Below are 70,600 nucleotides of genomic sequence, written 5' to 3'. Positions count from 1 at the left end.
CGGGGAGGGGGCGCTAACCCACTCACGCAGCCCACTCCCATTGGTCCACATGCTCCGTCGGCACTGGGATGCGCTATGGATCCAAATGCCAACCATGTGGGAGGTTCACATATGGGTACGGCAGCTGCTGCCAGTACTGCCAGTGCCACTGTGCCTGGTGCGCCAGTATATTTAGCTACTCCCTCACGGGGCATGCAGGCGCCGGCGGTGGCGACGGAGGAGGCGCGGGACGAGCTGGCGCCAGGGGTGAGCTTCCCCTTGCTCTTGCAGCTATCGCTGAAGAAGTCCATGGCGCTAGGCTTTGCTTGTCGGCTGCAAAGGAGCACGCAAGGCTAGATGTGGACGGAAGTGGAAGTGGATGAGCACCCTCCCCCCCTCGCCCACGCGTGGATTAAAAAGGACGGCCTCCCATAGCTTCCACTCACTGATGTGTGGGCCCGCGCTAGGTTGCCGCCATAAATATGACCGCGGGCGGTGGTTGGCCAGCCAACATGTGCGGCCGCGGCAGACGCCAAGGGGACGTGTGGCGCGCCTATTTTGTGTCCACGCTGACGCAAACCAGGCCCAAATTTGGGCCTGAAATACGTCGTCACGGACATCTAGCGGACGCTTTTTAGATTTGGGTCGGTGCATTGGGCCATCGTTTTTGTCTGCTTCGACCTAAATGGACATACACGGACGAAGTGGGTCGGCCGGTTGGAGCTGCTCTAACTGTTGGAGGAGGTGGTGGAGGTGGAGGTGGTTCCTTTGTGGCAGAAATCACATATTTGACCTGAGGGCGAAATCAAATCACAAACTGACCTGCTCTCGAAAAAATTTCACAATGATGACCCTTTCGTGTGGCGCCCGACAGTTAGGCGCCGCACACTACTGTGCAGCGCCTCGGCCTTAGGCGTCGCACCTCCTGCCAGCGTGGCATCCCTGGTCCAGTTGCGGCCCCACAGACAGCACTGCAGCGCCTAAGGCCTAGGCGCCACACTTGTAATGTACATCGCCCGTCTCTTAGGCGTTGTAGGGCATGGAAGGACCAGAGACCCCGTGATACCGAATCTTCGGAGTTCAAGCTTCTGCAAAAAAAACAAGTAATAACAAATCTTAGGGCATGTAAATTTCATTTTAAGGCAAATTTGCAAAATATTTAGATTACTCGTTATTACCATATCCTTCTCGCGCATCATGTAGGCCCGGTGTTTCGTGTCGTAGACATCGTCGAGAAGCCAAACCATCCTTACAAATTTCAAACAATAAACATATATGAGTTCATCTCAAATATCGGTAAACACTCAACATTTCATATGTGTTCATCTAAACATCTCATATGTATTCATCTACAAGAATCTCAACATCTCCTTCTCACACAATGAATAAATGATTGTAAATTCTCATATATATCTAGTATGTCATATGTGTTCAAGTAAATCAACATCTCATATTTCAAATAAACTCAACATTTAATAAACTCAACATATAGCTACAAAACTCAACATCTCATAATTATCTACAAAACTAGGCATCTTATATATATCTAAAAAAATATACAATCTAGGTTTCACTAACAAGAATCATATAGTGTGTGGGGGGGGGGGGGGGTGTCAAAGGTTTCACCTAATCTTGGGCAAATCCCTAAAATTGCAACGAATTTACGGAGGAAAAGAAAGGGAACGAAGGAGTTTACCTAGTAGGAGGGATTGGAGATCAAATCCGGGCCTCAAAACTTCAGATCTGAGAGGTGTGTGGAGGGGGATCCGAAGGGGGCGCCGCCGCCGCTCTCTGTACAGAGAGCAACTTCCTCATAGAGGGAAGAACTGCCTGGGAGGGGCTGGCCCGATGCGGCTTAAGTCAATGTGCGGCGCCCAAGTGATAGGCGCTACACTTTACACAGTGTGGCGCCCAAGCCTTAGCAGCTGCAGTGCTGTCTGTGGGGCCGCAAATGGACCAGGGATGCCACGCTGGTAGGAGGTGTGACGCCTCAGTCCAAGGCGCTGCACAGTAGTGTGCGGCGCCTAGCTGTCGGGCGCCACGAGAAAGGGTCATCATTGTGAAAAAATTTCAAGAACAAGTCAGTTTGTGATTTGATTTCGCTCTAAGGTCAAATATGTGATTTCTGCCTTCTTCCTTTGTGGCTCTCCTGGCCCAAGTACCAATTAAAGCGCGGCACATCGCACTCCACCTCGCCCCGGCTACACAGGTACAGCACTAGTCATCTCAAAAAAGAAGTAGCAGCACCAGTACTCCTCCTACACTCCTACCACGATGCTACGCAGCCGGTAGCCTCCGCGTCTCCCGAAACGAAAGAGAACCCAGCACAGCGTGGCCGTGGCGTTGGCATTGGCACCCGCTGGAAAAGAGGGAGAAATGGCAGCTTGCTAGGTGCAGTGGGCGACCGAGGACTGAAAGGCAACGGCGAGCGTGACCAGACGCTGCGGCGGATCGCCCGGGGCGGGGCGCGAGCAAGTACGCCTGCGCCTGTACGTCCACATGGCACAGGCAGGGAGGGAGCCGACTCTTTTCTCGTGTCGTGGCATTTCTTTTCCTTATTTCCTCCCTGGGACGGCGCGCGAGGTGGATGCCCATCGGACGGGGCGTGGTCTGCGGCCTGCGGGGGACCCCGGCCTCGTTGGCCCGCCGTGCCGGGCTCATTGCCCCGGCAGGCATACTCCAGCGCAGAGAGACCAACCACAAGATACTGTACGTAAAAAACAATTTGCGCACGCGTCTGGTGTTGACCAACCGAGGCTGCAAAGTGCAAGCCAGGGCTGCCAGATGAGTCAAAGACGTCGTCGCCGTCGTCAGGGGCACGTCGATGCCGTGCGTGCATGGGCGTGGGCGCGGCAGAGCAGAGCAGCAGGGCTCTGCTTTTGGTAAAACGATTGGCGATCGGAAACGAGCTTGCATTGCATACTGGCAGTGGCAGGCATGACATGGCGTGCCGTGGGCATGCGACCCGGCGAGCGGCGGACGCGTCACGTCCGGCGAGATGGGACGGCCACGCCTCGAAGTCGCTCCCCCACGTCGCGTCGGAGCGCCACACCAGGCAGCGAGCGAATGATTGCGCCGTGGAAAGTGAGTGACAAGGCGTCGCGTGTGCGACCACATAAGCAGAGTTTCAGCAGAGGATGATGTGGACCGTGCGACCACACCGAGTGACAATTCAGCACCAAGGCCTGAAAACTTCTGCCTCACAACAGGCACACACACGCACCAGGTAACATAACAGGCTTCAGCATGGACGCACAAATGTTTCCAGAGTCACTTCTCCAAGATACTCGATCCATCCATGTCTCGAGGATCTAGGGGCCAAACGATAGCAGCAGCTGCTAATTAAGCGACGAAACCGTACGAGGCACTACAAGTAAACGGCACGCGACGCATCCACTCACGCAAAGACTACGATCCATGTCCCCATCGTCCACATATCAGGGAAGCAGTTGGGTTGGTGGCGTCTTCTTATGTGGACAGGAACGAGGCGTTGTTGCTGTTGCTGGTGTCGTCGCTGTAGATGCTCTCTGCCACCTCCCAGATCTGCAGCACGTTGTCCTCCGCCACGCTGGCCACCACCCACTTCTCGCTGGGGTTCCACGACAGCTCCGAGATCTTGGCCGTGTGCCCGCCGTGGACGAAAAGGAGCTCCGGTGGCCCGTCACCCGCGTCCTCGTCCGCCTGCTCCTCGCCGATCCTGAAGGCGATGGACAGCATATGACAAAATTCAGCCACAAATCGCATGGAAGATAGCATATCTGTCAAGTCACGAAGCTCTCAAAGGCAGTCCACACAACAACCAGGTGTTCATCTTTTGTACAGATAGTGACCGTGGATGCATATGCCTTAGCAATTTATTTACTGAGGTTACAAAATGCAATTCATCTTTTGGGTCAATCTCAGCTCACATCAGTATGTTTGTTTCCCTTTGGGAAGGATTCACGAGTAAATAACAGTGTGGCGGCACCAAAAATGAGATGCCAGCTGCAAATGTAAGATAGAATATGGGAGCAGATTTGACTAAACTTACCTGCTAACGTCCCATATCATCACCCTTTTGTCTGCAGCATGGGAAGCTAATACAGTCTCCAGATTTGGATTCCACTCAACCTGGAAAACCTCGCCCCTGCACGTGCAAATTGCGCAACACAATAACATCAGATGCGTAGCAGCAAAACTGAAGAATAGCAGGTAGACTGATCAATAAGAAACAGAGAGTTGTCTCGACAAAAAAAAAGAGAAGAACTGACTGCCGCAAATAGGTAAGACAAAAAATATATATACATACTCATGGTTGTCGAAAGCATGCAAGCTTCTAGATAGTTTTCGCAAGTCAAATAGCTTAATAGTTCCATCGCCAGATGCTGTAGCCAAGATCCATTCATTAAATGGATTGAAGGATAGAGAGTTAACCTGAAAAAAGTGATGATATACATCATGATGAGAACACATGAGAATACTGAAATAAGGGACATCTATTTACACAGAAACAAACTGTAGGTGCTAGCATAAACATTGATATTTTCTATTCACCATGCAGAGCCACATATCACCAAGGTTTTGTCATATTCTTACTCAAAGTCACAAACATAAAACAATCACACAAGCAAACTTCAGTACAGTAGCTACAGTCACACAAGCAAACTGATGATATACCAACTAAAAAAACCATCTGCTGGTGAAAATTTTGAAGCCAGACACAAGGAATAAGTATATCATTACAACTTTAGAAAACATGCTTCACATACCATTCCGGTACATAAAGCAAAGGTCTTGCTTACTAAAAAATGAGTAAAGTGCAGCTATGTTCCCCTCGACACAGAAAAACATTTAGCCCAGTAGCTCTTGATCAAAGCATGCTAACTTCCTTTTAATGAGCACCTACAGGTTGTTCCTGTTTGTTCATATGCAATTCCAGCGGCGAGGCCAGCCTAAAGTTTCTGTGGGGTCAATGGTATTTTTTGGATTTTTTTCTTCAGTATGAACAGTACTGAACAGTGTTTTAGGCTTATTTTCTAAAAAGCTGTGGGGTCAACTGATCCCACAGACTAACACATAGCTTTGCCGCTGTGCAAGTCCCACGTCATGAGCTTGCAGTCGTCACTAACAGACCCAAATAGGTTTGCATCTTTTTCAGTAAGGATGCTTCCACAAAGAAAAGGTCTTCCCACTATAGTAAAAGTTGAGCTTAGAATAAACTGTAGTACTGCAGCTATACTCCACTCAGACACAGAAAAACATTTAGCTCAGCAAAAAAGTGAGTATATAACAAACTGTAGTACTGCAGCTATGTCCCCATCAACATAGGAAAACATTTAGCTCAGCAACTATCAATTAAAGCATGCTTACTTCCTTTTGGTGCGCAACTATAGATTGTTCTGGTTTGTTCGTACGCAAGTCCCACATCATGAACTTGCAGTCATCACCAACAGATCCAAATAGGTTTTCATCCTTAAGGTGCCAAGCAACATCTTCAACGACATCCTCATGAGCCTGCAAAAACATAAAATTTAACTAGATGTTTAACATTGCCAGCCTTGCTTACATACTCATGATTGTGAAGATCGTCATATCATAAAATAAACACCCATACACTCTTATGTCGCATCTGTAAAACAGAACCATGCAATTACGATTTTGGATTTTGGACAAGTAAGACAAGCACGTATGTAATGAGGTAACTTAAGAAATCATGATTGTGACATCATATCAAAATAATGTGGATCCAGGCATAATAGTTACAAGTCCCGTTTCCACTTGTGGCCATGTTCACAGATGAATGTTTTTAGTGACAACAGAAGCGTTGTCAAAAATAATATGACTAATAAGGATGGGGAGTTATGATGCTCCGGCTGGAGAATGGCTGATGGAAGTCATACTTCTATGCTGGGGTTCAGTTACTTTGGTATGCTTCTCAGTGTTCAGCTGATGCTGGTCTTTGTAATGAGCAAGTACTTTGTAATAATGGTTTCTGAACCTGTCGTTTAAGTTTAAGCTGCTGTAGTTGTTTTTTAGTAAGCTCAGTCCTGAACTGTGAGGCTTGTGATTGGAGGCTGATATGGGGTGAAGAAACTCATTTTATTTGAAAAATAAGTAGCCAAATGATGCAATACTCACCACCTACTTGCTTCAAAAATGGAAAAGGTCTCCAGCCTCCACATTAATTTTTTAAAGGCATGTAGTCAACTGAGTAAGTCTTTTCAAATAATAGAAAATTGTGTTTTCACCATCCAGCTAAAACAGTATTTTTCCTAGTATGGAACCACTGCAAACAGCAAATAAATTTATTCAAGTCTAATCTTCATATTAAAGCACCATACATAAGTGATGAATTATAGTGGCAACCAAGCCAATGGCGGATCTAGGATTTTGAAACAGGATGGTCCACCTTACAAAAAAAGTTGGATAACAAATACGGCATGCCAATGGACTAATTGATTTACCAATAGCAATACAGAAATAGATCAATTTGGGCATACAAATATATTAAAATTCTCAATAAAGTCTGAATTTTGCATCCTAATTGGACAATGTCACAATGGAGACAGAAAGGCCAAATGAATCAATAATCATAATTAGACAATGTCAAAACGCACACAGCAAACCCTAATTATAATGAATAATCAATAAAGAACTAAGATGCAATCAATAAGAAATTTTTGAATGGGACGGTATTGAGGTCTGAGGACAACCAAGCTGCGTCAGGCTGCTGGATGGTGGACTGCTAGTTGCTGCACACTGCCGGACACTGGGCAGCGGGCGGCTCCTAGCCTCCTGGGGATAAAGCACACATCCACTAAAGCCGCGGCGTTCGGAGACGGCCAGGAGGCAGGCGTCGAGTAGAGACCCGGAGCGCAGACCATAGAGGGAATCAGAGTTGGGATTCGGGACGCGGTGCGGCTGTGCGTGCATGCGGGTCAGGACGAGTAGGCTGCCAATTGCTTGGTGGGCTTTTTAGACAGACTGACCCAAAATCCCAGGGTGGGCTCGCCCTGTCCACCCTGTAGATCCGCCCCTGAACCAAGCTGATGGTATTCTATTTTAATTGCTTAATAAGAACTGTGAGACTTTTGTTGAGATCATGCATTCTCATGTTATCGCGACGGTTGGTTAATCTGATGTCAGGAGAGACCACTTCTTTGATTACAAATGAAGTGTGACTTGATGAGTAATAACAGGAAGAGCACATATCTTGCCTGACACAAATTGCTATTTTATAAATAAAATCAGAGAAACATTATTTTCAATATGCCTGAAAAGTGAAGAAAAATGACATAATAAATGTTTCTGGTGCAAGATTAATGTGTCTAGCCTGGTTAGCCTCCATATATGGAATAATCGAGTATATCAGGGGATGTTTCAATATATTAGGTTTGCAGACAGTAGACAAAACGGTGAATGAAGTGGTGACTTCGACTAAATTTGCTCATCCATTCAGGGAGATTCTGTTGCATTTCATCATATTATCCTTTCACATATACTGGTCTGGGTATGGAAAACGAAGGACGGCATAATTCGTGGTTGATTTCTTGGCATTGTTATGACTTACGAGTTATGAGTGCTTCGGGTATCCACAGGTCTTATGAAGGCAGAAGTATTAACTTTGAGTAATTTGTAATAATGGTTTATGAAACTGTCATTTTAGTGATAGTTGCTCCCCCGCAAAAAAAAACTTAGTGTTAGCTGCTGTAGTAGTTTTTGAGTAAGCTAGGTCCTGAACTATAAGGCTTGTGGTTGGAGGGTGATCTGGGGCCAAGAAGCTCATTTCATTTGAAAGCATAAAAGAAGTACGACTGTAGCAATATTAGCGCAAATGACGCAATGCTCATCAGCTACTTGCTAAAAAGGAAAAAGGTCTCCACCCTCTGCATTATTATTTCTGAAAGCAGGTACTCAACTCAGCAAGTCTTTCCAAATCATAGAAAACTATGTTTTTCACCATCCAGCCGACACATTAATTTTCCTCGTATGAAACCACGGCAAACAGCGAACAAGTTTATTTCAAGTCCAGTCTTCAAAATAGAGCACCATACAGAAGTGATGAATTGTGGTGGCAACCAAGGTGACGATATTTTGTTCTAATTGCTTAAGAGGAACCATGAAGCTTTTATTGTTATTATGTGTTCTCATGTTATCGCAATGGTTGGTTAACCTGATGTCAGAAGACAGCACTTCTTTGAGTCCAAATGAATCATGAATTGATGAATAATAACAGAAGGAGCGCATCTCTTGCCCAACACAAATTGCTATTTAGAACATCAAATCAGACAAATCTTGTTGCCAATATGCCTGAAAAGTGAAGAAAAATGACATACAGAACGTTCATGTGCAAGATTGATGTATCTAGCCTGGTTAGCCACCAGATATGGAAGAATTGTGTGCATCAGGGGAAGTTCCAATATATCAGGTTTGTAGGCACTGAATGTGATCATCCTTACAGGACTTTCGGTTGGATTTCATTATATTATCTTTTCACATTCAGCGACTTCAACTGAATGTGCTCTGGGTAATGGAAAACGAAGGACATCATAATTCGTGGTAGGTTTCTTGGTGTTGTTATGACTGAGTCCAGTGCTTCGGGTATCCACACTTCTTATGAAGGCAGAAGTGTTAAATCACTTCTGCTTCCAGTCCTAGCTGCTACTACACTAGGATCACAGTATATACTATACTATTCAAAGATTCCTAAAATCACATATGAAAAACAAGATAAATGCGGGGAACAGGAACAGCACAGGAGCATACGTTGGGACATTACCTCAAACACCTGTTGCGCGTCCAGAACCGGGGCTCCATTCCCGGCCTTGAGATCCCACAGGCAAATCTTCTTATCATACGAGCCGCTCAGGAGGAACCCCTCCTTCATCGCGCTCCACGCCAGCCCATACCCCTCCGCGCCATGACCCCTGAGCACGACATCCGCGCCGCCCTTGTCGCCGTCCTCCCCGAGGTGGTACACGTGCACCTCGTCGACGCAGGTCTTGGTGGCCACGGTGTACGGCCGCTGCGGCATGCACCGGGCGCGGTTGACCTCGCCCTGATGCGGCGCCGAGCGGCCGATGGACACGGACGGGGCCGGGACGGCGCGGCCCTCGGCGGCGGCCGCCGCGACCAGGCGCGGCGGGAGCGGGAGCACGGCGTCGACGAGCATGAGGTGGTTGGGGGAGTCGTCGGAGGCGTGGGTGCCGAGGACGAGGCGGTGGGAGCGGGCGGAGGCCGGGGACCCCGAGGGGAGCCACTGGACGGTGAGCGAGGGCCACTCGAGCGGGTGGGACACGACGAGGTCGTAGAGCACCGGCGCGTTCTTCTTCCAGTTGAGGTACTCCTCCATCTCCATGGCGGCGGCGGCCGCGACGGCCTGGAAGGAGGCGCCGCCGTCCATTGCTGATTTGCTCTGCGCGGGAAAGTGGAGGCGGCGAACTGCTGCTCTCCCGCCAGAATGATCGGTGGTGAGGAAGCCGAGGGTTTCAAGGCGAGGTTTTATTGCGGATATATGGGCTTGTTGGGCTGACAAGCCTGACTTGTCATCAAGCCCAGATCTCTCCCAAAAGAAGTCATCAAGCCCATATTCACGTCAGGCCCAGGATCCCACTAAGAGGACCTCGCGTGCCTAATAGCCCGGCTAATCGACGAGCCTCTGCTCCTCGCGTTGGATTCCCCAGTCCGCCGCCCCCGCCGCAGCGATGATGCAGTCGCACATGCCGTCGCCGGCGAGGCTGGGGGTGACCGCCTCGTCGCCGTCGCTCCCGCCCAACCAGTCTCCCGCGAACCCCACCTCCTCGCCGCCGCAGGCCAACCCGCCGTCCGCGAGCGCGGCCCCGTCCGCGGCCGGAATCGCGGTCCCAACCCTAACCACCTCGCCGGCGCTGCTCCCGCTCCTGCCGCCGCTCCCGCGCGCGCAGTCGCTGCTCCACCTCATCTCCTCCCTCGCCTCCAACCTCTTCGAGCTCTCGCCCAACCGCGCCGCCTGGATCTCGTCGTACCGGGGCTCGCTCCCCAACTTCCTACCGTCGTCGTCGGCTTCCGCGGCGCCTACGCCGCTGCCGGCCCCGGTCTCCACCACCAAGGAGGCCATGTCGATGCTCACCTCCCTCCAGACGCAGCTCTTCGAGACCGTCGCCGAGCTGCAGGAGACCCTCGACCTGCAGGACGCGCGCGCCAAGCTCGCTCGCGAGGCGCGCGCCAAGGATGCTTCGCTGCTCGCCTTCGCGAAGAAGCTGCGCGAGGCCCACCACGTGCTCGACCGCCTCGTCGACGACTACGCGGACTACCGCCGCGATCCCAAGCGCCCGCGCGGCGCCGCCGCTGTTGACGAGCCCGAGCCGGTGTCGCAGGGCGACTTCGGCGCATCCCTGCACTCCAAGCTCAAGCTGGATGACATCTTGACCTATGCACATCGCATAAGCTACACGACCTTTGCACCGCCGGAGCATGGTGCTGGGCTGCCTCTGAGGGGTGCATTGCCGCCTGCGCCACAGGATAACGAGCTGCGGATGTCACAGCTGTATCAGTTTGCTGATTTGGATGTTGGGGTGCCCAAGAAACCCCTGGAAACGAAGGAGGGGGTCACAGCAGAGATGGAGTCCATGCCGCTATTCGAGCTACCGGAGGAAGAGCCTCCACGGCCATCTATGCTACCAATCACAGTGCCACCAGGTTGGCAGAAAGGTTTGCCTGCTCTGCTTCCTGATATTCCAATGCCGCCACCTGGATGGAAGCCTGGGGACCCGATCGAGCTGGGTGGCATCATTCCTGCTGTCAAGCCTGAGGAACAACAACCCAGTGTACCGATTCCTGTTGGGGTGCAGCCAATGGTGCCAAGGGCCCAAGAGCCAATACAGGTCGCAGCTGTGAACCTTGACATTATCAGTTCTAGCAGCGATGAGTACAGTAGCGACGTCGGGAGCTCAGATGAAGACGATGAGGACTAATGCTTTTGTAAGCTCGACCATTTCATCATTTGTGTGTTTCCATATCCAGTGTAGCTCATTTTAGTGTAAGCTTTGGCTAGTATTGTGTCATGTGCTTGTCTGTTTAAACTGCTGCAACACAAAATCTATCCAAATAATAGATTTGACTTAAATTTGTGCTAGTTTAGTACAGCAGTCACTAGATCACTTTCTGTGATAAATACAGCCAGTCTAAATGTTCAATTTTCTTGACCTCTGTTCAAAAACAAAAACTTCATTTGCTATTAGGTTTGACTTAAACTTGTTCCAATCTAGTCCACCAGTCACTGGACCACTTGCTGTGATAAATACAGGCAATCTTGACCGTGTTCAGTTTCCTTGACCTTTGTAGTTCAAGACGTTCAGTTTCCTTGACCTTTGTAGTTCAAGATGTTCAGTTTCCTTGACCTTTGCGACCACTATTAACCCAAAACCTGGCTTCTATTATGGATGATAAATGTCATGAATTTAATGTTTTAGTTCATCATTGTAGGTTTCAGTTGTAATTTACCTGCTAGTGTAGTCCAAGGCTAAGCTTTTTTTTTTTGAGTAAATCATTCCATGTTTATGGACATCTTCTCAAATCTTCCTGCCTACCTGTGCACTTTGGACTTTGGAGTGATTGCCTTCGTTAATGGCGTATCCCATATGCCTAATATCATCCTTTACATGATTCCTCTCTTCATCTCTGATTGCTGTAATATATAGCGACTTCCCATGGTTTATTATGCCGGTGTGCCCCATAGTAGGGTGGGCATTTGGTTAAACTGAAAGTTAGGTTCAGCTTATTTGGGATTTGGTTTTCTATAATCGGGGACTGAGATAACCACTGAAAATAGAAGGAAAAGTGGAAATATCGAAATACTAAGTGCAATCAAATGTAACCATGTAAAGCGCCACTGGATAATAAATTGGGGTGGTGGTAAAGTTTGCCTTCTGTTATAAACGTCAAACACTTCTAAAAATATATGCAAGATAATTTTCCTTTCAGCTGGCAAATGGGTTAAATTCATGTACCCATCAGCACTCAATATCTCTTGTGTTCTTGACATACAAAAACTATACGTGTGTGAAATCTTGAAGTAAAATGTACCAGTCATTTTTTTCTTTCCAGTAAAAAAAAATCTTGAAGTAAAATGGCTTATATTATGTTATGATTATTTGTATCTGGATACTAAAAATGTAGAGGCAGTTGGCCACCTGCACAAATGCTCACTATCTCTGTAGCAATATACAAAATTAAACCGAACAACTTCTAATTGAACAGACTTACATTGTACTGGATTACAAGTTTTGTGTGCACATCAGAAGTCTTGCTGTAACTATATACTCCCTCCGTCCCGAATTGCTTGTCTTAGATTTGTCTAGATACAGATGTATCTGGACACGTTTTTGTGTCTAGATACATCTGTATCTAGACAAATCTAAGACGAGTAATTTGGGACGGAGGTAATAGAATGGAAGATGGTAAGAATATTTGTATATTAACAAATATGATCATATGTAAACTTGATATGTTTTGTTTGTGCCAATGCGCTGCTACACGCCATAGATTTATATCATATCCATAAAGCCGACTGCTTGAGCTTGGAGGCCTATGGTGCCTCAACTGAATAGAACCCTAAGGACCTCAACTGAATAGCGCCTCAGCTGAACAGTACCTCCAATCCTTTAGTTACGTGACACTTGCATACTGGAAAGATGCATGAGAAACTTGTCTTTTATCTTCAGCAACTCTTTCAAAGCATCTCCAATTTGCATGCGGTCTATTGGAGTTTCTTTTGAACATGAAACTCCAATGTGCAGAATTGAAGTGATGCAAGCAATTGATATATCTCTTTTCCTGCCAGGGTTTGAGGTGTTTGCTTCTCCTCCATCTTTGTCCTCTGATAACAATTGGTGGTTCTGTCTGGAACTCGAAGTGCCATTTGGACATGCTTGTGAAGGCCTAGAGCTTCTCCAAACTCGCCGTCTGTTGGTCTTTTGCCAGTAAACATCTCCAGCAACAGTACCCCATAGCTATACACATCACCTAGGATTGAAACTTTGTTGCCCAAACCGTACTCTGCAAACATCATAATAAAAGAATTAGAAGCACTGAACATGCTTACGCATTTAAGCTGAAGACAGCTGTTAGAACGTATTTATGTATACCTAGAGCAGCATAGCCAATTGTTCCTCTCATTGTAGCCCAGCCACTTGATTTCTCTAAACAGCCGCTTGGGTGTTTAGGCAGGGCTCTTGCAAGCCCAAGATCACGAACATGAGTAACCATGTCACTATCAAGGAGAATGTTGCTTGGCTTGAGATCACAGTGAATAATTGGCAATGGCATGTGTTGGTGAAGATAATCAAGTGCAGATGCCACATCAATGGCGATGCTGAGCTTACGATGAGATCTAGCACCTTGTCTTGATCATTTTCCTCAGCAGGCTCATGTATCCATTGGTCCGAATTTCCATTCGGTAGAAATTCAACAAAAGAGCTTTGAAATCCATACTTGACCAGACTGTCAAGATCTTCACAAGGTCTCGATGCCGAACACGACTTAGGGTCTTGCATTCTGCAAGAAAACTTTGAGATGCACAACGCTGTTGCAGATTGAACACTTCGACAGCTACAATGACCTGCTGGTCGTGGATCACCAGTCTTCCCTTGTAGAATGATGAGTCTGTGTTAGCTTGGTGTGGCTTGCTCCTCCTGCTATACCAGCAAGCAAACATTGCTACAATGAGGACGATAAGCAATATGACTCCACTGCTTTTGAAGATTGTCATGATAAGCTTCAAAGGCCGTTTCTTGGAGGCATTGGTGGAACACGGAGGCAACTTCATTCCAGGGATGCCCCCGCACAGTCCTTCATTTCCCTGAATTGCGGTTGAGTTTGCATCAAGAAATATCCCCTCTTTTGGGGCTATAAAGTTATACTCCCAAGGCCTGTTATACTCCCAAGAAACTCAGGAATTTCTCCTGACAGGTTGTTATCTGAAAGATCCAAGTATTTCAAGGCGAGTTAAATGCACTGGAGGTCCTAAAAGTTTTGTTGTTTTGTCACTTTAGTCCTAATTCTTCCAAAATGCACCTTTAGGTCCTAATTCTTTAGTAAGTGGTTCATACGAGGTCTTTTTTCACAAACGCTCGCTGACCTGCCCATGTGGCGCGTTAACCGATGCCACGCCGACTGAGGTCCCAACCGCCAGGCGAGAAAAATACACTAGAGTTCCTAAAAGTTTCTTGGCAGTGTCATTTTAGTCCTACTTCTTTCAAAATGCACGTTTAGATCCTAATTCTATAGTAAGTGGTTCACCCGAGGTCCTGTTTTGCTCAATCGTTCGCTGACCTGCTTGCGTGGCGTATTGACCGTATTGACCCATGCCACGTCAATTTATAGGCCGCTGCAGTTGCTCTTTTTTTGACAAAAAGACCCTTGTAATCCTCCCCCTCTTGACATTTCCCGGTCCCTGCCGAATCTCTCTCTCTCTCTCGTGCCCACAACGTTGCCATGGCCAGGGCAACAAGGAAGCGGGTGATGAAGAGGAGCGTTGGAGCATCCTCAGCGGGCCAACGCGCAACCAAGCATGTCAGCGAATGATCGTGCAAAAAAGGATCTCTTGTGAACCAATTACTATAAAATTAGGACCTAAACGTGCATTTTGAAAGAAGTAGGACTAAAGTTACACTGCCCAGAAACTTTTAGGACCTCCAATGTATTTTTCTTGCCAAGCGGCTGGGCCCTCTGTCGACGTGGCATGGGTCAATGTGCCACGCAGGCAGGTCAGCAAGCGCTCGTGAAAAAAGGACCTCGGATGAACCACTTACTAAAGAATTAGGACCTAAAGGTGCATTTTCGAAGAATTAGGACTAAAGTGACACTCAGATGAAACTTTTAGAACCTCCGATGCATTTAACTCTTTCACGGCCTTTCAGCTGCCCCATGGATGCCTGTATTCCACCTTGAAGGAAGTTTCCCTGCATCTTTAAGAATTGCAGGCTTTGGGAATCACCAATAGATGCAGGAATCTCACCAGAAAATTGACTACCAGATAAATCAATGTCTGTGATGTGCTTGTTGGGGAACGTAGCATAAATTCAAATTTTCTACGCATCACCAAGATCAATCTATGGAGTAATCTAGCAACGAGGGTAAGGAGAGTGCATCTACATACCCTTGTAGATCGCTATGCGGAAGCGTTCAAGAGAATGGGGTTGATGGAGTCGTACTCGTCGTGATCCAAATCACCGATGATCCTAGTGCCGAACGGACGGCACCTCCGCGTTCAACACACGTACAGCCCGGTGACGTCTCCCATGCCTTGATCCAGCAAGGAGAGAGGGAGGGGTTGAGGAAGACTCCATCCAGCAGCAGCACAACGGCGTGGTGGTGATGGAGGAGCGCGGCAATCCTGCAGGGCTTCGCCAAGCACCGCGAGATATGAAGAGAAAGAGAGGGAGGGCTGCACCAACAGGCAGAGATCAGATCACCTGATATGGGCAGCCCCTAGGCCTCACTATATATAGGGGAGAGGGAGGAGGGTGCGCCCCCTCTAGGGTTCCCACCCCTAGGGGGACGGCAGCCCTAGATGGGAAAGGGGAGGCGGCCAAGGGGAGGAATCCCTCCTCCCCAAGGCACCTAGGAGGTGCCTTCCCCTCCTAGGACTCTTCCTTTTAGGGTTTCCCCCACCCTAGGCGCATGGGCCCTAGGGGAAAGTGGCGCCCCAGCCCACTTTGGGCTGGATCCCTTCCCACTTCAGCCCATGGGGCCCTCCGGGATAGGTGGCCCCACCCGGTGGACCCCCCGGGACCCTTCCGGTGGTCCCGGTACAATACCGATGACCCCGAAACTTGTCCCGATGGCGAAATAGGACTTCCTATATATAAATCTTTACCTCCGGACCATTCCGGAACTCCTCGTGACGTCCGGGATCTCATCCGGGACTCCGAACAACTTTCGGGTTACCGCATACAAACTTCCTTTATAACCCTAGCGTCATCGAACCTTAAGTGTGTAGACCCTACGGGTTCGGGAGACATGCAGACATGACCGAGATGACTCTCTGGTCAATAACCAGCAGCGGGATCTGGATACCCATGTTGGCTCCCACATGTTCCACGATGATCTCATCGGATGAACCACGATGTCAAGGACTTAATCAATTTCGTATACAATTCCCTTTGTCTAGCGGTATTGTACTTGCCCGAGATTCGATCGTCGGTATCCCTATACCTTGTTCAATCTCGCTACCGGCAAGTCTCTTTACTCGTTCCGTAACACATCATCCCGTGATCAACTCCTTGACCACATTGTGCACATTATGATGATGTCCTACCGAGTGGGCCCAGAGATACCTCTCCGCTTACATGGAGTGACAAATCCCAGTCTCGATTCGTGCCAACCCAACAGACACTTTCGGAGATACCTGTAGTGCACCTTTATAGTCACCCAGTTACGTTGTGACGTTTGGTACACCCAAAGCATTCCTACGGTATCCGGGAGTTGCACAATCTCATGGTCTAAGGAAATGATACTTGACATTAGAAAAGCTTTAGCATACGAACTACACGATCTTTGTGCTAGGCTTAGGATTGGGTCTTGTCCATCACATCATTCTTCTAATGATGTGATCCCGTTATCAATGACATCCAATGTCCATGGTCAGGAAACCGTAACCATCTATTGATCAACGAGCTAGTCAACTAGAGGCTTACTAGGGACATGGTGTTGTCTATGTATCCACACATGTATCTGAGTTTCCTATCAATACAATTATAGCATGGATAATAAACGATTATCATGAACAAGGAAATATAATAATAACTAATTTATTATTGCCTCTAGGGCATATTTCCAACAGTCTCCCACTTGCACTAGAGTCAATAATCTAGTTCACATCGCCATGTGATTAACACTCACAGGTTACATCGCCATGTAACCAACATCCAAAGAGTTTACTAGAGTCAATAATCTAGTTCACATCACTATGTGATTAACACTCAATGAGTTCTGGGTTTGATCATGTTGCTTGTGAGAGAGGTTTTAGTCAACGGGTCTGAACCTTTCAGATCCGTGTGTGCTTTACAAATCTTTATGTCATCTCCTAGATGCAGCTACCACGCTCTATTTGGAGCCATTTCAAATAACTGTTCTACTTGGAGTTTATTCTAAATTGTTGCTCCATTATACGTATCCGGTATCTCTACTTAGAGCTATCCGGATAGGTGTTAAGCTTGCATCGTCGTAACTCTTTACGTCGAACTCTTCATCACCTCCATAATCGAGAAAAATTCCTTAGTCCACTAGTTACTAAGGATAACTTTGACCGCTGTCCTGTGATCCATTCTTAGATCACTCTTGTACCCCTTGACTGACTCATGGCAAGGCACACTTCAGGTGCGGTACACAGCATAGCATACTGTAGAGCCTACGTCTTAAGCATAGGGGACGACCTTCGTCCTTTCTCTCTATTTTGCCGTGGTCGAGCTTTAAGTCTTAACTTCATACCTTACAACTCAGGCAAGAACTCCTTCTTTGACTGATCCATCTTGAACACCTTCAAGATCATGTCGAGGTATGTGCTCATTTGAAAGTACCATTAAGCGTTTTGATCTATTCTTATAGATCTTGATGCTCAATGTTCAAGTAGCTTAATCCAGACTTTCCATTGAAAAATACTTTCCAAATAACCCTATATGCTTTCCAGAAATTCTACATCATTTCTGATCCACAATATGTCAACAACATATACTTATCAGAAATTCTATAGTGCTCCCACTCACTTCTTTGGAAATACAAGTTTCTCATAAACTTTATATAAACCCAAAATCTTTTATCATTATCAAAGCATACATTCCAACTCCGAGATGCTTACTCCAGTCCTTAGAAGGACTGCTGGAGCTTTGCATACTTATTAGCATCTTTCAGGATTGACAAAAACTTCCGGTTGTATCACATACAACCTTTCCTCAAGAAAATCGTCGAGGAAACAATGTTTTGACATCCTATCTGCAAGATTGCAGTAATCGCTAATATAATTCCAATAGACTCTTAGCATCGCTACGTGTAAGAAAGTCTCATCGTAGTCAACTCCTTGAACTTGTCGGAAAATATCTTAACGACAAGTCGAGCTTTCTTAATGGTGACATTTACCATCATTGTCTGTCTTCCTTTTAAAATCCATCTGCACTCAACAACCTTACGACCATCGAGCTGTTCTGCCAAAGTCTACACTTTGTTTTCATACATGGATCCTCTCTCGGATTTTATGGCCTCGAGCCATTTATCGGAATCTGGGCCCACCATCGCTTCTCCATAACTCGTAGGTTCATTGTTGTCTAGCAACATGACTTCCAAGACAGGATTACGTACCACTCTGAAGTAGTACGCATCCTTGTCATCCTACGAGGTTTGGTAGTGACTTGATCTGAAGTTTCATGATCACTATCATAAGCTTCCACTTCAATTGGTGTAGGTGCCACAGGAACAACTTCATGTGCCCTGCCACACACTAGTTGAAGAGACGGTTCAATAACCTCATCAAGTCTCCACCATCCTCCCACTCAATTCTTTCGAGAGAAAATTTTCCTCGAGAAAGGACCCGATTCTAGAAACAATCCCTTATTGCTTTCGGATCTGAGACAGGAGGTATACCCAACTATTTTGGGTGTCCTATGAAGATGTATTTATCCGCTTTGGGTTCGAGCTTATCAGCCTGAAACTTTTCACATAAGCGTCACAGCCCCAAACTAAGAAATGACAGCTTAGGTTTCCCTAAACCATAGTTCATACGGTGTCATCTCATCGAAATTACGTGGTGCCCTATTTAAAGTGAATGTGGTTGTCTCTAATGCCTAACCCATAAACTATCATGGTAATTCGATAAGAGACATCATGGTATGCATCATATCCAATAGGGTGCAGTTATGATGTTCAGACACACCATCACACTATGGTGTTCCAGGCTGTATTAGTTGTGAAACAATTTCCACAATGTCTTAATTATGTGCCAAACTCGTAATTCAGATATTCATCTCTATGATCATATCATAGATATTTTATCCTCTTGTCACGACGATCTTTTAACTTCACCCTGAAATTACTTGAACCTTTCAATAATTCAGACTCGTGATTTATCAAGTAAATGTACTCAACATCTACTCAAATCATCTGTGAAGTAAGAACATAACGATATCCACTACACGCCTCAGCACTCATTGGACTGCACACATCAAAATGTATTACTTCCAACAAGTTGCTTTCTAGTTCCATTTTACTGAAAAACGAGGCTTTCAGTCATCTTGCCCATGTGGTATAATTTGCATGTCTCAAGTGATTCAAAATCAAGTGAGTCCAAACGGTCCATTTGCATGAAGTTTCTTCATGCATATACACCAATAGACATGGTTCGCATGCCTCAAACTTTCAAAAATGAGTGAGTCCAAAGATCCATCAACATGGAGCTTCTTCATGCGTTTTATACCGATATGACTTAAGTGGCAGTGCCACAAGTAGGTGGTACTATCATTACTATCTTTTGGCATGAACATGTGTATCACTACGATCGAGATTCAATAAACCATTCATTTTAGGTGCAAGAACATTGAAGGTATTATTCAAATAAACAGAGTAACCATTATTCTCCTTAAATGAATAACCGTATTGCGCTAGACATAATCCAATCATGTCTATGCTCAATGCAAACACCAAACTCGATGGTAGAGGGAGCGTGCGATGCTTGATCATATCAACATTGGAAACACTTCCAACACATATCGTCAGCTCACCTTTAGCTAGTCTCCGTTTATACCGTAGCTTTTATTTCGAGTTACTAACATTTAGCAACCGAACCGGTATCTAATACCCTGGTGCTACTAGGAGTACTAATAAAGTACACATTAACATAATACATCCAATATACTTCTATCGACCTTGCCAGCCTTCTTATCTACCAAGTATCTAGGGTAATTCTGCTCCAGTGGCTGTTCCCCTTATTACAGAAGCACTCAGTCTCGGGTTTGGGTTCAACCTTGGGTTTCTTCACTAGAGCAGCAGCTGAATTGCCGTTTCATGAAGTATCCCTTTGTTCCCTTGCCCTTCTTGAAACTAGTGGTTTCACCAACCATCAACAATTGATGCTCCTTCTTGATTTCTACTTTCGCGGTGTCAAACATCGCGAATATCTCAAGGATCATCATATATGTCCCTGATATATCATAGTTCATCACGAAGCTCTAGCAGCTTGGTGGTAATGACTTTGGAGAACCATCACTATTTCATCTGGAAGATCAACTCCCACTCGATTCAAGCGATTGTTGTACTCAGACAATCTGAGCACAAGCACAACAATTGAGCTTTTCTCCTTAGTTTGTAGGCTAAGAAAATCGTCGGAGGTCTTATACCTCTTGACGTGGGCACGAGCCTGAAATCCCAATTTCAGCCCTCGAAACATCTCATATGTTTCGCGATGTTTCAAAACGTCTTCGGTGCCTCAACTCTAAACCATTTAACTGAACTATCACGTAGTTATCAAAATGTGTATGTCAGATGTTCGCAACATCCACAGACAACGTTCGAGGTTTAGCACACTGAGCGGTGCATTAAGGACATAAGCGTTCTATGAAGCAATGAGGACAATCCTCAGTTTACGGACCTAGTCCGCATAATTGCTACTATCAACTTTCAACTAAATTTTCTCTAGGAACATATCTAAACAGTAGAACTAAAGCGCGAGCTACGACATAATTTGCGAAGACCTTTTGACTATGTTCAGGATAATTAAGTTCATCTTATGAACTCCCACTCAGATAGACATCCCTCTAGTCATCTAAGTGATTACATGATCCGAGTCAACAGGCCGTGTCCGATCGTCACGTGAGACGGACTAGTCATCATCGGTGAACATCTTCATGTTGATCGTATCTACCATACGACTCATGCTCGACCTTTCGGTCTCTTGTGTTCCGAGGCCATGTCTGTACATGCTAGGCTCGTCAAGTTAACCCTAAGTGTTTTGCATGTGTAAAACTGTCTTACACCCGTTGTATGTGAACGTAAGGATCTATCACACCCGATCATCACGTGGTGCTTCGAAACGACGAACTTTAGCAACGGTGCACAGTTAGGGGAGAACACATTCTTGAAATTATAATGAGGGATCATCTTATTTACTACCGCCGTTCTAAGCAAATAAGATGTATAAACATGATAAACATCACATGCAATCAAATAATAGTGACATGATATGGCCAATATCATATAGCTCCTTTGATCTCCATCTTGGGGCTCCATGATCATCTTGTCACCAGCATGACACCATGATCTCCATCATCATGATCTCCATCATCGTGTCTTCTTGAAATTGTCTCGTCATCTATTACTTCTACTACTATGGCTAACGCTTTAGCAATAAAGTAAAGTAATTACATGACGTTTAAGTTGACACGCGGGTCATAAATAAATAAAGACAACTCCTATGGCTCTTGCCGGTTGTCATACTCATCGACATACAAGTCGTGATACCTATTACAAGAACATGATCAATCTCATACATCACATATATAATTCATCACATCCTTTTGGCCATATCACATCACATAGCATACCCTGCAAAAACAAGTTAGACGTCCTCTAATTGTTGTTTGCATGTTTTACGTGGTTGCTATGGGTTTCTAGCAAGAATGTTTCTTACCTACGCAAAGACCACAACGTGATATGCCAATTGCTATTTACCCTTCATAAGGACCCTTTTCATCGAATCCGATCCGACTAAAGTGGGAGAGACAGACACCCGCTAGCCACCTTATGCAACTAGTGCATGTCAGTCGGTGGAACCAGTCTCACGTAAGAGTACGTGTAAGGTTGGTCCGAGCCGCTTCATCCCACGATGCCGCCGAATCAAGATAAGACTAGTAACGGCAAGCATACTGAACAAAATCAACGCCCACAACTACTTTGTGTTCTACTCGTGCATAGTAACTACGCATAGACCTAGCTCATGATGCCACTCTTGGGGAATGTAGCATAAATTCAAATTTTCTACGCATCACCAAGATCAATCTATGGAGTAATCTAGCAACAAGGGGAAGGAGAGTGCATCTACATACCCTTGTAGATCGCTATGCGGAAGCGTTCAAGAGAACGGGGTTGATGGAGTCGTACTCGTCGTGATCCAAATCACCGATGATCCTAGTGCCGAACGGACGGCACCTCCGCGTTCAACACACGTACAGCCCGGTGACGTCTCCCATGCCTTGATCCAACAAGGAGAGAGGGAGAGGTTGAGGAAGACTCCATCCAGCAGCAGCACAACGGCGTGGTGGTGATGGAGGAGCGTGGCAATCCTGCAAGGCTTCGCCAAGCACCGCGAGATATGAGGAGAAAGAGAGGGAGGGCTGCACCAACAGGCAGAGATCAGATCACCTGATATGGGCAGCCCCTAGGCCTCACTATATATAGGGGAGAGGGAGGAGGGTGCGCCCCCTCTAGGGTTCCCACCCCTAGGGGGGGCAGCCCTAGATGGGAAAGGGGAGGCGGCCAAGGGGAGGAATCCCTCCTCCCCAAGGCACCTAGGAGGTGCCTTCCCCTCCTAGGACTCTTCCTTTTAGGGTTTCCCCCACCCTAGGCGCATGGGCCCTAGGGGAAAGTGGCGCCCCAGCCCACTTTGGGCTGGATCCCTTCCCACTTCAGCCCATGGCGCCCTCCGGGATAGGTGGCCCCACCCGGTGGACCCCCCGGGACCCTTCCGGTGGTCCCGGTACAATACCGATGACCCCGAAACTTGTCCCGATGGCCGAAATAGGACTTTCTATATATAAATCTTTACCTCCGGACCATTCCGGAACTCCTCGTGACGTCCGGGATCTCATCCGGGACTCCGAACAACATTCGTTAACCACATACAAACTTCCTTTATAACCCTAGCGTCATCGAACCTTAAGTGTGTAGACCCTACGGGTTCGGGAGACATGCAGACATGACCGAGACGTTCTCCGGTCAATAACCAGCAGCGGGATCTGGATACCCATGTTGGCTCCCACATGTTCCACGATGATCTCATCGGATGAACCACGATGTCAAGGACTTAATCAATCTCGTATACAATTCCCTTTGTCTAGCGGTATTGTACTTGCCCGAGATTCGATCGTCGGTATCCCTATACCTTGTTCAATCTCGTTACCGGCAAGTCGCTTTACTCATTCCGTAACACATCATCTCGTGATCAACTCCTTGACCACATTGTGCACATTATGATGATGTCCTACCGAGTGGGCCCAGAGATACCTCTCCGCTTACACGGAGTGACAAATCCCAGTCTCGATTCGTGCCAACCCAACAGACACTTTCGGAGATACCTGTAGTGCACCTTTATAGTCACCCAGTTACGTTGTGATGTTTGGTACACCCAAAGCATTCCTACGATATCCGGGAGTTGCACAATCTCATGGTCTAAGGAAATGATACTTGACATTAGAAAAGCTTTAGCATACGAACTACACGATCTTTGTGCTAGGCTTAGGATTGGGTCTTGTCCATCACATGATTCTCCTAATGATGTGATCCCGTTATCAATGACATCCAATGTCCATGGTCAGGAAACCGTAACCATCTATTGATCAACGAGTTAGTCAACTAGAGGCTTACTAGGGACATGGTGTTGTCTATGTATCCACACATGTATCTGAGTTTTCTATCAATACAATTATAGCATGGATAATAAACGATTATCATGAACAAGGAAATATAATAATAACTAATTTATTATTGCCTCTAGGGCATATTTCCAACAGTGCTTCAAGCTACCGATCTCCAATGGCAACGATCCACTAAACAAGTTGTCTCGGAAGTACATTAAGTTAGAGCAACCCCAGCGTGGCGACCCAAACGAGACGCGTGGTGTTTGGGGGCCGCGTCCGGCCCGTATTTTGCTGATCGGCGTGCCCAACACGCCGACGATTTTTTCGTCTACTTGGTCGGTATGGCCATATTTTTGGCACAATTTTTTCATACATATCAAATGTTTCCCAAAGTTTAAATCACACCAAATTAAAAATCTTGTCGTTTTTACAACCAAATAAAAATCTCATAGTTTACAAACCAAATAAAATTTAAATGAGAAAATTACATTTGAGACCCTAGTTATGTCACACCCGTTTGATTTTCCCCTAAATTCAAAAAACCCTCGTTTTTGTTCAAGCTCGTTTGCTTCACTTATGCTTTTGCCCTTTGACCTTTTGACCGTTACTTTAAATTTTTAAAACAAATTGATACTAACTCAGAAAAATGCAAATAAGGTGTCAAAATGTTTGGACAAACAACACCTATATGCGCATGTCATTTGCATTCATGACAAAAGTGTTGGAACGTCCTCATCTCAGTTTGAGCTCATATGATCTCAGCATGAACAGTAAAATCTAAAAAAATAGATAAAGTTTCAAAACATTCCGAATTACTCCTTCCGTCCGAAAAAGCTTGTCCCTCAAATTGATGTATCTAGCACTTGGTAAGGGCTAGATACATCCCTCAAATTAATGTATCTAGCACTTGGTAAGTGCTAGATACATCAATTTGAGGGACAAGCTTTTCTGGACGGAGGGAGCATGTTTTTCGCAAACAATGACTAATGGTTTGAGCTCATATAAAGTTTCATCAGGGAATGACATTCATGGAAGTCTTTGCAAAAAAAATCAACACTTCAAAATGCTTTTGTTTTGGAGCATCAATTTTGCTTTTTTGCCGCGACTTCTACGAATGTCATTCCCTGATGAAACTTTCTGATCACTAAAAACATTTGCATTTTCTCCACCAAAAAGACCAGATTTTTCTTTTGATTTTTACTGTTCATGTTGACATCATATAAGCTCAAACTGAGATGAGTACTTCCCAACACTTTTGTCATGAATGTAAATGAAATGCACATGCAGGTGATGTTTTTCCGAACATTTTGATATCTTATTTGCATTCTTCTGTGTTAGTATCAATTCGTTATGAAGGTTTCAAAGTGACGATCAAACGGTCAAAGGGCAAAACTATAAGAGGAACAAACGAGCTTGAACAAAAACGAGGGTTTTTGAATTTAAGGGCAAATCAAACGGGTGTAACACAACTAGGAGCTCGAATGTAATTGTCCCAATTTTAAGTGTCACAAATACATTGAAAAGAAAAAGAGTCGATACATCTATTGGTTGCCAAGGTGAGCCAACATATGCTCAACCAAATCATCTTGAAATTGAATGTGAGTTTCTCAATCACACATTTCATGATGAAATTGGATGAACTGTGCAAAAGTTGCCGCTCCTTCATGCTCAGGCACATTTTTATCCTGAATTTTGAAACCCCTGGTCTAAGGTTACGCTCATTCTCTACGGTCATGTTGTGCATGATCACACAAGCAGTCATCACGTACAATTTTTTAGTGCTTCAACTTCTAGCATGGTACCGAATGATGCCACATCGAGATTAAAACACACCAAAAGCATGATCCACATCTTTCCTAGCACTCTCATGTGCTTGAGCAGATCTCTGCCTCTCTCCTACTGGATTGGGTATTGTCTTCACAAGAGTTGTCCACTGAGGATAAATGCCATCAGTTAAGTAGTACCCCTTGTTGATGTGGTGGCCATTGATCTCAAAGTTAACCTCCGGGCAGTTGCCTTCTGCAAGCCTTCCGAACACCGGAGAACGCCGAAGCACGTTGATGTCATTATGAGAGCCAGTCATGACAAAAGGCGGCGGGGTGCATGGTGGTGTGGGTCGGGCGGCCGTGGACGACAGCTTCGGCGATGAGGGGCACAGCGGGTGCGTGCCAACGCAGATTTGTCGTGGTGAGGATGCCCCCGATGGAACTAGCTCATGGCTCGGTGTCCTGGGATGGCAAAGAAGGGCACCTCTTGCTGTTGGTGTAGCAGATCTAGTCTGCGGTGAGCGCGATGGTGCGCGTCGACGCAACTGATGTATGGATGTGGGTCGGCATCATGGTGGTTCTTAGCCTCGGGTAGCGCTCCTTTGTTCCTTGTCGACATGGTGCTCGGTGGGGCATGGTGATTCACGTTGTGTTTGATGGCCTGCGTTCCGACTGTCGTTGACGGATCTGGCGCCTCGAGCTGGAGTTTGGCCGTCGGTGGTCTCTGTGAGGTGCGGTTGGCTGCGGCGGATCTCAGTTCTTTTTCGTCGATGGGTAGTTTCATGGTGGTGGTGGTTAGCGGGATTGCCGACGCCGACGTCAGTTGATGTGCGGCGTGGGAGCTTGGGTGAAGACCATGTCTCGGCTTTCTGACATGACCAGCTATGGCGGCGGTTGCGGTCATCGTTGACTGCATTGCTGTTACGCCCCTCCTGCACAGATCCAGCCATCATGACAGCTCCAGGGGAAACCCTTAATCTCGTGTGATCGGACGATGGCGGTGTCTTGGTGTCGTATTCCCTCTTGGGGGTTCGTCTTTAGTGATGGGCATCGACAAGCGGGACCACTGGACGGCTGCGATATTGGCATCAAGGCTTCTATGTCAACGATGATGGGGGAGCGATGGTTGAGGTAGTCGGCGCTTCTCCGATGTGTCTACGGGATGTGTATCGCTTAGTGATGTTGATGGTTTTCGCTTGGTTTTCAACTAATTAACTTGGCAATTTTCTGCTGCTAAATTAATGGATGAGGCAAGTTCGTTTCGAAAGAAAAACATTTTTTTCTTAGTGGCCACTAAAAGTTTCAACTTGAACATGATTGATTATGTTATTGGAGTATGTCACAGGTTATCTACAGAGACAGTTGCATGAGTATCTTGGCTAAGCTACCAGGTCCATATTGAGTTGCTGCTTACTCTCCGAACTCCGAAGAAATACAGTAACTTATTTGATCAGGTGCAGGAATGGCGGTAGCGGCAAATCACGTAGCCAGCAGAGATGACCGAGACGAAGAGCAGGATGGCCGCCACGAGGAGGTTGATGATGGAGCACGGGGTCCGGAGGTGGTCGCGCTTGAGCACGGCCATGTACCGGTTCCAGCGAGAGTCGCAGAAATCGTTGGTGTCCTTGAACAGCCGCGCGTAGCGGTGCGTCCTGGGGTCGAAGAGCGCGCTGCCGCCGAGCTGGTTGAAGAAGGCCGCCGCCTCTTCCTCGTTGGAGAGCATGTTGTCCAGGATGCCGTGGCGCTGGAGCACGGCGACGTCGGCGCCCGTGTTCACCAGCGCGTTCATCAGCACGAGGTACCCCGTCATGGTCCCCTCGTTCCAGCAGTCCTTGGTCTGCTCCAGCGCGAACAGGTTGGCCAGGAGGATCCTGGTGCCGCCGTTGATGACCAGGCGCGGGATCTCCATGGTGCCGCCGCGGAAGGTCACGTCGAACTGGCTCGCCGGCGAGGGCTTCTCCTTGAACCTGACGCCGAACTCCTGGAGCACGGTCACGCACGGCATTGCCAGCGGCGTCCTGGCCTGGTTAGCCCGCGTGCGCCTGAACGAGCCGAGGCTCACGGGGATGCGGTGCAGGCTGGCGCCCAGCCCCGTGAGCCGGCGGATCCTGCGCCGCTCCGGGCTCATGACGATCCTCTGGTACTGGAGGTGGAGCAGGTGGTAGACCTCGGCGAACTGGCCCGCCAGCTCCGGCGCCGGCGGCGGGAGCGGGACCATGCCCAGAGGCTCGCGCAGGCTGAAGAAGCTGGATATTAGGTGAAGGAGCCCCTGGTCCGCATCGTCCACCGCGTTGCCATTCCCCATGACGAGATTGAAGAGCTTGGCGAGGACGAAGTAGGGCATCTGGTTCTCCACGAGGAGCAGGTCGTAGTAGACGTAGGTGGAGGTGCCCTGCATGCACCGGGCGTCGCTCTCGCTCCACTGGAGCAGGAACTGGAGCACGAAGCAGCCGTCGAGCACCAGCATCCCCACGAAGTCGTCGCTCCCGCCGCCGGCGGCCTGGTCGAGGGACTCCCCGTAGCAGCGGCGCGCCCGCTGCTCCATCCTGCGCGCCGCCTTGAGGCAGTCGGCGAGGAGGCCGGCCCTGCCGTCCGGGTCCCCCCGGAGGAGGAAGTCCCGGAGCATGGGCCACTTGCGGGCCTGCATGGCGCGGGTGCTGGCGCTGGACATGTGGTAGGGCCCCACCGAGACCATGACCGGCTCGTAGAGGCCCCTGTTCATCTCCCGGACGTGGTGCGGCAGGCGGACGATGGTGAAGGCGTCCCTGTCGTCGCCGCCGCCCGCCGGGACCTGGTTGCTCATGCCGTCCTCCATGCGCCGGAGCAGCATGTCGTAGTGCATCCTCCTCGCTCTCGCTCTCAATTCTGTGTGGTTAAGGTGATGATGTATGTACAGTAATACGCGTTGATCTGTATATACGTACGACAAGCGCTGTGTACGTGTATGTGTTTGCGGTTGAGTGTATAGGACGCTTCAGCTCCAATTTTAAACTGGCTTCCTTCGCGAAGAAGCGTTCGCATTTGTGCACTTAATTTTGTATTGCCATTTTCATTTCTTTTCTTTGTGCGGCTTACACCATTTGTAAAATTGTAGACTAAATTACTTACTGTTTTGGTCAGTGTTCTTCCTCCCTCTCCCACCGACGTGCTAACCTCCGCTGCATCCACACGCTTTTGACAGCGGAAACCAATTGATCAACCCTCTCGTATCAGGTGAACACCATCAATCCTGACCGTCGACACTGCGAGCTCTTTGCTCGACTTTGTTGTCGTCTCCACTTCCACTTTCTCCGCGGCTTCGCCTCGCAGCCGCAACTGTTCTACCCCTTTGCTGTGTCACGCCCAAAACTTAGGATGCAAGTCGAATCTCTAATCTAGTTTGTACCGACAATTAATTAACCTTGACGGCGAATCTGGATTACTAAACTGGGGAGTACAATGCAGGAACGGCGGTTGAAGGACACTAGCAGTTACGTCGTAGACTTTCTTGGGCTAACATCCATATGTTATGACACGGAGGTGAGGTGGCAGAAACTCTGGCGATACGTTGCCAAAGCCGTGGATGCCAGCTCGTTTATAATGCTGGCCGGGCGTTGTTTAATCTAGTGCAGAGTAAGAGCTGACAGAAGAACACGAGTACTGAAACAGTAATTTATCAGATACTCCTTCCTATTAATTAAATGAAGAAAAAAAGAAATTTCAGGGGACAAAAAATGAAAAGCTGATGCAACGAAAAAGAGAGGAAAAGGCCATACGAGCAGATATTTCGCAGATGGGCCGGGATCTGTCTACTCTCCAGCCCAACCTCACGGGCCAGCACCCACGAGGGACGAGGCCCCTTCCAATCTCCTACCGAGGAGGTGCGCTGCGCTGCGGCGCTGTGTGCCAAATACATTAGTCCCACCTCGCTAGTTTACACGGAGCGGAACCAGCTTATAAGACGAGGCGCAGCGTGTTGTAGCACGACCTTACTTGAACAGGATCTGTTCTATAGGCTCGTACCGCTGCATCCTTTACCAATAAGGAGGCAAGCACTTCAGTCTGGTTGATGCAATCTGACCACTGGGCCAGAGCGTGATTAACGGCCTGGATTCATCTGACGGCTGTAGAGGATCGTTCCTGCCTGGCTCATGCCTGTGCAGGGTGGCCCAGTGGTTGTCTGACAGACTCCAAAATTCTTTTTATTTTTGGCCAAACGCACACAGAAACTAAAACGTCAGCTGCACTTTTGTTTCTGAAATTTTCTAACTAACTCCATTCATTTCATGCACAGGACCTCTCCATCTAAAACATCTGCCAAAGGCTTTTGCTTCAGACATTCTTTAACCAGATAAACCATTTTGTAATCATACATCTGAAAGTATCTACGTTTCAGTTCAGAATATATCAGTGGCAATGGAGCGAAACAAAGAACATCTGCCGGCTGTAGAGGATCGTTCCTGCCTGGCTCATGCCTGTGCAGGGTGGCCCAATGGTTGTCTGACAGACTCCAAAATTCTTTTTATTTTTGGCCAAACGCACACAGAAACTAAAACGTCAGCTGCACTTTTGTTTCTGAAATTTTCTAACTAACTCCATTCATTTCATGCACAGGACCTCTCCATCTAAAACATCTGCCAAAGGCTTTTGCTTCAGACATTCTTTAACCAGATAAACCATTTTGTAATCATACATCTGAAAGTATCTACGTTTCAGTTCAGAATATATCAGTGGCAATGGAGCGAAACAAAGAACATCTGCCGGCTGTAGAGGATCGTTCCTGCCTGGCTCATGCCTGTGCAGGGTGGCCCAGTGGTTGTCTGACAGACTCCAAAATTCTTTTTATTTTTGGCCAAACGCACACAGAAACTAAAACGTCAGCTGCACTTTTGTCCCAGTGGTTGTCTGACAGACTCCAAAATTCTTTTTATTTTTGGCCAAACGCACACAGAAACTAAAACGTCAGCTGCACTTTTGTTTCTGAAATTTTCTAACTAACTCCATTCATTTCATGCACAGGACCTCTCCATCTAAAACATCTGCCAAAGGCTTTTGCTTCAGACATTCTTTAACCAGATAAACCATTTTTGTAATCATACATCTGAAAGTATCTACGTTTGATCTCCATCTTGGGGCTCCATGATCATCTTGTCACCAGCATGATAAACATCACATGCAATCAAATAATAGTGACATGATATGGCCAATATCATATAGCTCCTTTGATCTCCATCTTGGGGCTCCATGATCATCTTGTCACCAGCATGACACCATGATCTCCATCATCATGATCTCTATCATCGTGTCTTCATGAAGTTGTCTCGTCAACTATTACTTCTACTACTATAGCTAACGGTTAGCAATAAAGTAAAGTAATTACATGACGTTTATGTTGACACGCAGGTCATAAATAAATTAAGACAACTCCTATGGCTCCTGTCGGTTGTCATACTCATCGACATGCAAGTCGTGATTCCTATTACAAGAACATGATCAATCTCATACATCACATATATCATTCATCACATCCTTTTGGCCATATCACATCACATAGCATACCCTGCAAAAACAAGTTAGACGTCATCTAATTGTTGTTTGCATGTTTTACGTGGCTGCTATGGGTTTCTAGCAAGAACGTTTCTTACCTACGCAAAAACCACAACGTGATATGCCAATTGCTATTTACCCTTCATAAGGACCCTTTTCATCGAATCCGATCCGACTAAAGTGGGAGAGACAGACACCCGCTAGCCACCTTATGCAACTAGTGCATGTCAGTCGGTGGAACCAGTCTCACGTAAGAGTACGTGTAAGGTCGGTCCGGGCCGCTTCATCCCACGATGCCGCCGAATCAAGATAAGACTAGTAACGGCAAGCATATTGAACAAAATCAACGCCCACAACTACTTTGTGTTCTACTCGTGCATAGAAACTACGCATAAACCTAGCTCATGATGCCACTGTTGGGGAATGTAGCATAAATTCAAAATATTCCTACGTGTCACCAAGATCTATCTATGGAGTCATCTAGCAACAAGGGAGGAGTGGATCTACATACCCTTGTAGATCGCGCGCGGAAGCGTTCAAGAGAACGGGGTTGATGGAGTCGTACTCGTCGTGATCCAAATCACCGATGATCTTAGCGCCGAACGGACGGCACCTCCGCGTTCAACACACATATGGAGCAGCGACGTCTCCTCCTTCTTGATCCAGCAAGGGGGAAGGAGAGGTTGATTGAGATCCAGCAGCACGACGGCATGGTGGAAGTAGCGGGATTCCAACAGGGCTTCGCCAAGCGCTGCGGGAGGAGGGAGATGTGTCATGGGAGGGAGAGGGAGGCGCCAGGGCTTAGGTATGGTTGCCCTCCCTTCCCCCCACTATATATAGGGCCAAGGGAGAGGGGGAGGGCGCAGCCTTGCCCCTTCCTCCAAGGAAGGGTGCGGCCAAGGGGGGGAGGAGTCCATCCTCCCCAAGGCACCTCGGAGGTGCCTTCCCCCTTTAGGACTCTCCCCTCCTCTTGTCCCTTTGGCGCATGGGCCTCTAGGGGCTGGTGCCCTTGGCCCATGTAGGCCAAGGCGCACCCCCTACAGCCCATGTGGCCCTCCGGGGCAGGTGGCCCCACCCGGTGGACCCCCGGGACCCTTCCGGTGGTCCCGGTACAATACCGGTGACCCCGAAACTTGTCCCGATGGCCGAAATAGCACTTCCTATATATAATTCTTTACCTCCGGACCATTCTGGAACTCCTCGTGACGTCCGGGATCTCATCCGGGACTCCGAACAAATTTCGGGTTACCGCATACTAATATCTCTATAACCCTAGCGTCACCGAACCTTAAGTGTGTAGACCCTACGGGTTCGGGAGACATGCAGACATGACCGAGATGACTCTCCGGTCAATAACCAACAGCGGGATCTGGATACCCATGTTGGCTCCCACATGTTCCACAATGATCTCATCGGATGAACCACGATGTCAAGGACTTAATCAATCCCGTATACAATTCCCTTTGTCTAGCGGTACGATACTTGCTCGAGATTCGATCGTCGGTATCCCGATACCTTGTTCAATCTCGTTACCGGCAAGTCTCTTTACTCGTTCCGTAACACATCATCCCGTGATCAACTCCTTGATCACATTGTGCACATTATGATGATGTCCTACCGAGTGGGCCCAGAGATACCTCTCCGTCACACGGAGTGACAAATCCCAGTCTCGATTCGTGCCAACCCAACAGACACTTTCGGAGATACCCGTAGTGTACCTTTATAGCCACCCAGTTACGTTGTGACGTTTGGCACACCCAAAGCACTCCTACGGTATCCGGGAGTTGCACAATCTCATGGTCTAAGGAAATGATAATTGACATTAGAAAAGCTTTAGCATACGAACTACATGATCTAGTGCTATGCTTAGGATTGGGTCTTGTCCATCACATCATTCTCCTAATGATGTGATCCCGTTATCAACGACATCCAATGTCCATGGTCAGGAAACCGTGACCATCTATTGATCAACGAGCTAGTCAACTAGAGGCTTACTAGGGACATGGTGTTGTCTATGTATCCACACATGTATCTGAGTTTCCTATCAATACAATTATAGCATGGATAATAAACGATTATTATGAACAAGGCTTACTAGGGAATATTTCCAACAAATACATGTGTGAATACATAGACAAACAAAGTGTCACTAGTATGCCTCTACTTGACTAGCTCGTTAATCAAAGATGGTTATGTTTCCTAACCATGAACAATGAGTTGTTATTTGATTAACGAGGTCACATCATTAGTTGAATGATCTGATTGACATGACCCATTCCATTAGCTTAGCACCCGATCGTTTAGTATGTTGCTATTGCTTTCTTCATGACTTATACATGTTCCTATAACTATGAGATTATGCAACTCCCGTTTACCGGAGGAACACTTTGGGTACTACCAAACGTCACAACGTAACTGGGTGATTATAAAGGAGTACTACAGGTGTCTCCAAAGGTACATGTTGGGTTGGCGTATTTCGAGATTAGGATTTGTCACTCCGATTGTCGGAGAGGTATCTCTGGGCCCTCTCGGTAATGCACATGACATAAGCCTTGCAAGCATGACAACTAATATGTTAGTTGTGAGATGATGTATTACAGAACGAGTAAAGAGACTTTCCGGTAACGAGATTGAACTAGGTATTGGATACCGACGATCGAATCTCGGGCAAGTAACATACCGATGACAAAGGGAACAATGTATGTTGTTATGCGGTCTGACCGATAAAGATCTTCGTAGAATATGTAGGAGCCAATATGGGCATCCAGGTCCCGCTATTGGTTATTGACCGGAGACGTGTCTCGGTCATGTCTACATTGTTCTCGAACCCGTAGGGTCCGCACGCTTAAGGTTACGATGACAGTTATATTATGAGTTTATGCATTTTGATGTACCAAAGGTTGTTCGGAGTCCCGGATGTGATCACGGACATGACGAGGAGTCTCGAAATGGTCGAGACGTAAAGATTGATATATTGGAAGCCTATGTTTGGATATCGGAAGTGTTCTGGGTGAAATCGGGATTTTAGAGAAGTACCGGGAAGGTTACCGGAACCCCCCGGGAGCTAAATGGGCCATGATGGGCCTTAGTGGAAAAGAGAAGAGGCAGCCCTACATGGGCTGTGCGCCTCCCCCTTCCCCTAGTCCTATTAGGACTAGGAGAGGTGGCCGGCCCCCTCTCTCTCTTTTCCCCCTCCGCGAATCCTATTCCAACTAGGATTGGGGGGGGGGGGAATCCTACTCCCAGAGGGAGTAGGACTCTCCTGGCGCACCCCTTGTGGCCGGCCAGCCTCCCCCCTTTGGTCCTTTATATACTGAGGTAGAGGCACCCTAGAACACACAAGTTGATCCACGTGATCTATTCCTTAGCCGTGTGCGGTGCCCCCAGCATATTCCTCGATAATACTGTAGCGGAGTTTAGGCAAAGCCCTGCTGCTGTAGTGCATCAAGATCGTCACCACGCCGTCGTGCTGACGGAACTCTTCCCCGACACTTTGCTGGATCGGAGTCCGGGGATCGTCATCGAGCTGAACGTGTGCTCGAACTCGGAGGTGCTGTAGTTTCGGTGCTTGATCGGTTGGATCGTGAAGACGTACGACTACTTCCTCTACGTTGCGTCAATGCTTCCGCAGTCGGTCTCCGTGGGTACGTAGACAACACTCTCCCCTCTCGTTGTTGTGCATCACATGATCTTGCGTGTGCGTAGGAATTTTTTTGAAATTACTATGAAACCCAACAGTGGCATCCGAGCCTAGGTTATTTATGTTGATGTCAATGCACGAGTAGAACACAAGTGAGTTGTGGGCGATATAAGTCATACTGCCTACCAGCATGTCATACTTTGGTTCGGCGGCATTGTTGGACGAGACGACCCGGACCAACCTTACGCGTACGCTTACGCGAGACCGGTTCCCCCGACGTGCTTTGCACACAGGTGGCTTGCGGGCGACTGTCTCTCCAACTTTAGTTGAACCAATTATGGCTACGCCCGGTCCTTGCGAAGGTTAAAACGGAGTCTATTTGACAAACTATCATTGTGGTTTTGATGCGTAGGTGAGATTGGTTCTTGCTTAAGCCCGTAGCAGCCACGTAAAACTTGCAACAACAAAGTAGAGGACGTCTAACTTGTTTTTGCAGGGCATGTTGTGATGTGATATGGTCAAGACATGACGCTGAATTTTATTGTATGAGATGATCATGTTTTGTAACCGAGTTATCGGCAACTGGCAGGAGCCCTATGGTTGTCGTTTTATTGTATGCAATGCAATCGCGATGTAATGCTTTACTTTATTACTAAGCGGTAGTGATAGTCGTGGAAGCATAAGATTGGCGAGACGACAACGATGCTACGATGGAGATCAAGGTGTCGCGCCGGTGACGATGGTGATCACGACGGTGCTTCGAAGATGGAGATCACAAGCACAAGATGATGATGGCCATATCATATCACTTATATTGATTGCATGTGATGTTTATCTTTTATGCATCTTATCTTGCTTTGATTGACGGTAGCATTATAAGATGATCTCTCACTAAATTATCAAGAAGTGTTCTCCCGGAGTATGCACCGTTGCCAAAGTTCGTCGTGCCCAGACACCACGTGATGATCGGGTGTGATAAGCTCTACGTCCATCTACAACGGGTGCAAGCCAGTTTTGCACACGCAGAATACTCAGGTTAAACTTGACAAGCCTAGCATATGCAGATATGGCCTCGGAACACGAAGACCGAAAGGTCGAGCGTGAATCATATAGTAGATATGATCAACATAACGATGTTCACCATTGAAAACTACTCCATCTCACGTGATGATCGGTTATGGTTTAGTTGATTTGGATCACGTGATCACTTAGAAGATTAGAGGGATGTCTATCTAAGTGGGAGTTCTTAAGTAATTTGATTAATTGAACTTAAACTTATCATGAACTTAGTACCTGATAGTGTCTTGCTTGTTTATGTTGATTGTAGATAGATGGCTCGTGCTGTTGTTCCGTTGAATTTTAATGCGTTCCTTGAGAAAGCAAAGTTGAAAGATGATGGTAGCAATTACACGGACTTGGTCCGTAACTCGAGGATTATCCTCATTGCTGGTCAGAAGAATTACGTCCTGGAAGCACCGCTGGGTGCCAGGCCTGCTGCTGGAGCAACACCAGATGTTATGAACGTCTGGCAGAGCAAAGCTGATGACTACTCGATAGTTCAGTGTGCCATGCTTTACGGCTTAGAATCGGTACTTCAACGACGTTTTGAACGTCATGGAGCATATGAGATGTTCCAGGAGTTGAAGTTAATATTTCAAGCAAATGCCCGGATTGAGAGATATGAAGTCTCCAATAAGTTCTATAGCTGCAAGATGGAGGAGAACAGTTCTGTCAGTGAGCATATACTCAAAATGTCTGGGTATAATAATCACTTGATTCAATTGGGAGTTAATCTTCCGGATGATTGCGTCATTGACAGAATTCTCCAATCACTGCCACCAAGCTACAAGAGCTTCGTGATGAACTATAATATGCAAGGGATGAACAAGACTATTCCCGAGCTCTTCGCAATGCTGAAAGCTGCGGAGGTAGAAATCAAAAAAGGAGCATCAAGTGTTGATGGTTAACAAGACCACTAGTTTCGAGAAAAAGGGCAAAGGGAAGAAGAAGGGGAACTTCAAGAAGAACAGCAAGCAAGTTGCTGCTCAGGAGAAGAAACCCAAGTCTGGACCTAAGCCTGAAACTGAGTGCTTCTACTGCAAGTAGACTGGTCACTGGAAGCGGAACTGCCCCAAGTATTTGGCAGATAAGAAGGATGGCAAGGTGAACAAAGGTATATGTGATATACATGTTATTGATGTGTACCTTACTAGAGCTCGCAGTAGCACCTAGGTATTTGATACTGGTTCTGTTGCTAATATTTGCAACTCGAAACAGGGACTACGGAATAAGCGGGCACTGGCAAAGGACGAGGTGACGATGCGCGTGGGAAACGGTTCCAAAGTCGATGTGATCGCGGTCGGCACGCTACCTCTACATCTACCTTCGGGATTAATATTAGACCTAAATAATTGTTATTTGGTGCCAGCGTTGAGCATGAACATTATATCTGGATCTTGTTTAATGCGAGACGGTTATTCATTTAAATCAGAGAATAATGGTTGTTCTATTTATATGAGTAATATCTTTTATGGTCATGCACCCTTGAAGAGTGGTCTATTCTTATTGAATCTCGATAGTAGTGATACACATATTCATAATGTTGAAGCCAAAAGATGCAGAGTTGATAATGAAAGTGCAACTTATTTGTGGCACTGTCGTTTAGGTCATATCGGTGTAAAGCGCATGAAGAAACTCCATACTGATGGACTTTTGGAACCACTTGATTATGAATCACTTGGTACTTGCGAACCGTGCCTCATGGGCAAGATGACTAAAACACCGTTCTCCGGTACTATGGAGAGAGCAATAGATTTGTTGGAAATCATACATACCGATGTATGTGGTCCAATGAATATTGAGGCTCGTGGCGGATATCGTTATTTTCTCACCTTCACAGATGATTTAAGCAGATATGGGTATATCTACTTAATGAAACATAAGTCTGAAACATTTGAAAAGTTCAAAGAATTTCAGAGTGAAGTTGAAAATCATCGTAACAAGAAAATAAAGTTTCTACGATCTGATCGTGGAGGAGAATATTTGAGTTACGAGTTTGGTGTACATTTGAAAAAACTGTGGAATAGTTTCGCAACTCACGCCACCCGGAACACCACAGCGTAATGGTGTGTCCGAATGTCGTAATCGTACTTTACTAGATATGGTGCGATCTATCATGTCTCTTACAGATTTACTGCTATCGTTTTGGGGTTATGCTTTAGAGACGGCCGCATTCACGTTAAATAGGGCACCATCAAAATCCGTTGAGACGACACCTTATGAACTATGGTTTGGCAAGAAACCAAAGTTGTCGTTTCTTAAAGTTTGGGGCTGCGATGCTTATGTGAAAAAGCTTCAACCTGATAAGCTCGAACCCAAATCGGAGAAATGTGTCTTCATAGGATACCCAAAGGAGACTGTTGGGTACACCTTCTATCACAGATCCGAAGGCAAGACATTCGTTGCTAAGAATGGATCCTTTCTAGATAAGGAGTTTCTCTCGAAAGAAGTGAGTGGGAGGAAAGTAGAACTTGACGAGGTAACTGTACCTGCTCCCTTACTGGAAAGTAGTACATCACAGAAAACTGTTTCAGTGACACCTACACCAGTTAGTGAGGAAGCTAATGATAATGATCATGAAACTTCAGATCAAGATACTGCTGAACCTCGTAGATCAACCAGAGTAAGATCCGCGCCAGAGTGGTACGGTAATCCTGTTCTGGAAGTCATGCTACTAGATCATGATGAACCTACGAACTATGAAGAAGCGATGGTGAGCCCAGATTCCGCAAAGTGGCTTGAAGCCATGAAATCTGAGATGGGATCCATGTATGAGAACAAAGTATGGACTTTGGTTGACTTGCCCGATGATCGGCAAGCAATTGAGAATAAATGGATCTTCAAGAAGAAGACTGACGCTGATGGTAATGTTACTGTCTACAAAGCTCGACTTGTCGCGAAAGGTTTTCGACAAGTTCAAGGGGTTGATTACGATGAGACCTTCGCACCCGTAGCGATGCTTAAGTCTGTCCGAATCATGTTAGCAATTGCCGCATTTTATGATTATGAAATTTGGCAGATGGATGTCAAAACTGCATTCCTGAATGGATTTCTGGAAGAAGAGTTGTATATGATGCAACCGGAAGGTTTTGTCGATCCAAAGGGAGCTAACAAAGTGTGCAAGCTCCAGCGATCCATTTATGGACTGGTGCAAGCCTCTCGGAGTTGGAATAAACGCTTTGATAGTGTGATCAAAGCATTTGGTTTTATACAGACTTTCGGAGAAGCTTGTATTTACAAGAAAGTGAGTGGGAGCTCTATAGCATTTCTGATATTATATGTGGATGACATATTGCTAATTGGAAATGATATAGAATTTCTGGATAGCATAAAGGGATACTTGAATAAGAGTTTTTCAATGAAAGACCTCGGTGAAGCTGCTTACATATTAGGCATTAAGATCTATAGAGATAGATCAAGATGCTTAATTGGACTTTCACAAAGCACATACCATGACAAAATTTTGAAAAAGTTCAAAATGGATCAAACAAAGAAAGGGTTCTTGCCTGTGTTACAAGGTGTGAAGTTGAGTAAGACTCAATGCCCGACCACTGCAGAAGATAGAGAGAAAATGAAAGATGTTCCCTATGCTTCAGCCATAGGCTCTATCATGTATGCAATGCTGTGTACTAGACCTGATGTGTGCCTTGCTATAAGTTTAGCAGGGAGGTACCAAAGTAATCCAGGAGTGGATCACTGGACATCAGTCAAGAACATCCTGAAATACCTGAAAAGGACTAAGGATATGTTTCTCGTATATGGAGGTGACAAAGAGCTCACCGTAAAAGGTTACGTTGATGCAAGCTTTGACGCTGATCCGGATGATTCTAAATCGCAAACCGGATACGTGTTTACATTAAACGGTGGAGCTGTCAGTTGGTGCAGTTCTAAACAAAGCGTCGTAGCAGGATCTACATGTGAAGCGGAGTACATAGCTGCTTCGGAAGCAGCGAACGAAGGAGTCTGGATGAAGGAGTTCATATCCGATCTAGATGTCATACCTAGTGCATCGGATCCAATGAAAATCTTTTGTGACAATACTGGTGCAATTGCCTTGGCAAAGGAATCCAGATTTCACAAAAGGACCAAGCACATCAAGAGACGCTTCAACTCCATCTGGGATCTAGTCCAGGTGGGAGACATAGAGATTTGCAAGATACATACGGATCTGAATGTTGCAGACCCGTTGACTAAGCCTCTTCCACGAGCAAAACATGATCAGCACCAAGGCTCCATGGGTGTTAGAATCATTACAGTGTAATCTAGATTATTGACTCTAGTGCAAGTGGGAGACTGAAGGAAATATGCCCTAGAGGCAATAATAAAGTTATTATTTATTTCCTTATAATCATGATAAATGTTTATTATTCATGCTAGAATTGTATTAACCGGAAACATAATACATGTGTGAATACATAGACAAACAAAGTGTCACTAGTATGCCTCTACTTGACTAGCTCGTTAATCAAAGATGGTTATGTTTCCTAACCATGAACAATGAGTTGTTATTTGATTAACGAGGTCACATCATTAGTTGAATGATCTGATTGACATGACCCATTCCATTAGCTTAGCACCCATCGTTTAGTATGTTGCTATTGCTTTCTTCATGACTTATACATGTTCCTATGACTATGAGATTATGCAACTCCCGTTTACCGGAGGAACACTTTGGGTACTACCAAATGTCACAACGTAACTGGGTGATTATAAAGGAGTACTACAGGTGTCTCCAAAGGTACATGTTGGGTTGGTGTATTTCGAGATTAGGATTTGTCACTCCGATTGTCGGAGAGGTATCTCTGGGCCCTCTCGGTAATGCACATGACATAAGCCCTGCAAGCATGACAACTAATATGTTAGTTGTGAGATGATGTATTACAGAACGAGTAAAGAGACTTGCCAGTAACGAGATTGAACTAGGTATTGGATACCGACGATCGAATCTCGGGCAAGTAACATACCGATGACAAAGGGAACAATGTATGTTGTTATGCGGTCTGACCGATAAAGATCTTCGTAGAATATGTAGGAGCCAATATGGGCATCCAGGTCCCGCTATTGGTTATTGACCGGAGACGTGTCTCGGTCATGTCTACATTGTTCTCGAACCCGTAGGGTCCGCACGCTTAAGGTTATGATGACAGTTATATTATGAGTTTATGCATTTTGATGTACCGAAGGTTGTTCGGAGTCCCGGATGTGATCACGGACATGACGAGGAGTCTCGAAATGGTCGAGACGTAAAGATTGATATATTGGAAGCCTATGTTTGGATATCGGAAGTGTTCCGGGTGAAATCGGGATTTTACCGGAGTACCGGGAAGGTTACCGGAACCCCCCGGGAGCTAAATGGGCCATGATGGGCCTTAGTGGAAAAGAGAAGAGGCAGCCCTACATGGGCTGTGCGCCTCCCCCTTCCCCTAGTCCTATTAGGACTAGGAGAGGTGGCCGGCCCCCTCTCTCTCTTTTCCCCCTCCGCGAATCCTATTCCAACTAGGATTGGGGGGGGGGGAATCCTACTCCCAGAGGGAGTAGGACTCTCCTGGCGCACCCCTTGTGGCCGGCCAGCCTCCCCCCTTTGGTCCTTTATATACTGAGGTAGAGGCACCCTAGAACACACAAGTTGATCCATGTGATCTATTCCTTAGCCGTGTGTGGTGCCCCCAGCCACCATATTCCTCGATAATACTGTAGCGGAGTTTAGGCGAAGCCCTGCTGCTGTAGTGCATCAAGATCGTCACCACGCCGTCGTGCTGACGGAACTCTTCCCCGACACTTTGCTGAATCGGAGTCCGGGGATCGTTATCGAGCTGAACGTGTGCTCGAACTCGGAGGTGCCGTAGTTTCGGTACTTGATCGGTTGGATCGTGAAGACGTACGACTACTTCCTCTACGTCGTGTCAGCGCTTCCGCAGTCGGTCTGCGTTGGGTACGTAGACAACACTCTTCCCTCTCGTTGCTATGCATCACATGATCTTGCGTGTGCGTAGGAAAATTTTTAAATTACTACGAAACCCAACACCCCCCACTATATATAGGGTGCCTAGGGGGGGCGCCGGCCCTAGGAGATCCAATCTCCTAGGGGGGCGGCGGCCAAGGGGGTGCCTTGCCCCCCAAGGCAAGGGTGGCGCCCCACCCCTAGGGTTTCCAACCCTAGGCACAGGGGGAGGCCCAAGGGGGACACACCAGCCCACTAGGGGCTGGTTCCCCTCCCACTTCAGCCCATGGGGCCCTCTGGGATAGGTGGCCCCACCCGGTGGACCCCCGGGACCCTTCCGGTGGTCCCAGTACAATACCGATTACCCCCGAAACTTTCCCGATGGCCGAAACTTGACTTCCTACATATAAATCTTCACCTCCGGACCATTTCGGAACTCCTCGCGACGTCCGGGATCTCATCCAGGACTCCGAACAACTTTGGGGTTACCGTATGCTAATATCTCTACAACCCTATCGTCACCGAACCTTAAGTGTGTAGACCCTACGGGTTCGGAAGACATGCAGATATGACCGAGACGCTTCTCTGGTCAATAACCAACAGCAGGATCTGGATACCCATGTTGGCTCCGACATGCTCCACGATGATCTCATCCGATGAACCACGATGTCGAGGATTCAATCAATCCGTATACAATTCCCTTTGTCAATCGATACGTTACTTGCCCGAGACTCGATCGTCGGTATCCCAATACCTAGTTCAATCGCGTTACCGGCAAGTCACTTTACTCGTGTCGTAATGCATGATCCCGTGATCAACCACTTGGTCACATTGAGCTCATTATGATGATGCATTACCGAGTGGGCCCAGAGATACCTCTCCGTCATACGGAGTGACAAATCCCAGTCTCGATTCGCGCCAACCCAACAGATACTTTCGGAGATACCTGTAATGTACCTTTATAGTCACCCAGTTACGTTGTGACGTTTGGCACACCCAAGGCACTCCTACGGTATCTGGGAGTTGCACAATCTCATGGTCTAAGGAAATGATACTTGACATTCAGAAAAGCTACAGCAAACGAACTACACGATCTTTGAGCTAAGCTTAGGATTGGGTCTTGTCCATCACACCATTCTCCTAATGATGTGATCCCGTTATCAATGACATCCAATGTCCATAGTCAGGAAACCATGACTATCTTTTGATCAACGAGCTAGTCTACTAGAGGCTCACTAGGGACGTGTTGTGGCTATGTATTCACACATGTATTACAATTTCCGGATAACACAATTATAGCATGAATAATAGACAATTATCATGAACAAAGAAATATAATAATAACCATTTTATTATTGCCTCTAGGGCATATTTTCAACAAAAACATGTTTTAAAACAACATAAAAAAATCTCATGTCCACAACATCAAATTATTACATAGTTTTTCAAATCCAGGAGATGAAATGCAACACAAATACAACATAGTTTTGCACAATACAACATAGTTTTGAACAAACAAATAATGAATCTATGCGGCTCCGGACGGCGGCGGTGATAACAGAAGAGGTTGGAGGCCGGCCAAGAGGAACTCGGCGGGCGGCGAAGACAAATTCGGCAGTCGGGCGGAGGGATTGGTGCGGCGGTCGTCGTGCGGCCGGTGCAACGTCCGTGGACAAGCTCACGGCCGACGGGAGCAGGTCGGCGGCAGCCTGAGACCCTGCGGAGGTCTACCGCGGCAGCCGGACCGCCGGAGGGGCCGAATCCCGCGTCGGCTGCCTCCCGATTCGGTGTGTCCGGGCGGCGGCGGGGCGGCGAGGGGGGCGACGGCGGCGGAGGGCGGCGGCGGCGGGGATGTGGGGTGGTGACGCGGGCGACGACGAGGTTTTGGGCGGTCGTGACGGCGGATTCCGGCCGGCGGGTCACGAGCGGGCGGACGGGCGCGAGCGGGGACGGAAATGAAGTGACGGTTGGGCGTTCGCAAGCGGCGGCTGGTTTTGGACCAGATGCATCTCGTAATGTATATTTGCATCGCGAGATGTTGAATTTTACATCATGAGGAGGCCGCGGTCTAATTTCTTTTGCACATGGACCATCTGTTGAAGCAGCCTTTTTTACCTTAGACGGTTCAAAAATAAAGTATTTTTATATTTAGACCATCTATTGAAAATGCTCTGAGAGCGGGAGAAAAGACGAGCAGACGAGCGAAGGGAGCACTAAATGGGCCAATGCCGAGAAGCACTCGTAGCGTGGCGCAACAGGCGCCGAAGAGGAGCTCTCCGGTTCAACAAGTGTTCGCACCTTCACCTAAAAAAACAAAAACAAAAACTAGTGCTCGCTCCTCGTGACTAGGGCTGCAAGCAGCATCTCGATTTATCCCACGAAATGAAATTAATCATGTAGCTCGTGCGAACATTTTTGCACAGCATTTGGCTAAAATCAACATCATATTTATACTAATGGTATTGTCCGCTATCCCGTCCGTTTTGTACCCTACTCAATAATGCTAAATATACAAAGAGTTACACGCAATTACACACTGAATAAGATTTTTTTCATCTACTAACCAATCATAAACTTGTCCCCCTCTGATTTTCAGGGGGTGGGCCGCCTTTCCACCTATTGACCAATCAAATTAACCTTTTTTATAAAAGCTTGTAACTTATTTGTACGTGTAGCATTACTCGTACCCTACCCCTGACTCGTATTCCAGTTCTTGAGCTGGTGGTCGTGCCATTTTCCGTGGGCGGTTAAGTTCCTCGCTCTCCAACCTACACCTACCTCACTCACCCGTACCAAAACAAGCGCGATCAATCGGCTCAACCACACAAGAACCGAACACCAGCAGCCTCGCCGTCAAACGTCGCCGTGCCAGCACGGGCACGTCCACCCAAAAACAGCGGGCGCCGCCACGAGCCAGCCTAGCACGCCACCGGTTTCTCCTTCCTAAACCAAACGACGCAGCACCGTTGATCGATAGGCCACCCGGGCCCGTCGCGCTGGCAGGTGGGCCCGGGGCGCTGGGGGGACGGAGGCATCGAGATCGTCATGGGCCGGGCCTCGTGACCTCCGCCAACCAGCCAGCCGCGTCGGTCGATACGCCCGATGCCGCGCCCACGTGCAAAGCCCGGCCCGCGCTATAAGACGGCCCCGCTAACTTCCTTCGACGCGCATCCAACCCCTCCTGCTGCTGCTGTGTTGCCCGTGTTGCCGCCCCGACCGCCGCCTCCACCACCCACCCACCCACACCGCGCCGGCCTCTTCCCCCTGTCCCGTCTCCCTCATGGCCTCCGCCGCCGCATCCGCCGTCTCATTCGCCAGGCCCGTCAAGGTACCGCGCCACGTCCACCCGCTCCCCTCCCCCCTCCCTCCGTCCCCTCACGTCGTTCGATCTGCGACCGGTAGGGTTTAAGTGGCGGCGGGGTTTCAGAATCTGAGTGTTTGCGAGATTCGGTGCGGATCCGCTCTGGTCCGCCTGCCGTGGCTGGGATGGCTGGAGGCACCAGGTGCCGCCGATTCCGTAGCTTATATTCAGTCGAAACGTCCGTGGAGTTCGGCTCGATTGGATCTGGCACCGTACCATAGGGCTGAGTTTCGCGCTCCCTGTCCTAAGCCAATCGATCTGGGCGGTGCTACCACATTCATCGTGACATACATTTATAACCGCATGTGACCATATTTGTGCGCTTGTTGGATCGGATGTTTGGGAATTCTGTGCGGATTGTTCACTGGATTTTGTTGTGCCTGTAACCTTCTTTTCTTTATGTGATGTGATGCCATGATCGCGCTTACAGATCTTTATCAAAAAAGTTAGATAAATATAGAACTAGCGCCGTATGGTGCATGTAAAGTCTTCGTTTACTCATAAATCTGTAATGGCACGCCACCTTATCTAGTGGGCTGTTGTTTGCATTGCTTCATGGTAGCATGCCTTAAGGATTGCCCACTAAAGGCGTCTCACTTTATGTGAAAGATTCCCAGGTTTAGGTGATTGATACATAATCTCATAGGTTGCTTCACACTCAACTTGTATGCATGATGTGTAGCTCCGAGGATTCCTCGACTACATGATTCCGCCTTTAAGCTATGCAGACAGAAGAAACATTCTATAGTAAAGTATGGGGATTGTTGTTTAAACTGATGCTGTGTTCAATGAGAAAAAGTATATTTAATTCAGGCTGTGAACGTTTCTTAGGAGTTATGTCAGCACTTTGTTGAAACCAAATGGAAAACAATGGAATAGCCGAACAGGTCCTGTTTGACAGTTTTTTAACATAGCATTACTTAGGGATATACGTAACTGTTTTTGGTTACTATTTTGTACTCTAGTTTCTGCTTTTCACTTTCAGTGAAGCAGCATTGATAATTTTATATTTTATTTATGCCTGAACACTATTTGATAGACTGATAGTCAACCAACCTACTTGACAGTTTTATGCAATGTGGCATTGTTTTTCCACTGTCAATTTGGTTTGCTATTCCCTAGTTCACTTATTTTTGCCTTGCTTACGAAATCATCTTCGGCGATTTACAGGCAATCAATGCCAACTCGGTCTCCTTCTCTGCTCCAAGGAAAGGCAATGTATCCTTCCGTCTTCAGCCAGTTCCCCAGAGATTTTCTGTTTCCTGTGCTGTAAGTATCATCCTTTTCTGGTATTGCAATCGTATCAATCATTAATTGATATATTAGTTAATGCACTTCAAATTTGTTTCCCTACCTATTTGATATGTCATTAGTTTCATATATGAAGGCAAAATCCTTTCTTTGGAATAATTAATCATGCATGCTATCTGAGGCTATTCATCTCAATCTATTTTATTCCAGTTTTATCATAAGTCCACAAACTACTACTGCATCATATAGAAAACCCTGTCGTGTTTCATCACAACAGTGCTTCCATTTTGTCTAAAAGTAATTTGGAGATAATTCCAGCAACGGTAGTTTCTTTTTGGTATCGTGCATTTTGCATGCTTGGCCTATAATTTGACTTAAGTAAGCGCCTCCTAGTCTACTTGTACCACATTGATTCAACCATAATATAACCCTGTAATTCCGATTTAATAGGCAGGTAAATTTACCATGCAATGTTTCTGAAAGCCTACTATGCATCATAGGGCTTTGTTGCTAGGATTCTAACTGCTTCATATTGGTGTTGTAATTTAACAGGCCAAAAAGGAGACAGTAGAAAAGGTTTGTGATATTGTGAAGAGCCAGCTTGCGCTTGCTGACGACACTGTAGTTTCTGGCTCCTCTACGTTTGCTGATCTTGGTGCCGATTCCTTGGACACGGTAAGTCAGCTGGATACTGTAATGTGTGTCACATGTTCATCCTAGCAACAGACCTAGCTGGCACCACCCAGTGGATATGATGTTGTTAAGTTTGTAACAGTGCATCATCCATCTAAACCCCCCTTATTTGGCCATAGTTTCTGTTTGTTATGCAACAACAACAAATAGTTTCTGTTTTAAAAGTATTTTGTGAGTACGACTCGCCAGTACTAGTAAGTTGGAACCCAAGCCTGGGAATGTGTAGGTCTGTTCTCTTTTAGCAAAAGTTCCAGTGTGTCTGCGAGAACCACATTGTTCTGCCTTCATTTTGATCCTTCGTAGCCGTTTTTGGCAGCAGTACTTTGTTACTGCAGTTTATGCTAACTTTTATCAACACTCCTTTGTGCATGAAAATAAGCACTCGAAATCATACTTTTCAGTTTGAGATTGCTCAGGTCCTAACTAGTGAAACTTTGTGTGGCTCTGTTGTGTAGGTTGAGATTGTCATGGGCCTCGAGGAGGCTTTCGGGATCAGCGTGGAGGAGTCGAGTGCGCAGACCATCGCAACGGTGGAAGACGCCGCCAACCTCATCGACAGCCTTGTTGCAAACTAAACATATTTCTTTGCAATAATGGGCTACCCACTGCAATCGTTGCTGCTGGAGATGATCCCGTTTGACGTGCTAGATTTTACTGTGGAGAGTCGGTGACATCTGTATCAGTGTTTTTGCCTGTCTTGCCATATTAAGACATTATTTATTAAGCGAATGTTGAAGGAATTTTTTCTTGTTGAAGCTGTGTTGGAGACTGATTTCAGGGTCTGAACATGCTGTGCTGGAATTAACTACCCCTATCTTTTTTGGGTTCAAATCTACACCTTGTTTTCTAGAGCAGCCGATTGTTTATAGGTTGTTTTTGGTAAATTTTCAGTTTATGCTTTGCGATGTGAGAATTTAAACATTTTGACCGCTGCAATCACTATTATGTATTTATATCTGCTGCTCGTGCAAACTTTTCTGCTGTTTTGTATTATGATGAAACGCACTCCCCTGGTACTTGCTTTGGGAAAGGTTCTGTTCCGCATTTGGTTACCGTATGAATGTACGATGGACTCGCATTCGAACCTAATCGCGTGGTTAAACTAGCAGTGAGTACAGTCATGGACTCATTATGGGGAATCTTTGGTCTACTCAGCCGTATTATCCACACACTAATCACAAGCAGCCTGGTTAGTGGTTACACCCTAGTGGTACTAGTAGTACAATCATCTGAGTGGTACTAGTTTTAAATTTTGCTAGTTTGGGCGGCATCCTTCTAGGTAGTATATGCTCCCCGACCCGATGAAGAAAAGGGTCATCATCGTGTCCACCACGCGGCCGGGAGAAACGACGACGACGCACGAGCCTCAGGCGTGCGCCCCTAGCCTCTCCCCTCGATGACCCAAAACAAAACAAAAAGATGCCGCCTGGATGCTCGATTAGCTGCGAGCATGAGTATTATTTCGTCTCTGCAGATGTGATTAGCGAGCTAGTCATCAGTGGATAAACACGCCTGCTAGTGCCAGCCATTTCTCTGTTGCCATGCCGGACTGTCACTGACGAGAAAAGTTTATTACTCCTTACACATGACACAGAATTTGCTGCACTGCGTCGAGCTGAGTGGCCCTGCAGCCGGAGAAATGTCATGCTCTGCCGCTGCCATGGTCGGAGGGAGGGAATTTAATCCCCCGACAGCGGCTCGCACGGGCTGCGTGCTTGCCCTGCTGCCGGCGCGACAGGCACCCCCGCAGCCATCGATTGCTCTCACGAGCCCTGCCCTTTTGGCGCCTGCCCTGGCTGCTCGCTCGGGTCTATACATATAGCTCCACCACCCCGGCGCAAAGGTGAGCAAAAACCGCCCGAGCAGAAGAAAGCGTCGTGCCGTGCGTGCCTAGAGCGCAAACCACCGGGGAGCAGAGAGAGAATAGGCGGCAGGATTGATGGCGGAGGTGGAGAGGAAGGCGCCGCGGAGGGAGGAGGAGCTGGTGGAGGCGGCGCTGGCGGCCGCCGCGGCCGCGCTGTTCGTGTCCGGGGTCAAGAGCCTGGCGCCGGCCGTGCTCGTGGACCGCTGGTGGTGGCCCCTGCCCGCGCAGGTGCTCGCCGCGGCGCCGTCGCCCGTCCTCTTCCTGCTCCTCAACGTCCTCGTCGCCTGCATCGTCGTGGTGTCCCTGCAGCCCACCAAGCGACCCGCCGCGGCGTCGGCAACGGGCGGCGTCGCCGCGGAGGTGGCGCCGGCGGGCGACGGCGCGGCGAAGAAGCTGAAGAAGAGGCGGAGCAGCAAGAGGCGCGGGGCCGACGCCGAACCGGCGGCTCTCGCGCCACCCTATGTCGCGGCCGACCGCTGCATGGCGCTGGTGGTTGACCGCGGTGTCGTGGCGCCGACGGGCGGAGAAGAAGAAGAGGAAGGAGCCGCCGGCGACGCGGCGGAGGTGGACAGGCGCGCGGAGGAGTTCATCTCGGCGTTCCGGCACCGCCTCAGGGTCGACTCCTTCTCGTCTCGCCGCGGGGAGGCTGGCGACGCGGCGGCGCGAGCCATCAGCAGCACTGCGCCGTGCTTTTGACCCGAGCCAGCTGCGTGCACCTCGCGGACACTGTTTTGTTCAAATTGCAGTCAGCTTCTTTCTTTCGCTTTCTTCTCGTTCTTCTTGTTGCTCTTTGATCTGAGCAAGTGATCTGTAGCTACCACTAGCACGTTGACATCAACTGGTTGGATGAATCTTCGAGCATGCTTGGCTGGTGCTCCGAAGAAATACGCATGCGAATCTGCAGACATTTCTTCTTGGATAATACTTCCAATAAAATACTAGTACAGGAATGCGTGTGCACATTCCAATAAGGCACTGAAACATATTCTTGGAGGCATCGTATCAGTATTTGAAATCCATTTGAAGAATCAAAAGTCACACAAAAAGTTGGAATGTTTCTCTGCAGTATCCTCTGAAACCCCGTGATTACCTTTTTTTTTCTTCTTTCGAGAAATATACTTTTTTCTTCATTTTAACGGAAAGAGACATCAAAAGGGCCACAGCCCAGAAAGCCCGCCACATCTCCAAGGCCCAGGTTTTCGGGCCCAGGAACCCCAACGGCCCCGGTTCTAGAGCCTTCCTCTCTGCGACGCCGGAAATAAAAGACGCCCCCCTTCCCCTTCCCCTCCATTCCATTCCACCCCACCCCACCACCACCCCCACTCGCCTCCGCTCCTAGGGTTTCCCGCCGCGCACCACCCCCAAAACCCTCGCCCCCCCTCCCCGGCGATCGGACCAATGGCGGCATCGGCGGCGGCGAAGAAGCTCACGCTCAAGAGCTCCGACGGCGAGGACTTCGAGGTGGAGGTGGCGGTGGCGATGGCGTCGCAGACCATCAAGCACATGGTGGAGGACGGCTGCGCCGACAACATCATCCCGCTCCCCAACGTCAACGCCAAGGTCCTCTCCAAGGTCATCGAGTACTGCACGCAGCACGCCCCCAAGGCAGACGACGCCGCCACCGCCGACTCCGCCACCGCCGTCAAGCCCGACGAGGAGACGCTCAAGGCCTTCGACGCCGAATTCGTCAAGGTCGAGCAGGCGACTCTCTTCGACCTCATCCTGGTGAGCGACACTTCCGACCCCCCCTCCCCGTGTGCCGCTCCTTTTATGTACTCGTCGAGGGCTCGTGTTCCGGCTGTTTAGATGCGATTGCGTTGTGGTTTTGAGCGGCTGGTGCCTGGATTCGTGGTTCTAGGGTTTAGGGTTTTGTGTCGATGTCGGGTTACGAAATGGGAGGCATTGTGGGTTCTGTTCATCCGTTATGATTGGAGATTTGGAGTGGGTATTTTTTCCCTAGAAAAAAGGGGGATTATTGCCGTACTGTATACTTTTAGGTTTTCTTTGAAGGGTATTTGTCATATTTATGCAATCTATTGGATGGAACAACTGTTGTGTGGTGATTTGATGATATTAGTTGAGTTATGATGATACTTTTTCTGTGTTCAGTTCTGTGTTAAATAGTACCATTTATTTTCTTGCTGTTTAGATGTAGCACTGCAATTCTGGTATTATGTATCTTTAGCATGATCTGTTTCAGATAAGAAAGGATGCCTGATATGAATTTCTGTGCAAGTGAAGGCATGCTCTGTTGTTGCAGCCAGCTGTTTTCTGTTTCCTCATTTAGATTACTCAGTCTGTGAGGAAAAAAATGATTATCTGCATTGCATTGTTAAATGTTGTACTAGGAATCATAGTCACCTGACTTGCATTGCACTGTTAGGCACAGTAGGTTGGTAGGAAGCAATGCTTTGTGGTTGTCTGCAAGCCAGTAATAAGATATTAGTATGGTCCTAGTTGTAGCTTTGTGGCGGCCTTGTCGGGCATGGGCGGCGTTACTATTCAATGCTTGTTGCCTAATCTGACAAGAATGCTACTAGAATACTATTTAGTATCTGACCTCCATCAGGCTGTAAAGCATGTGATGTTTATTTGTTGCTTTGTGGTGTTCTTTCTTGGGGATTAGTACCTTTGCAAGTCTTGTACATGGACACACTCAGAATGCTACTGTGGTTGATTCATTGTTCTTTAGCTTTGTAGTATGTGTATCCCTTTGTTTTTTATACACTTCTGTATATAATATTAACTCCGTCCCAAATTAGTTGTCTAACCAATTTGGGAGGAGGGAGCATAATATATCCTCCTTTACTGCTCAATAGTTGGTAGGTTTGTTGTAAATAGTTGTTCTGGGTTATGCACCTTGCTGAATTTTAATTCGTGTGCACTGTATTTGTATCCAACTGTGTAAATTTGTAATATACTGTGTCAGTTGTGGTCTTGTCTCTAGACTCTAGTAGCACAACCTTAAGACATAATCCTTCTGTCCCCAAAATATATGGTGTTTAAATTCAGTCAAAAAGTCATTTCTTTCTAAGTTTGACCAAATATGTAGGAGAAAATATCAACAACTACAGTATTGAATAAATATATTATGAAAGTATATCTAGTGGTGGATATATTGATATTATATTTGCTTTGACATTATTTATGTTCATATTTCTGTACATAATCTGCCATCTATTTTGGGGACAGAGTATTTCTACTTTCTTTCTTAAGCATGAAGTTTGCTTACATGATTTATTGCAACTGTCCCGCTTAAATATGAACTGCAAGTTCTTTCATTGTGTGCCTGTTGCAATAATCTGCTGTATATGATGCTCCTGTTCTTTATCTGTTAAGTATGTGCCCGACCTTACTGTTCCTAGTTGGTAGGCTGTTGTAAATAGTTGTTTTGTGTTATCCACCTTGCTTAATTATATTTCTTCCATGTATTGGTGTTCGTCTGTGTGTAAGCATGGAGTATATGGCAGCTGTGTTTGTTCTTGCTACCATCATGGACAACTTAACCTTGGTAGTACTTGATGCTGTCTAGTTTAAATACGAGTTTTTGCTTCCTCACCATGCTATGTTGCCACTGTCTTTCTTATGAATGTTTGCTTTGCTCACCATGATATTAACTGAAGCTCTGTCTTGCTTAAATATGATATGTTGCTGCTTTCTTGCTTGAGTATGAACTGAAGCTCTCTTGTAGATGATTAACTGATCTACTGTATCTGATGCCCCTGTTCTTATATCTGTTTAATGTGATGCCTGACCTTGATTGCTTTTATTTGCCTGGACAGGCTGCCAACTACCTGGACATCAAGGGGCTCCTGGACCTGACCTGCCAGACCGTCGCCGACATGATCAAGGGCAAGACTCCGGAGGAGATCCGCAAGACCTTCAACATCACCAACGACTTCACCCCGGAGGAGGAGGAGGAAGTGCGGAAGGAGAACCAGTGGGCCTTTGAGTGAAGGTCGGGTCCGTGACGCGAATAACCAGCATGGAAGGAAACTTGGCTTCGTCGAATGCCTGGGAGCAGCTGTTAACCGTTTTGTGGTTCTGAGACAACGCTAGTAGGGAAGATGTAAGTAGGTTCTGGTTCCGGTCGACCTGGAGGGTCCTCACCATTTGGCTGACTCTGCTTCGCTTTTTGGTTGTGGTGGTATTTTGCTGCACTCTTGGACCTGGTTATGAGGAAATGAGATGGTATGCTGGTTATTCTGCACTAAATTTCTAGTTGTGGCGTCCTGCCTGTGATGCCCTGAGATCCATTTTGCTGTCTTGCGTTTGCTTTGAGCTGCTTTGCCATTGTGGTTTCTTGCTAGGTTGGTGAACTCCATGGTGTTTTAGGGGTTTGCCATATTGGTTCTTCGTTGCATTTCAGAGCTGGTATCTTGTGCAGTCTCTTGTTTCTTCTGTGTATATATTTCGATGGTGGCTAATTTTGTTTGTAGGAGTTGTAGACCGGCTGGCCGTGCAACCGTGAGCTTGTGCTGCGACTGACAAGCCAGGGTGCGGAGAACACCATCATAGGATGGGAGCAAGATTTTGTCTTCTCTTGATTGCGTCGCTGAGGAAGAAAAAAGAAGAAACCACAAAGGCCGTGTGGCTGGAAGGTTTGATCAGTCCACAAGTTAATGGAAGCAATAGACAGTAACTTTTGTCTGCTTCAGTTCATAAGGGCATCTCCACCGTTATTTCCGAACATTGTAAAGTTTAGATCCCTATAAAAATACTTCCTCTGTCCCAAAATAAGTGTTTCAACTTTGTATTAGTTTTAGTATAAAGTTCTATTAAAAATAATACACTTATTTTAGGACGGAGAAAGTACTTACACAACAAAAAGGAAAATTCTAACAACTCGCGGGAGGTGAGGTTGAGGAAAATTCTAACAACTCGCGGGAGGTGAGGTGGAGGTCAGGGCTCATAGTCATTAGGGGCAGAGCTATGTGTAGTGCAGATTTAGTGAAGGAAAATTATTTTAGAGGCTTAAATTATGAATAGTTCAGTCATTTGCCTCCCCACCCCAAAGTGGTTGGGGGCCGTGTCTGAGGTATAGCTGTCGACATTATCATCGTCCTCAGGGCCAGTTTTTTTCGGCGATTCTCCTAGAATCATTCCCCTCCCCAGCTTCTTCCAGAATCATCACTCCATATTTTTTTTACAATCCTATCTAGTTAAGGTCTAATTAGTTAGGATTGTAAAAAACATATAGAGTGGTGATTATGGGAGAAGCTGGGGAGGGGAGCGATTCTGATAGAATCCTCAGTCTGGTTTGGTATCTTCATGTCCGGGTGTGCCGTGCTTCGTTCAAGTGGCGCTCTCCTTGTCCTTTGGTCGGCAATTTCTCAATAATCCGGGTGTGTCGTGCTTCCTTGACGTGGAGCTATCGGAACTTGCGACGTATGCGAGCTGGGGTCGTCTCAAACCTTGGCTGCGACGACAGACATTAAGGCCCCGATCAAACCCATCGGTTCATGGCCGTTGTGGATCTAGAGTGATCAACACTAGTCTTTTTAGTACACTGTGTTCTTATTCGTGTGCATTCGGAATAAATTTTTCAGCCGGTCATCCATTTTGAAATTACTCTAAGCCAAACATGATTAATTGTAAGGTTCTTTTCAAATGGGCTCCTGGAATGAAGATGCATCTTGTTGGTATGAGTATGCTTCTGAGAAAGATACAACTCCTCCAAAGCCCAGGGCTCCCAAAGAAGATATCAACATATCCCTTGCCAAGCAAGTCGTTTTGTCTCCACTGAGGAACGCAACTGATATTTCCTCTAAGTCTCATATGGAGGAAGGTGAAATTCATCGGGGCGAGTCAAGCGCTCATTGAGAAGAATAAGTTCACGACGTCTCCACCGAGCAACAATCTTAGATGGAAATTGATATCTTAGATGGAAATTGATAGTGGTAATATTCCTCACAAGATCAACCCTGTTGATGAGAGTGGGAAGAAACAAGAAGATGAGGCAAGGTCTCAAGAATAAATTGTTGTTGAAAAAAGTGCTAACAAGGCCCTAGTGTGGTCATTCAAAAAGAATGCCGATTCAACTCCAATGCCGCCTTATGTTGATGGAAATCAAGAAAAGTCCCTTGTGCCTGAGAAGAATAACACTAAGAAGAGTGTCGAAAAGGAAAAGACCATGATAGATATCTTGTCTGGGTCTGCTTCCGACAAAAATGTGTCGCGGTCTGAGAAGGTTAACATTGATCAATCCTCTCAATCTCAGCTGCCACTAATTGATGAAAATAAAGCACCACTAGATGTTGAAGTTCAAAATTCTAATGATGAGAATGAAGAATTACATCGCCCCAATCCCCGAGAGGAAATCCCCATTTTTCTCGAAGGTCATGGTATACATGGTCCGCCGTTTAGTGGAACTCTTCACAAATTCAAGTTGCGCTTCTTCTAGAAGAGTCCTTATGATGAAGAGAGAAATTGTTAATTCCCCTTAATTTTGGACCACTGAACATGCCCCTTTCTATGAGAGAATTTTTTGCTTCAAGAATTGAATCTTTTGGCATGAATTTCTTGACATTGCATCTATGCGCCAGTTGCCCTGTTTCAAGGATGTTCTAGCCCGGATCGATGAACTTCCTTTAAGGAAAATTCTCGAGTTCAACCATGGATCAAACAACGAGCTTATTCTTCAATTCTATGCTACCCTTTATGTCTTGTGAGAAAGAACAAATAGCAAAAACATAGGCTTTTGAATGGATGTGTAAGGAAAACAAGTTCTTCTGCTCCACATCTGAGATGTTAGAAATCCTGGATTTCCCTTGATTTGAAGAAAATGGCATGGAATATAGAATGACTTCTCGAATGTTACTGATTAACAAGTGCACCTTCTGATGGATCCAACCAGAGTTCGAGATGATGCTTCAGTAACCCTGATCCCAATGGTATCGAGTTTAATCATCGCATGTTCTTCAAGATGTCATGCAAAACTCTCTGCCCCACTACTTGTCCTCGACAAATTTCAGGTGTACCAAGGAATACTTTATATGCTATATCCTATTGTCGCACGTTCAACATTGAAGATATGTTCCTTTGTAACCTGGTGGATCCTGTTGAAGTCCATCTGGCTCCGAAACTTTATGCTCCTTGGATCCATAAACTTATCAACATGGCTCAAGGAAAGTGATATATTTGCCTTCATGTACCAAAGCATTTCACACCTCCTGTGGCAACACACTATAGGTCTATAAAGATAATGATAAGGGCAAATCTATCAGGATAAAAGAGAAGAATGAGAAATCCTCTGCTCTATAAAGTCTGTGTCCGCACACAACAACTGCTTGATGAAACATCCCGTCAAGACCGCAAAGAGAAAGAGCACACTGCCTCTGAGATAAATCATGTTGCTAAGACAAAAAGGAAGATTCTTTTCATAGTGAAGGAAGACAAACGTTGTACCTGGAAACTTTTCAGGAAATTTTATTTCAAAAATCAACTCAAGAAGGCTAGAATCAAGAATAGATATGATTACATTAATACCTTTGTGACTGATCGGAAGAGAAGAGATACTCACCCCCTTCCAACGAAATCAAAAACGATTGATCTGATTTTTCTCAGTGAGGATGATACTATTGAAGAATCTGAAGCCACGTCACCCCAGTTCAAGGAAGGTGATCAAAATACTCTCCAGGACAACGCAGATGGCCCAACTGACCCAGTCATCCCTGAAGGAAATGAATCTGAAGGAAATGTTGTCACTTGCATTGAAGATTCTCCCCCAGAAGTGAATTCAACCGGTAACATGGTTGATGATTCTCAAGTTTCATCTTCATCGAGTAGTTCTAGATCATCGTCTTCTTGTTTCCCAGGCATGTATACCACCTCATGTTCTTCTTCGCCTTGTTGACACTTGTTGACAAAAAGGGGGAGAAGACATCAAGAGTTATTAATGCGGTGTTTTGCCAGGGTCTTTTGTTCTCGAGTTTACAACACTTGGTGTTCCATTTGATACTTACCATGTTGTAAAACTCTAGTGACACTCTGAAGTGGTTGTAATGTTAATAAACCCCTGTCGTAATATTTCTTGATAATTTATTTTACAGGTAGGATTATTCTCAGAGTTCACTCTGGATGCATTGAGTTATTCCTCGATGATATTGTTCTTAATGCAGTCCATTATTCTTGAAGATATCAAATATCTCTCCATCATTTCTATCCTAATATATGCAGGTTTATCAAGAGAAAATCTTTCATATATTGCATACATTTAGAGGGGGGGTATTTTGTATCTTCGAGTTATTTACATTCCAAGTTATTAACTTTTTGCACGTTACCGGTTACGATGCTTAACTGTTTTGTTAACAATCATCCAAAAAGGGGAGATTGTTGGTGCAATCTAGTGCCCCTTGAGTATTTTGGAGATTGTATAAAAACAGTGAGGGGTCAATGTGTTTGCTAGTGCACACAGAGATATTTGGTCCCTGGATTTATGAGAAGTTTGCTATAAACTTATGTTAGAGTTTTGTGCGTAGCAGAGAAGTATGCTAAAGTTTCATGCTAAGAGAAATGACAGCAATGGAGAGGAATGAAGACGTTGTTTTCTTTCATAGTCCTTTTTTCTTCATTTGAGTCATGGGACCACCGTACTATTAAGAGCGGTTCAAGTGTGTCAATACTTATGTCTGTGTTGATGCTTAATCGGATATATCCCAAGTGAGTTGAGAGAAATATCTACGTGCGTTGAGTTATTCATCGTAAGCCAAAGACGAAGTTCTTCTAAGCTTCGAGAGAAATGCTCTAGCGGTGGAGTCAACTTTACTTGTTCCTCAAGTAAATTTGTCGTGTGAGTTTGAAATTCGACTGTTGGAAACATGCTGATTAGCCATTGGTTAGGTTGCAAGCCCTGATTGGTCATTTCACCTCGGGATTGCTCTAGCTATAAATAGACTCTTTGCTCCAACCATTGTGGTTGGCTGCTCCGAGTGATTTGACAAGTTTGTTTGAGAACCCATCTCTAAGAGATTTGCGTGAATTCTTCTCAGAGAAAATCCAAGAGCCAAAACTCAGATAGTGGTTGAGATTTACGTAGATCTAAGTCGAGAGTCCGTCAGCCTATTACTCTTGTGAGCTGCATACTCTCTAGACGGTTAGGCGTCTGTCTGAGTGACTAAGACTAATTATGGTCATCGAAGACAAAGTCTATTGAAGGTTTTGGAGATTGTTGAGAAGAATCTACCACGAGTGAAGTCAACTAAAGTTCTATGAACTTCATGGTGAGGAGAATAGGATAGAGAGAGGTTTGCACCTGTGTTCAATCGCAAGTCCCTCCAACCAGACATAGCTCTTTTATAGAAGAGTGAACTGGTCTACCAAATATTCTTTAGCCCTTCTGAACCACTGGTTTTTCTCATCTCGCATTACTTTCATTAATTTCCTTTTGGTTGAGTTATTTCTCAAGTGTTGTTCTTTGGGACTTTGTATGTTCATTCTTCTCGTACTATTCCATCCGTGTTGAGATCATGTTTTGTTCCGTGTTATCTCTCGCTATGCGGAAGATTGACTGTTTGTGTGTCCTCCTGATATTCATCTTCTGCTACATAGTCATTCTTCTCAGTCATGTTCTGGCGAATATCTCACAGTAATCTATCCAGTTCTTTCTTGTTGTTTCTAGTAGTTTTACTTCATAGAACTGCTCCTGATAGTTTATTTCCGATGTGTTGTGCTGAGAGTATTTAAGTTTCAAAAGAAATGTAAGTCTCCCATTCACCCCTTCTGGTTGATATACTCCATTCCTATAAACAAAATGTCAAAGGAACATTGGTCAAACGAGAAGAAATCATTGAGAAACTCTTCTGGAAAGACATCGACGAAACCACAAACCACTAGGACATCTTCGAGCAACTGAGAAGCAATGGCACTAAGGGCAAACAAGTGAGGCGAAGGAATATGAACCAAAAATGAACAATGGCCTAAGGGATGCATCAACAGAACACCTTTGAAAGATAATCAATGATGGCTTGCTTGGTGACAACCAAACCATGCCTAGAATATGAACCAAAGATAATCAATGATGCATCAACAAAATATGAACCAAAGATAATCACATCGATTTCAGAATTGCCAAGGCATGAGAACATCAACAAAGGCATGAACTCCACTACTTATTGAATCTTTGATGGATTTACTTGGAAGTCCACATATGAATACGTGGAGAATTAACCATAAGAGGCTTGGCTAAGAAAACCAGAGATAACTCACGCATTTGAGCAATGTAGTGACAAAGAATGCAAAAGGCCAGAATCAAATGGTACTTTTGTTAAAATTAAGTTAGCCGAAAGGGTAACGAGACTGATGTCTTGGAACTCTTGGGCTTTTGCTGCACTGATGATGATGAATTTAACACTTCTCGGAGGAGATATCTTCAGCATAGGCTTTGTCGAAGTAGAGCAAGGTGGATGAGGTAGAAACTTATCCTGAGGACACTAGGTGGAAAAATGACTTGTTCCATGCACCTAAAACAAGTCACCACATGGTTAACATGAGGAGAAGGAACACTTGGCCTTGGCTGAACATGCTGACTTTCCAAAAAAAACATGGTTGGGTGGGTGGGGGAAAGCACGTTACACAGACTTGCAAGGGAAAGAGGTCGAGGAAACACATTGACAGAAAGCCAAACACCTTACTTTTTGGAACCACAGAAGAGGAAGAAACAACATCCTTCGAATCATTGGCTTCTTGTGGTGCTCACTGAAGATGGTTGCACTTTGAATAAGTTGGGAAAAAGATGATAAAACAACAATTGGAAGACAAGCTCGTCCCAACTGGATTTGAGGTTTGCGATTGAGAGGATGATAATTGAAATGAGGTGATAAACCATCAATCGGAAAGAATTGCAACAAAGTAACAGAACAAAAATTAGGATTCTCATGAAAGTTGTGAGGGCACTATTCCACAAGGTATGAAATCATCAGTCTGACCACGATGCGACCTGAGTAGGAAAATCTAAAGATTTTACATGAATCCCCAATCCCGAGGTCACAAAACTAAAACAATACCATACTAGCAAGTCTACAATAACATCACCCGGGATGAGTACGCAACCATGGGACACAACTGAGTCGCCTACCGACTGTGGAGGCATAAGGCCTTGAGTAGATCGGACCAATCGGTGGTTCAGGTGGAGTGGAGGCTATCCTAGAATGGAGGTATCCCCGGTCTAGGTGGTTCATGTTGGCATAACTCCCTAATGGTCAGTTCGTGGTTCACATCAATATCACTCGCCGCTAGCATATCATTGTAACAATTCTGAAACCTCGTGTAAACGATGACCTAGATTGTTGAAAGAGATAAGTCAAAAGGTAAACCACATACGTCACCTATCCTTACCAGAGGATGGGTGGGGAACTAATAAAAAGAATCCCACTCTCTGATATCTACATGTATAACTACCAAATAATTTTCTAGACTCGACAACAACTACTAAGTAATCCTACGGTTGGTCCTGCTCTGATACCAACTTGTAATGCCCCACATGCAGTATCATTTCAAATATAAACCATGTAGGTCCATTTATAGAAAGCGCATATAAAGCCACTGTCAGCATATGACTTCAAAACTATATGCCTCCAAAAATATTGCTAGGGACCTTTTCGAAAAAAGCCAAACTAGTCACCAGGATAGAGTTGTGTGACACGCAATGTGGTTATCGCTTTACTGTTTCTAGCCCCTTCGATGGGTGTACGCTCGATTGGCATGCAAAAATGAAGATGGTAATGGCTGCACTATAATTGCAGGCTAGTGTTGGACGTACATGTTCACAAAACATACAACCAGTTGTATGCAATTACTTTGGGCCTCACCAAGGTATCCATGTGGACACGACGACTCACAAACAAATCTGTCAAAGATAATGCTAGGGACTTTTTTAGAGAGTTCTGTGATTGTGACCAACAATGCACTTAGTTTTTTTACATTTCCTTGATGCCCTCCACTTGATGTGCGCTCGAATTGGCATACAAGAACGAAAATGGCAACATATGCATGCTATAATTGGGGGCTAGCATTGGATGTACGCTTGACTAGCTGGAGGCAAATACGTAGCGTGCAATCAGTTGCATGCAATTACTCGGAGTTAATTTCATTGGCTATTACCATACTCCTAAATCACACGTTTTTAAGCCTAGACATTTTGCATTGGTCCATTAGTTTTGAATAACGGACACAGTAAATCCGGACGAAGAACACATCCATTAAGTGTCTTCCTATCTGATGATGTGAAACAAACCAGTGTGACCAAATTCTCAAAACTTAGCCCCCTAAATAATAGGGCAGTGCTAGGCACCGGCCCGCCGACCCAAATTTTTGCCAGTCATCTAGCAGCCATCCGATTTGAGAGAGTAGAGCGCACTATCGCTTTCTTCTCTTTCCTCTCGCATGGCTGAAAAATTCCCCATGCCCTCCCTCCCCTCATAGAGAGCTCGTCTGTGCCCCCTCTGCACCCTGAGCCACCACCCCGGCGCTCGTCATGCCACTGCTGGCCACCATCGCTCGCTCATTGGTCTTCGCTCTCGTCGTCTCCCACTGAGGAGCAACCCCATGTTGGTCGCAAAAACCATGGCCGACGTCGTGGCAACGATTTTCATTGTCGGTCATAGCAAAATAGAGACAAGGTATCTACCGCCCTTGCTATGGTGACCGTCGAGTCGTCACTGCAACTCACCGGCTCTACAGTCGTAGTGCCGTGCGGTTGCCATCACGCCTTGCCAGTCGAGGTTTCAGCTCACCACTGACCGGTTGCAGCATCCGCCCCGGGCCAATGCTAGATCTCGTTGCCGAGATTCACATCAGTTCACCACCGGCCTCTCGTGGTCATGAAGAATGGATGTAGCAAAAACCGTCGACACTAGTAGCAAAAACCCACACGATTGTAGCAAGAAACGTCGTCTCATCGTCGGGGGTTCGCAACTAAGTTGTAAATGAATGTAATAGATAATTCTTCGGTAGTAACAAAAAAAGTTGCCAGTAGTAGCTTTATTCCTCACCAAATGTAACATCTATACTCGCCGATTTCAGCAAAACGTGTAGCTCGTGGCCACCGTCGTCTTAGCTCCTCTGCATTTGTAACATCGACACCTATGTCCTCGGTGGTTGCAACTCCCATGTGAAAAGGGTTGCAGCTCTGCTTGAATGTGGATGTAGATTTTGCCGGGTACGGTTGTAAAAAGACGACTACAGTTTCGTCGGCTACAACTCTGGTTGCAACAAAAAATATGCCGGTCGTGGTCATCAACCTCGCATTCTAGCAAAATGTGTAGTCGGTTCCAAGAAATTGTGTTGCTAGTTTCGGAAAAGAATGTGGGTGGAAACATGTGGTTGGATCATGTCAAAAATTTATGCCCCCCCTGAAAAAGAGCTTGCAACCATGGCCTTGGAATGCTACACGCAGCCACACGAGTTCCAGCTACGAAGCCATCGGTTGCAACATTTGTGGATTGGTAGGGGAAAAGATCGTAGGCCGTGCCCATGGGGGGAGGGGCGGAGGAGGAGGTGGCCATGGCGGCGAGCATCAGGGAAGAGGAGGAGAGAGTGCGGCCATGTCGGTGAGCATCGGGGGAGAGGAGGAGGAGCGTGCTTGGGGGAGAGGAGTCCGACCAGAGGGAAAAAGAAGATAAGCAGGGGAGAAGGGATGTGTGTGAGCCCACAAGGACGTGTGGCGCCCTGGCATTGGTGGGTGTAGCATGGCGCCCTGGCATTGCTGGGTGTAGCGTGGCGCTACGCGACCAGACGAAGCTTTGGCGTTTCCCTAAATGATATGGTAATAATTTTAGACCAAAGGGAAAAAGAAGATAAGCAGGGGAGAAGGGATGTGCGTGGGGCGCAAGGACGCGTGGCTCTTTGGCATTGGTGGGTGTGGCGTGGCGCCTTAGTATTGGTGGGTGTGGCGTGGCGCATGGGAGAGAGCTAGGCGACCGGACGAAGCTTCGACGTTTCCCTAAATGATAATGGTAATAATTTTAGACCCTTTCCATTCCACAAAAAAAATCCACATTTCTCCTTCGTGGTCTGAAAAATGAAAGCGCCTCCCCTTCCCACCAAGCCCCCAAACTCCCACTTCGCCTTCTCTCCTACGGTTTCTCGCCTCGCACCACCCAGCCACCCCAGTCTCCCCAGCGATCGGATCAATGGCGGATGCGGCAGCGGCGACACCGGAGAAGGCTCACGTTGAGGAGCTCCGATGGCGTGGAGTTTGTGGTGGAGGAGACGGTGGCGATGGAGTTGCAGACCATCAAGCACATGGTCGAGGACTACTGCATCGACAACATCACCCCCTCTCCAACGTCAAAGCCAAGATCCTCGCCATGGTCATCAAGTACTGCAAGCAGCACGTCCAGAAGCGCGGAGCCGAAGCCACAAACTCCATCGCCAAGGCCTCCGAGTAGGACCTCAAGACCTTTGACAAGGAGTTCGTCGACGTCAAACATCACATCCTCTTCGACCTCATCTTGGTGATATTTCCATCCAACCCTCCCCGTGGTGCTCCTTCTAGTTAGTACTACTTGTCGAGGGCTCTTGTTCCTGCTCTTTAGATGCGGTTTTGTTGTGATTTTGAACGGTTGGTACCCCAGATTTGTTCTTCACGTGCTCGTGATTTTGGGTTTTAGGGTTTCATGGCATTGTTGGGTTGGGAACTGGGCAGTACTATATACTCTCGCAGGTACTCTGATATGTATTGTAGGTTCATTGCAGGTATTCTGCAAAATATTGGAATGGTTCATTAATTTTTAAAATAAATAAAATGGGGATGTTGTCGACCTATATGTTTTTTTATGTTTTCTTTATGGGTTATTTGCCATCGTATTTACATGGTTATGTGATCCTAGGTGTTTGTAATCTCAATGGGATGAAACAACTATTATATGTTATTTGATGATAGGGTCATTTACATTTGTGCCCCTAACTCGAACCCACTACTCATATTTGCCCCTAATTTCGAAGCATGCTCAAATTTGCCCCTCTTTCATTAGTTGCACTTACAAAAATGTCCTTATGTGCCGTTTCCGTCCAGTCAAAGGGCTTTGACCGTTTTCCTGACGTTGGCTGGACATTTTTGCCCCTCTCTGCACATGCAACTTACATGTGGGACCAACGTAAAAAAATCTCTCTTATCCCCTCTCTCTGACTTACACATGGACCGCAAACAAAATTAGTACAAAATAAAAAAACACTCTCCTCTCATAATCGCCCCCCTCTCTCTCAACTTGACATGTGGGCCATGGGACCCAGGGTCAACTGGTCCACGCATTCGCGGCCGTGAGCGGCTGCGCTCGCCGGCGACTCGCCGGAGGGGGCCGTACAACCGCGGGAGGAGGTCGCGAGGCACACGATCTGTGCGATGCGCTAAGCACGCTGAGCGCGGCAGGAGTAAATGGGCGCGCGCATGGCCGATCAGTCGAGGTCCGTCATGGCGGTCGGCTTCGGGCAGGTGGCTCCGGCCACAGAATCGAGCGGGAGAAGACCGTAGTAGGTGCGTGACCCTTCGGCGACGATGACACAGAGGTCGGGTAGCTCAATGGTGGCCCGGCGCGGCCGGATTTAGGAGGGGAAGAGCGACGGTCGTGGCGGAGTTCGCGGTCCCGCGCATCGTCAACGGGCGGCCCCAGGCTCGATTGACTGCGTAGGGCGGAGGATAGGCGACCGAAGGAGCTCATGGACATGCTCATCCTGCTCGATCTGGACTCGCGCCGCGGTGGCTAGTGACGTCAACGTCGACAGAAGCTCTCAGGCGCTCTCAGCCAATAGCTTCGACATTAGCAATGATGATAGTTGTGGGCGGTGGCTCCAACCCCTTCGCCAGACCAGTCCGAGCATGCCTCTCTGGTCCTCACGAGCAGGCGCGCTGCCCTCGCCGGCGCCGGCCATCGGCCGAGCCGCACCATGGCCATGTGTGGACCAGCGTTGACCCTGGCATGTGGGCCTCCTGTGGCCCACATGTCAGGCAGAGAGAGGGAGAGAGTTTTTTTTATTTATTCTTTTATGTTGGCTGGGGGCCAGTTGTAAGCGAGTCAGGGGGTGAGAGAGTTTTCTTGTTTTCCTGAGCCGGTCCCACGTGTAAGTGGCATGGGCATATAGGGGCAAAAACGTCCAGCAAATGTTAAGAAAACAGTCAAAGACCTTTGACTGGAAGGAAACGGCACGGAAGGGCAATTCTATAAGTGCAACTGACGGCGGAGGGGCAAATTTGAGCATGCTTGGAAATTAGGGGCAAATCTGAGTAGTGGGTTTGAATGAGGGGCACAAATGTAAATGTCCCTTGATGATATTGGTGAAAGTGCATTGCCTTACTTGCTAATATGTTTACTGAGTTAACTTGCATTGCTCCTTTCTGTATATTATATTTACTTGAGAAGAGTTACTTTGATAACATTTGACTATTTGCATTTCGTCCTTTGTTGGAAATCTAAACTATCTGACTTGCATTTTATTATTAGATTGGCGGATTATCTATAGAAATGGTCAGCAATACTGTAAGATATCAACATGGTTTGATTGTTTCTTTGTGATGGTCTTTCGGAGTGCTTTGACGTCATTACCATTCTATGCTTGTTGCATGACCAATCAAGAATGCTATTCTAGGATGCATCTGTGTTCTACTATTCGGTATCTTTATCCCATCAGATTGTAAGGCATGTGATCTTTCTTTGTTGCTTTGTGGTGTCTTTAGTCCGGATAATATTCTGCACACATGAGGATGATCTTTTGGTGTTTAGCTTTGTAGTATATGTCTCATTGTTTAATAGTATATTCTTTTGCACGTGATATAATATGCATTTCTTTACTACTCCTAGTTGGTAGGTTTGTTGCTGTAAATAGCTGTTTTGGGTTATCCTGTTGCTTGAGTAATTCATCTGCACTACATTGGAATCCATCTATGTGCAAAGCTTGTATAGTATTGTTTCAGTGTCATGTAAGACAACTCACCTTCAGACTGTACTATATGTATTGATATTGTCTTGGTTAAGTATGGAATTTTGCTCCCTCATCATGCTATATTGCTACTGTTTTGCTTAATATGAACTTCTGCTCGCTCATCATTTGCATTTTTACTACTATTTTGTTGAATTACGAAGTTCTGCTCCTTCACTATGTGAGTGATGCAATTATATCTTGTTTATGTTGCTCCTGTTTCTTATTTGTTTCGTCTCTTTTGTGTAAGTATGATACCTGACCATCATGCTTGTTGAATTACGAAGTTATGCTCCTTCACTATGTGAGTGATGCAATTATATCTTGTTTATGTTGCTCCTATTTCTTATCTGTTTCGTCTCTTTTATGTAAGTATGATACCTGACCATCATGCTTGTATTTTCCTTGACAGGTTGCAAACTACCTGGACATCAAGGGGTTGTTTGATCTGACCTGCCAGAAAGTCACTGACATTATAAAGGGGATGACTCCAAAGGAGATCCGCAAGACCTTCAACATCAAGAACGACTTCACCAAAGAGGAAGGGGATGAACTCCGGAGGAAGAACCAGTGGGCCTTAGAATGAAGGTCGAGGGGGAACAACTAAAGAAACAACTATCTCGTAATGCGAATGACCGACAATGATAGAAACCCAACTTTGTTAATGCTTGGGAGCAGCCGTTAACCATTTGTGATTCGAAACTATGCTAGTAGCACTGTTCAAGATATCTTTCGATATTCCGATAAATCGGCCGATTTATCGCTTACCTTTGTCCGACCGATAAGATTTATCGGCCGATAAATCAGCCGATATGGCGATAAATCGGCCGATATGCCGATAAACTGGCCGATTTACCCCTTATCATGGGTCAACCGATAAGTTCCCCATAAGCGATATCCCCAACATTGGCTAGTAGTAAACCGTAAGTACATTGGTCTGGTTCTGGTTGATCTGGGAGGTTTACCATCTGGCGGGCTCCGTTATCTTTATGTTGGTGGTATTTTCCTACACCCTTGAACTTGGTTATGAGTTTGGTACTGGTTGTTGGTTATTCTGCAACTACTGCCAGGTCTAATCTATCGTTTTGCATGCCTATGATGCATTGAGATTCTTCCTCTACATGTGCTTCGAGTTTGACTTGTGAATTCTTGTTGTTATGAAGTTTTGGAGCTCCAGGTGAGCTATCACCATAGGTTCATGTTCAACCCTGGCATCCCGGGAGCTACCTCTGCATGTGCTCACAAGCTTTCCTTCTGCCTTGTTTGGTGGTGTGCAGTGCAATTTGCACATCACCCTATTTGATATGTCAACCCTAGCATCCCAAGGTAACTCTAACACAGATCACCAAATCGCCTGCAAAAGTCCACAACGAACACTCACTTTTGGCCATCCAACTATGATCATCAAATTGGTCAAGACCAGTCTGAAATCCCCCAAACAAATTGAGGTGATGTTTGTGGGTGTTCGGATGTCCGTAATGCAGGACTCCATTTTTTCCGTGTTTCATCCATCCTCATATGCTCTGTATCCATGCTACCCGACTCCGACATCACTGTTGTACCACCCGGCACCGTCGAAGACTTGTCGAACCTCCTCCTCTCCATCCAGGCGTTGCCCGGTTTTTCCTACGCCTTTGTTCCACCCTGAAATCAGCCGCAGCCATGGTATCCTCCCCCCTTGCCAACGCCGCTCATGGCAGATACTACACCCGACAAGTGTTTGGTCAAATGCTATTGCCAAAGCGTTCTTGTTGTTTACTTTGAAGCAAACATGATGGATTCAACCGAGTAATACTTCTACGTCGAGTTCATGGATTCGTCTTCGTCGGACGAGGATGAAGATGATGATGAAACATCGATGACGAGGGTGATTCCTGAAGATGCGTAATGTGTGTTAGAGAATGTTGTCAACTACAATGGTTCAACAAAGGGACATTGAGTGTTGAATCGACAGATCACACGAGGCCATATTATGTTTTACTATGACTACTTTGCCCCCAATGCGTTGTTCAGACCCTATTTCTATCGCGATTTTAGATGCGAAAACATGTGTTCGAACACATATAGCAAGGTGTCAGGGCCTATGTTTATTACATCAAGATGAAGAGCATGTCATCTAAAACATTGGGTTCTCTGGTTATCAGAAGTGCACGCTTTCTATGAGGCTGCTTGCCTATGGCACGATCGTAGATTCGTGGGATGAGTACCTTCGAATGGCTGAAAGCACATGCCTCGATTGTATGGTAAGATTTGCTACTGTAGTGGCCATGGTGTTTGAAGCGAAGTACTTGAGAGAACCAATGCTGCAAATAGATCATGGCACTTGGAGAATCAAGAGGGTTTCTAGGCATTCTCAGATTCTTGTATTGCATGCACCGAAAATGAAAGAGTCGACCATATGCTCAACAGGGGCAATACTAAGGCCATTGCAGAAAGCCCACCATCTTTCCTGAAGCATTTGCATCGCAAGACTTCTATATTTGACTCTCTTTCTTTTGCATGTCTGAGTCCCACAATAACATCAACGTGATGCGGCGGCCTCCATAGTTTGAAGTTGTGGGCGAGGAAAGCTCCTGTGTGCAACCATATCATCAATGGTCATGATTACAACACGGTACTATCTTTGTGATGCTATCTATCCTCCATGGGTGACCTTTTCAATACTATCTCTGAGCCAAGTGGTAATAAAAAAATTCACTTACCCCAAAACATGAAGGTGCTAGAAAGTATGTGGGTAGGGCATTTGGAGTGCTCCAGACTTGTTATGCAGTTTTTCAAGGACCAGCTAAACTATGGTATCCAGAGACATTGTGGGAGGTGATGACAACTTGTGTGATCTTGCACAACATGATTGTGGGGGATGAGAGTGAGGGAGTTCACCAAACTCTTGAATTTCAAGAGACAGATGATCTTATCCAACTTCCAGAGCATAATTTGACAACGTCTGAGGATTTTCTCTAAACGCATCAACAGATTTGCCATCTAGGAACTCATGAGCAGCTTCAGAATGATCTAGTTGAGAATATGTGGTAATAAGTTAAAATCCAATTGAAACTTATTTCAAAACTTTATGTTTGAATTATAATATTTATATTTGAATTATTGTTGCATTGGAATATTTATCTTTTAGTTATCAAAGAAGAATTGTTCTATTTACCATTCATTACTGAAAGGATCGATATGGTTGACTGGGAGGGGATGAATAGGCAACTACCAATTTTTAGCTTTTCTTAATAAATTAGGTTTAGAAACAAATAGGTTGTCTAGATATGCAACTAGGTGAACAACCTATATGATGCTAACAACAACCACAAGACAAGCAAGCAAAGGATACAACGCAATAATAGCTTGCACAAAGTGGAGTCGGTGAAGACGAGGATGTGTTACCGAAGTTCCTTCCCTTTAGGGGGAAGTACGTCTCCATTGGATATGTGTGGAGGCACAATGCTCCCCCAAGAAGCCACTAGGGCCACCGTATTCTCCTCACGCCCTCGCACAATGCAACAAGTCGTGATTCCAATAGTGGTGCCCTTGAAGGTGGTGACGTAACCTTTACAAACAAGGTTGGGGCAATCACCACAACTTAATTGGAGGCTCCCAACACCACCACGAAGCTTCACCATAATGGATTGTGGCTCGGAGGTGACCTCTTCTGTCTAGGGTGCCCAAAAACCCAAGAGTAACAACATCAACAAGGGATTAGTGGGGGGAATCAAATTTCCCTCGACGGAAGTGTAGATCAGGGCCCTCTCAAGAAAACCCTAGAGAATCAACAAGTTTTGTTGTCTAGGGAGAGAGATCGAGCGAAAATGAACTTAGGGGTAACACTGGAGCTTGGCGGAAAAGAGGTAGGTCTTCTTGAGGAAGAAGACCTCCTTATATAGTGGGGGAACAAATCCAACCGTTTTCTGCCCACAAGTCATGCACAAGTGGTACTACTGCCATGCACGGTAGTTCCAGTCAATGAGTGCAACTCACAGAGTCACGGACGCGGTAGTGCCACCGGAACGGTACCACCGCTCTCACCAGCGGTACTTCCACTTAGTGTTGCAAACTGAGGTGGAACTACAGAAGTAGATTCAGGTAGTGCGGCAGTACCGCACAATGCGGTACTACTGTTGTCCACTGTCGCTCTACTTCCGCTAGAGTGGAACGAGGTTACAAAAGCCCAGAACTAAGCGGTACTGCGAGCAGAGGTAGATGTTGGTAGTACCGCACAAGCGGTACTGCCGCTCTAAAGCAATGGTACTACCGCTTAGCCCTCTAGGGTTCATGGATCTGCGGTAGTGGGGTAGTAGTACGAGCCACAGTACCCGCACAAGTGGTACTACCGCTCACGACTACCGCCCTATTACCACTGATTTACAGAACGCCTAAAACAAGCGGAAGTGCCTAAAGTACTGGAGTGCGGCAGCACCACCAGAGCGGTACTACCGCTCCCCAGCGCGGTACTGCCGCTTGGATGCTTCTATTAAGCCCAATCAGAAGACAGATGGTGCTCCAAGTTGCCAAGAAGGAAAGAGGGTGCGAAGGTGAATGTGTACGTGTTGATTCCACCCTAACCTTTCCAAATGTGGATGCCCCTTAATAGTACGGATTTCCTACGACTCAAATCCACCAAAAAGAAAACGCCAGAAAATAGATGTCTTCACTCTTAATTACTGAGGGGAAACAAACCATCTCGAGCCATGTAATAATCTCTGAAAAACTCAATGCACACTGTTAGTCCGCAAAACACATTGTCATCAATCACGAAAACCACTAAGGAGAAATATGCCCTAACAATTACTCTGGGCATAGTGAAAAATTAGCGGGCTGACATTTGATGACCACAGTTGGAAGGTCCGGCGTTTGGTGATTCGCGTTGGAGTTGCCCTTAAGTTTTGTTCCTGCATGTTCAAGTGGTTACATGTTCCCATCTTTTACGTTGATGGCTGATTTAACTTTATGTCCCTCTGTTTCAGAATACCCAACTAAACTATTTTGAGAGTAGTTTTATCTTTTTTGCGAGGGTAAGAGTAATTTATTGCCGT

At 46.5% G+C, this 70,600-nt stretch overlaps 6 protein-coding genes, 1 non-coding gene and 1 pseudogene across 7 annotated transcripts; 6 read left to right on the top strand and 2 right to left on the bottom strand.

Annotated features, from left to right (window-relative positions):
* Positions 1–3,206: 3,206 nt before the first annotated feature.
* Positions 3,207–9,447, bottom strand: LOC125510181 (histone-binding protein MSI1). The gene is made up of 5 exons (XM_048675282.2): positions 8,738–9,447; positions 5,329–5,472; positions 4,268–4,392; positions 4,010–4,105; positions 3,207–3,676 (listed from the first exon to the last, which is right to left on the bottom strand). The coding sequence occupies exons 1-5, from the start codon at positions 9,359–9,361 to the stop codon at positions 3,448–3,450; spliced, it is 1,218 nt and encodes a 405-aa protein (XP_048531239.2). The 5' UTR covers positions 9,362–9,447; the 3' UTR covers positions 3,207–3,447.
* A 146-nt stretch (positions 9,448–9,593) lies between these two features.
* LOC125510180 (hydroxyproline-rich glycoprotein family protein) lies at positions 9,594–13,250 on the top strand. Its single transcript, XM_048675281.2, has 2 exons — positions 9,594–10,917; positions 12,779–13,250. Exon 1 carries the CDS (start codon positions 9,663–9,665, stop codon positions 10,908–10,910), a length of 1,248 nt encoding a protein of 415 aa, XP_048531238.2. The 5' UTR covers positions 9,594–9,662; the 3' UTR covers positions 10,911–10,917; positions 12,779–13,250.
* A 13,371-nt stretch (positions 13,251–26,621) lies between these two features.
* LOC125556477 (UPF0481 protein At3g47200-like) lies at positions 26,622–28,398 on the bottom strand. The gene has a single exon (XM_048719205.2). The coding sequence runs from the start codon at positions 28,161–28,163 to the stop codon at positions 26,772–26,774; it is 1,392 nt and encodes a 463-aa protein (XP_048575162.2). The 5' UTR covers positions 28,164–28,398; the 3' UTR covers positions 26,622–26,771.
* An 885-nt stretch (positions 28,399–29,283) lies between these two features.
* On the top strand, positions 29,284–29,490 carry LOC125511905 (small nucleolar RNA U3). Its single transcript, XR_007285175.2, has one exon. It is a non-coding gene; the product is annotated as a small nucleolar RNA U3 (small nucleolar RNA).
* Positions 29,491–44,645: 15,155 nt separating this feature from the next.
* LOC147972447 (acyl carrier protein 2, chloroplastic) lies at positions 44,646–47,627 on the top strand. The gene is made up of 4 exons (XM_087521467.1): positions 44,646–44,815; positions 46,019–46,117; positions 46,652–46,774; positions 47,248–47,627. Exons 1-4 carry the CDS (start codon positions 44,768–44,770, stop codon positions 47,365–47,367), a joined length of 390 nt encoding a protein of 129 aa, XP_087377593.1. The 5' UTR covers positions 44,646–44,767; the 3' UTR covers positions 47,368–47,627.
* Positions 47,628–48,123: 496 nt separating this feature from the next.
* On the top strand, positions 48,124–49,602 carry LOC147972446 (uncharacterized). The gene has a single exon (XM_087521466.1). The coding sequence runs from the start codon at positions 48,732–48,734 to the stop codon at positions 49,350–49,352; it is 621 nt and encodes a 206-aa protein (XP_087377592.1). The 5' UTR covers positions 48,124–48,731; the 3' UTR covers positions 49,353–49,602.
* A 339-nt stretch (positions 49,603–49,941) lies between these two features.
* On the top strand, positions 49,942–52,871 carry LOC125530174 (SKP1-like protein 1). Its single transcript, XM_048694582.2, has 2 exons — positions 49,942–50,381; positions 52,439–52,871. The coding sequence occupies exons 1-2, from the start codon at positions 50,055–50,057 to the stop codon at positions 52,610–52,612; spliced, it is 501 nt and encodes a 166-aa protein (XP_048550539.1). The 5' UTR covers positions 49,942–50,054; the 3' UTR covers positions 52,613–52,871.
* Positions 52,872–62,660: 9,789 nt separating this feature from the next.
* Positions 62,661–66,313, top strand: LOC125530175 (SKP1-like protein 1; annotated as a pseudogene).
* Positions 66,314–70,600: the final 4,287 nt, after the last annotated feature.

This window comes from Triticum urartu, chromosome 5A (genome assembly GCF_056163025.1).
Source record: "Triticum urartu cultivar PI428250 chromosome 5A, HENAU_Tu73, whole genome shotgun sequence".
In the NCBI taxonomy this organism is placed as follows: domain Eukaryota; kingdom Viridiplantae; phylum Streptophyta; class Magnoliopsida; order Poales; family Poaceae; genus Triticum; species Triticum urartu.
Note: the sequence above shows the minus strand (reverse complement) of the source record. Positions and strands in the feature narration are given on the sequence as shown.

Excerpts from the sequence above, each read along its gene's own strand:
- LOC147972447 (XM_087521467.1), top strand. The coding sequence starts at position 44,768 with ATGGCCTCCGCCGCCGCATCCGCCGTCTCATTCGCCAGGCCCGTCAAG. Across the intron at positions 44,816-46,018 it reads CATTCGCCAGGCCCGTCAAG|GCAATCAATGCCAACTCGGT; the intron begins GTACCGCGCCAC and ends GGCGATTTACAG. Across the intron at positions 46,775-47,247 it reads GTGCCGATTCCTTGGACACG|GTTGAGATTGTCATGGGCCT; the intron begins GTAAGTCAGCTG and ends TCTGTTGTGTAG.
- LOC125556477 (XM_048719205.2), bottom strand. The coding sequence starts at position 28,163 with ATGCACTACGACATGCTGCTCCGGCGCATGGAGGACGGCATGAGCAAC.
- LOC125530174 (XM_048694582.2), top strand. The coding sequence starts at position 50,055 with ATGGCGGCATCGGCGGCGGCGAAGAAGCTCACGCTCAAGAGCTCCGAC. Across the intron at positions 50,382-52,438 it reads CTCTCTTCGACCTCATCCTG|GCTGCCAACTACCTGGACAT; the intron begins GTGAGCGACACT and ends TTGCCTGGACAG.
- LOC125510181 (XM_048675282.2), bottom strand. The coding sequence starts at position 9,361 with ATGGACGGCGGCGCCTCCTTCCAGGCCGTCGCGGCCGCCGCCGCCATG. Across the intron at positions 4,393-5,328 it reads TAGTTGCGCACCAAAAGGAA|GTTAACTCTCTATCCTTCAA; the intron begins GTAAGCATGCTT and ends CACTTTTTTCAG. Across the intron at positions 4,106-4,267 it reads CATGCTTTCGACAACCATGA|GGGCGAGGTTTTCCAGGTTG; the intron begins GTATGTATATAT and ends TTGCACGTGCAG.
- LOC125510180 (XM_048675281.2), top strand. The coding sequence starts at position 9,663 with ATGATGCAGTCGCACATGCCGTCGCCGGCGAGGCTGGGGGTGACCGCC.
- LOC147972446 (XM_087521466.1), top strand. The coding sequence starts at position 48,732 with ATGGCGGAGGTGGAGAGGAAGGCGCCGCGGAGGGAGGAGGAGCTGGTG.